This window comes from Phodopus roborovskii, unplaced genomic scaffold (assembly GCF_943737965.1).
Source record: "Phodopus roborovskii unplaced genomic scaffold, PHOROB, whole genome shotgun sequence".
Classification (NCBI taxonomy): domain Eukaryota; kingdom Metazoa; phylum Chordata; class Mammalia; order Rodentia; family Cricetidae; genus Phodopus; species Phodopus roborovskii.
The window spans coordinates 39,154,840-39,215,787 of NW_026126480.1; the positions used below are offsets into that span (position 1 = coordinate 39,154,840).

At 40.2% G+C, this 60,948-nt stretch overlaps 1 protein-coding gene across 5 annotated transcripts; it reads left to right on the top strand.

The window, feature by feature from the left end:
- Positions 1 to 9,332: 9,332 nt before the first annotated feature.
- Plekha1 (pleckstrin homology domain containing A1) lies at positions 9,333 to 60,378 on the top strand. 5 transcript variants are annotated; one of them, XM_051193167.1, is made up of 13 exons: positions 9,333 to 9,481; positions 21,553 to 21,713; positions 25,747 to 25,803; positions 29,178 to 29,223; positions 37,158 to 37,255; positions 43,890 to 44,015; positions 46,371 to 46,514; positions 48,133 to 48,201; positions 51,371 to 51,435; positions 52,028 to 52,091; positions 55,216 to 55,305; positions 56,478 to 56,548; positions 57,735 to 60,378. In XM_051193167.1, the coding sequence occupies exons 2-13, from the start codon at positions 21,573 to 21,575 to the stop codon at positions 57,943 to 57,945; spliced, it is 1,182 nt and encodes a 393-aa protein (XP_051049124.1). In that variant the 5' UTR covers positions 9,333 to 9,481; positions 21,553 to 21,572; the 3' UTR covers positions 57,946 to 60,378. The 5 variants fall into 5 exon arrangements, with proteins under 5 accessions (XP_051049124.1, XP_051049125.1, XP_051049126.1 ...); XM_051193168.1 differs by having other exon boundaries at positions 56,478 to 56,518; XM_051193169.1 differs by having other exon boundaries at positions 56,478 to 56,626; positions 57,735 to 57,876.
- The last annotated feature ends 570 nt before the right edge of the window (positions 60,379 to 60,948 follow it).

Consider the following 60,948-nt stretch of genomic DNA (forward strand, 5'->3'; position numbering starts at 1 on the left):
CTAGAACCAAGCTACCAGTTCTCTATCTTCCCAGTACCAGGGACACTGCACTTGGGCAGAGTTTTTTTGTTTGTTTGTTGTTGTTTGTTTGTTTTTCTTCTAAGACAAGGTTTCTCTGTGTAGTGCAAGTTGTCCTAGAACTTGCTCTGTAGACCAGGCAGGCCTTGAATTCAGAGGTCCGCCTGCCTCTACTTCCTGAGTGCTGGGATTAAAGGTGTGCACCACCATGCCTGGCTTTCTTTGACAGAGTCTTAGCTAGACAGTTGTGACAAGGCCCTACTAATGAGAAAATCAGGGTCTCTTGGTTATAGGTTGAAGTCAGTACTATAGAATACAATGGCTGTGAAATGGGGGATGCATGCAGAGGGGTGATGGCCATTTTCCCCAGAGAGCTCAGGAAGATTCCTCAGAGGAGTGAAGTTTTCAATGAGATCATAATGTTTGTCTCTCAGGGCAAAGAGATTTTATTTGTCTGAGGCTAGAGGGTGGGATGGGGCTGGAGGGGAAAGCCATTGTGAGTAGAGGAAGAACATAAAAAATAGGATCAGAAGGAGAAACGACTCAAGAGTCCACCAGCAAGTGAATGGATAAACAACCTGTGGCACATCCATACACCGGATACTACTCAGCAATAAAACCTACTCACACATTTTATATAGTTATATCTCATAGGTGAGCAAAAGAAACCCCCCACAAAAGAGTACACACTGTATAGTCCACTTATAGAAGGTGCTAGAAAATTTAAAAGCATTAGTACTGGTAGTGGCAGCTGATGGGGAACAGGATAAAAAATGGTAAAGGGGTAGAAGAAGAACAGTTTTACACTTTTTCGATTGTGGTAATGTTTTCAAATGTGTAGTTTTAGAACAAACTGTGTGGTTTACTGCACATCAACTATACTCAGTAGAGTGGATTTCAGACCCAGGGGCCTTGTGCAGAGTCAGCCGGGGACCATCTATCAGAATGTAGCAAAGCCTATGCTGACTCAGACAGCAAAAGACAGTTGTGCTGACTTTGCAGTGGTTCTCAACCTTCCTAATACTTCAGTCCCTTAGTACAGTTCCCCATGTTGTGGTGACCCCAACCATAAAAACTGTACTTCATAACTGTAATTTTGCTACTGTTATGAATCATAAGTATTTGTGTTTCCTGATGGTCTTAAGAGACCTCTGTGAAAGGGTCCTTTAACCCCACCAAAGGGGTTGTGACCCACAGGTTGAGAGCCACTGGCTTAGAGCTTCTCCTGGGAGCCACGCAACACCTTAAGCAGAACAGATCTATAGAGTTTGTATATGAAAGCTGGCTCTAAAAGGAGGCTGATATGGGGTTCAGGCACAGAGGGCAGGGCCCAGCTCAGGTGAGGAAGCACTTGCTACTTTTGGAAAGGCCCTGGGATCCATTCCCAGCACCTACATGGTGCCTCACATGTGGAACTGCAGTTCCAAGGATCTGACACTGTCTTCTGTCCTTCATGGGCACCAGACACATACAGTGGTGTGTTAGGAGTAGTACATACATACGAGCAGGCAAACACACATACACATAATCCAAAAACAAAACAAAAAGTCAGCCCTGACAATACTCAGTACTAACTGATTGGGGGACAGGAGAGGTAGGAAGGAAGGAATCAAAGGTGACCAGACTTCTGTTTGTTGACTCAAAGGCACTACAGTGAGAATGCACAAGGGGATTGGCTCTGCTGGGCTAGGGGTATGGTACCAGCAGCTGCCCTCCTGGTTCTCCAGGAACTAACACCTGAGCGCTTTCTCTGTCCTCTGGCCATGGTGCTCAGGAACATACCTGTGCTAGCCCCCAGAGCCAGCCCAGGCGCTTCACCACTTCCTCCAGCTCTCCCAACCTCTTTCACGGTGAGCTGACACATCAAAATCACATCAGCTTTGGTGACGCTGACGCATCAAAATCGTACCAGCTTTGCTCAGCCAGACCCGACCAGAACGCTGACATGCATCATGGGAAGGAACCTACGCTCAGAGTAGGAGCCCTGTGTTGGTCTTCGGCTCTTTTCTTTTTCTTATCTTCAGTTTTTTAAATGTACAAACCAAGGCTGATAAGTCACAGCCCAGGCTGCATCTGATAATGTGGAGATATTTTTAAAATCAATGAGACCAAGACCAAAACAAAACAAAACAAAACAAAACAAAAAAACAAACAAAAAAAAAAAAAAAAAAAAAAAAAAAAGAAAAAGAAAAAGAAAAAGAAAGAAAGAAGGAAAGAAAGGAAGAAAGTCAGCTGTGGTGGCACATGCCTTTAATCCAGCCCTAGGGAGGCCAATATCTGTGAGTTTGAAGCCATCCTGGTCTACAGATTCCAGGACAGCTAGGGCTGTTACACAGAGAAATCCTGTCTTGAAAAATGAAAAAATTAATGGATGAGACCATGGATAAGAGTTTGTTATGTACCCACTAGAAGGGCTAAAAGAGAAATGTCAATGGCAGCAAAGGGTGGAGAGGTTGTGGAGAAACAGCAACTCAGAAGCTTGTTCGTTGCTGGTGGGAATGAAGTCGGAGAAGCTCTCTGAGAACACTATTGCTGTTTCTTGTTGGGTTTTGGATGTGACTTCAAGAGGACACAGACAGATTACTGGGGTACTAAAGAATTTAATAGAAGAGTTATTTATTAGCTTTATGGCGACATAGAGGGGCACTCTTGGCAGGGGCTCTGAGGCCCTAGCACCCAGCAGGAGACAGTATGGCAAGGTCTCTGGAGAGAATTAGAGCCTACAAGGCAAGGGAGGGTGAAGCCTTTTTGTCCCTTTTGAGGATGGGGGGCAGGGGTGTTTACAGCAGGAGGCTGCAGCCAGGCTCTCAGATTCCAGGCAGGAGGTTGGAAGGGAGTTGGGAACAGGATGTGGCACCCCTTTGATAAAGACTCACCTCCCAGGTGAGACAATGGTACTGACAGGCAAGTCTGATCCAGCTCACAGACAGGATCCTAGTAGGGCACCTGTTGGCATCAGTGAGATGAGGACAGATGATGCAAGCAGGGACTAGATTCTAACATCAGATCCCTACATGTCTCAAGATGATAAAAGTACTGTCACTGGATGACCTACCAAAGCCACTTAACCTCCAGGGGCTAAGAATACAAATGTCCCAAAAAGAGGTGTCTAAGAAGGTTCTAGGCAACTTTATTCACCACAGTCTCAAACTGGGACCTCAAATATCCCACAGTAAAAAATCACTTGTATGCCATTCACAAAGTGCAATAGCACACAGCAATGTGATTGATGCACAGTGACATTTTTGTTTCATAGACACAACATTGAGCAAAATATTTCAGACCATCAAAGATTGCATAACATACTGAGTTAATACCATTCTGTGAGGCTCAAGAACAGGCAAAACCAAGCGCTCTATGATGACAGAAGCCAAAGGAATGGATATCTCCAGCTGTTCTAGCAGTCTTGTAGGATATTGGAAGTATATCTTGAGTGGTAGATACAGTTCATTGAGTTTTATATTTCATAATTTGAGACTTTAAGTTATACCTTAAACAAATTAAAAAGAAAGAAGAAAATATAATATTGTCAAGAGATGTGGCTCGGGCTGGAGAGATGGCTCAGTGGTTAAGAGCACTAGCTGCTCTTCCAGAGGACCCAGGTTCAATTCCCAGCACCCACATGACGGCTCACAACTGTCTGTAACTCCACTTCCAGGGGATCTGACACCTTCACACCAATGCACATAAAATAGAGTTAAATAAATGCCAGAAAGAGAGAGAAGGAGAACAGAGGTGGCTTAGTTTGCCAGCATGTGTGAAGTCCTGGGTTCAATCTCTATCACTACGTGAGGCAGGTGTGATGGCACAAGCCTGTAGTCCCAGAACTCAGGAAGTAGAAACAAGAGGATCCGAAAGTCACAATTATCCTTGGCTACATAGGGAAATTGAGGTTCACCTCAGCTACACAAAGCCTCACCTAGACAAAAGAAAAAAGGGGGCCAGGGAGTCAGACCAAATCGTGTCTCAGTGGTGCAGTAGAGACGGTGACACTGTCTGGAGCAGTCTCATCAACCTCTCTTCTATAAGGTTGCAGGACCCGGGTACAGCAGCCAGCAGCTGGGCGTGTTGTGGAGTGTGAGACCATAGCGTCTCCAGTATTTAGTCCTCTTTCATCTGGAGTAAGTCTTGCATGAACGGTGCAGGGATGGCTGCTCCAGCTCGGGGCTTTGTCATATGACCATTGTACAGATTTCTCAGAGCCAGCTCCTGCAGCTACACCTGCTCTTGGCCCTGACCCAGGCTTGGCATGCCATCTCAGACCTTCGAAAGCCCCGCTGAGGAGGCAGGAAAGCCATGATTCAAATGAGCCACAGTGGGGCTGGGTGAATAATGGTGAATGGAATTCATGGTTAACTTCTGGTTCTCACAGCTGCGGATGGGAGAGATCACCAAGGGAATTCTAGGTATTGTTCGACACTGACTGCAGCCTCCTTTGTTGGACTCTGATTGCAGCTTTTGTTTCGCTATAAAGTGCAGTTATTAAATGCCAGCTGGGAACAAAGATGTGTTTACATGCCTGGGGGGGGGGGCGGTGAAGGAATGCTGGATTTAGAATTGCCTTTGCTGTAGGCTGGGGGGTGGGCCAGTTGTCAAGGAGGGAGCAACCTGGGAGTCTTTTAAGTTTAAACTGCTCCTCAGGGAGTCACAGGGGATGATAAAGGTGAAGCTATCAAAGTCAAGCCTTACTCTCTCTTAGGTATATGTGCTTATTTTTGTGGCCATGATAGCAGGGTGCACCTGAGAAACCAAACCAGAATCCCGGCATTTAGACTGGTATCTGGAGTCCTTCCACTTCCTCTAGCACTGAATCTACCTGGCCCTGCTTCCCAGACATGTTAAACTCCCCAAGGCCCAAGTAGCCAGTCCCATGCCGGTCTCCTTGATAAGTGTAGAGTCCATAGCAGCCCAAGGAGCTGGGGCCAACTACTTAACTTAACTGGCTCACAGTGATGTGGCCAGTCTGTGGGCCAGACTTTATACCTATTATTTCATTTAAGACTCCCTAGGAAACCATAAAAGAAGAACTATTATCCCCCCCCCCATTTACAAAGAAGCAATATTAACATTCAGAGAAGTCAGGTAAAGGGCCAAGATCACCCAGACTGTCAGTGCAGATAGCCTGAGGAATCTAGGTTCCTCGTGGCCCTTTCCTGGGGTGGGACAAGGCAGTCATGGGATTGCAGTAAAAGCTGTGTTTCCACATTCCCTTTATTGGGAAGTAGATCATAGCGTGCATCTAACCCTCTGAGACTTTAGTTCTCCATTATTGAGTGCTAATGATCACTTCTGGTAAATGGTGCGATTGATGGGGAAAGCTGGCTGTAGTGGGACAGGTGTGTGGCAGTGGTCTGAGAAGGAATTCCTATAGGCTGAAGAGCTTTTGATGCCAAGATGGAACTGTTCTCAGAGTCTCCCCATTTTCTCTGAAAAAAGGCTTCACTTTCGAGAATGTTTCTTACTTTTACATAGCAATGAGCAACCTAGCCATAGGTATATGGTGAGTCTGAACTCAGAACACCTTGCTTTTCAAGTCTGAATGACACATTAGAGCAATAGGTCACGTGTTTGGATAATACGGAGCAATCTGAGTGCCTCAATTTTAGGGCTTACCTGCATCTTAGAACCTCCATGTGTGGTCAGAAGAATTAGACTATGATGTAACCAGATGTTATATGTGGCTCCTAGCCCCCAGAGATCACAGAGTGGCCAGGGACTTTGGGCACTCTAGTGGCACTAGTGATTTTAGAGCACATTGATCCAGATGTGGAGAGCCATGCTCTTTCCTGGTTGCCTAATGATCAGATATCAGGAAAGACTTAATTCTGCTCTTTCCACGTGTTAGAGCTGGTTACCTATGCTTCCTCTCTCTCTCTCTTCCTCCTTCCCTCCCTCCTTCCCTCTCTCCCTCCCCCTCATATATTTCTTTGTGTGTCTGGGATTCTGACTGGTGGCTAACCCACTTGGAAATCTTATTATTCTTGCACATGAGCAAGCACCAACCCAGGGCAATCCTTTACATTCATTCCCGGAGCAGGATTGTGCTGAGCAAGACGTAGTTCCTGAAGGAGACTCCAGCCACCTCATTTGTAGTCTAGGCAAGTCCCTTAACCCGACCAGCCCTGGGTAATTACCGGGAACCATCCTCCCTATCTCTAGCTTGTTGCCAGGTGTGTGGGTGTGGCAGCCAGCCAGGAACCAGCTTCTCCAGTGCAGCTGCAGGGGCAAAGCCCTGATTCTGTCCTACCTCTACTTTTTTGTTTATAGCAAACATTAGGGAAGAGCTGCGGGATTTTTGCTTTTTGGGTTTTTTGTTTGTTTCTTTCTTTGTTTTGAACTCTCTAATTCTGAGTTTCTAGAGGGAACACAGAACAGAGCTGGGTTTCAGAGAGTGTTCTGTTCATGTTTAATCCTTGCTCCACCTTGGCCCTGACTTCTGGCTAGACAGGGATTTACTTTCAGGAATTGTTCCTGCGGTTTGACTTCTGATTATGACTCCAGCAGGAAAGGAGGCTTGTGACATTGTTTAACACATTTTTCTGTTCAAGACACTCAGAGAACAGCCGTGGATTAAACATCAGATCAAACATTGTCAGGGTAGGGCTTCTAGTCTAGTGTCCAGCAGGCAAATAAGACCCGTGAGGAATGTATGGGATGGGAGGTTTATATAAGTAATATCTGAGCACTGCAGAGGAGAGATAGTGAAACAGGGAAGTGAGGCGTGAAGTGCTCCTGGGGGAAAGGAAGTCAGACAATCAAGGAGGGGATGACATCCAGCACACCATCTATACGGATTCAGGCCTGACAACAACACCATCTTCGACTGGACCAGTCTCCTGACTTCTTCAAACCACTTGGCTTTATCAGAGGGACCCATGTCTTGCTCTAAGTGTGTGGAAAGAAACCAAGGCTTATTTGGAATAAAACACCCAAATGTGTTATCCATTCATAGCCTGGTGATGCCGGAACATCTATGCTTCAGAAGTAAATCTCAGAGCCTTGGATTGAGACTGGATCTAGCAGGCCTCAGTTTGTTCACTGGGACTACTTTCATTTGGTTTGCTGTCCGACTCTAATCTCAGCACACAAATATTTCACATGCATATGCTTTAATTTTCATTAAATAACACAAAGTATAATGAACTGAAGGGGGGGCAGTGGAAGAGCCGAGAACTTCTATTACCTACACTTACTCCCCACCCCCACTTCAGTCTCTGCACTTAAAGGCAGATGAGGAGTTATCAAGTTTTGGCTGGATCTCAACCTCGAAGTAGCTCTGAGATTACTTTGCTGTGTGTCATTGAGCAAACTAAGTCATTTCTCTGCTTTCAGTCCTTGTATATATATTTAGCTCTCAAAGCCAATGAGCTTTAGGGTTTGTTATGCAATTGCACACTACTTAGTCAAACGGTAATGACAATCGGGAGAATGGCTCTCTGGTTGATGACAGAGAGACAGAGGGTTACTGCTTCAGCAGTCTGATTTCAGGGTTAGGGTTTTCACAAAAAGACACTGAATTTGTATTTGACTTTCAGATTGTGTTGGTCAATTTAATTGCTAACGCAATGGGGGGGGGAGAGACAGAGAGAGAGAAGAGAGAGAGAAAGAGAGAGGGGGGGCCTTTGTGAGGGAATTTCCAGTGGAGTGTAACTGAGAAGACCCACCCTGAATATGGGCCACATCATTCCATGGGCTGAGGTCCCAGAATGAATAGAAAGTAAGTGAGCTGAGGACCAGCGTTCATTTCTTTCGACTTCCTGATTGCAGATGCAGTGTGATGCGCCTTCTCATTCTTCTGCTGCCATGCCTTCCCCACCGAAATGGATGGAAGGTACCCTCAGAGTGTGAACCAAAATAAGCCCTTCCAAACTTAGTTGCTTCTCTTGGTTATTTTGTTACAGAAATGCAACAGGCACTCTGTTAGATGTGTCCTCATTACTCCCAGTGGAATCTTCCAGGGCTCCGAGAGCTGAAAAGCCAGAGATCTGTTCAAGAAGCCAAGGGCTGTAGACTCAAAAACCTGGAAAAATCAGACAGGTGACATCTGGATTTCTATGTGAAAACCCTTTTAAAATGTCATCTACACATTCAGTGAAATCAACAAAAGCCCAGTGCATAGCCCAAATAAAAGTGTCTGCTCTGGCTAATTTATAGTCTTTCAGCCATTATGCAGATGAGGAAACGAGCCCCCTGCTCCTAAGAATAGACAGATGGTCCTCATCGAGGCTGTGCAGCTGACACTTCTCTGAAGGTAACATGCTGATCATCTTGGATGTAAAGCAGCTGGCGATGAGGAGCCAGAGAGTCAGCACAGGGCAGTTTGCCAGTTAATTTTTCACCTCCACCCTCTCATCCATCTCTGAGACATCCTACGGGTGCCTTATGCACACGACAGGGTTTCGTGAGAAGTGTTGATAAAGATTTTCTAGTGAGAGGGCATGATCCACAGCTGTGTAGAGAGAGGCTACAAAGAACACAAACTCCTCAAATGTTTATTGGGAGTCTAAAGCATGCAACTCACTGTGAAAGGGGGGGCATATAATTCTCTCCCAGTTCTTTGCATGTTTGAATATGTCTCCTTCTTCAGGTTTCAGGTCAAATATCTCTTTCTCAGAGAACTTTGCTGGAGAGGATGTCCTCTCTGATGAAGCCTGGCTCCCCTGTCTCCTAACCTCACTTTTTTCTCTCATGTATTAATATCTTCAAGGATTCACTCTTCTCTCTCACATATTAATATCTTCCAGGATTGTACTTTTTAAAGGGCTAGCCCTGCTTCTGAAACATAGGCTCCATGAGGGCAGACTTCATACACTGTAGTTGTTCAACAAATATGTTGAATATTTCTAAATATCTCCCTGAAAGGGTTTTGACCAATCCTTTAAATTTCCTTTGGCCTCTTTCACTATTAACACTATTATGAGGATGAGGTGAAATTGCATTTAGAGAAAATGATTATGAGTGAAAAAACTGCTGTGCAACCGGTGAATTTATACTTCTTGGACCAACTGTGGGACAGCTTGAAAATTATCTGCAAAGGAACTAATCCTGTTTTTAAAGATCCCTGCACCTCACCTCGCAGCTCTAGGTGATGACATCAGAAAACCCAGAGTTTCATGTCCCAAGCCAAGCCTCGTGGACCTCGAAAACTGCAAGCCCCAGGATGCAGCGCGGCACAGGGACCCAGCGCCCCGCGCGCGGCTGCGAGCCACCGCCCTGGAACTAGGAAGACGCCCGATTCTTTTGCCCGCCACGCCGCCGGGCGCGCGCGGAGCCTGCCGGGACTTGTAGTGTCCGCGGCTGGGAGTGCCCGCTCCGGAATCTCAGTCACCGTCTGGTGGGGTAGAGGCGGCGCGTGCACGCGTGCGCAGTGCGCGGGCGGGCCGTCGTGGGCGCCGCTCCCGGCAGCTGAGTGCCTGAAGGAGCCGGGTCCGCGGCGGCGCGGGTGCTCCGGGCGGAGGCCGCGGTAAAGTGGGGCGTGAGGCGCGCAGCTCGGGTGTGGGTGTGTGGCAGGGGACAGCTGGGCGAGGGACGCGCGGCTGAGGCGGGTGTGAGGCGGGCACCGGCTGCTGAGGGGGCGCGGGGCCGCGCCTTGTCGCGCGTCCGCGGGAGCGCGTGCACCTGGGCGAGGCCGGGCTCACCTGTGCGTGGGCTCCTTTGCGCCCCGCGGCCCGCCCTGCAGGTCCCCTCCAAGGTTCACCTTCCCTCGGGTTCTCGCTGTCGCCGCCGCGGCTCGGCCCCTGTCCGGGATCCCGGTGGCGACGCCTGTCGGAGCGGCACGGCTCCAGGGCCGTGCCCTCCTCATCCCTGCTGCTCGCTCCTGCACAGCCCGGGTTCCAGGCGTGTGAGGACAGCGGGCGGCAAGATCGGGAGTGCGGCGGCCAAGGTCACGCGGGTGGGGTCCGGGAGGCGCCTGAACCCGGGGCTTGGGACTTGGAGGAGGGCAGCCTCGAGGGACGGCCCTGCCCGGCTTGTGGTTCCTTTCAGATGCTTTCTATTGACCCTCCCGGGAGAGCGAGCGTCCGGGAAGAAAGTGGTGTCAGGTTGAAAGCGCCCTGCTGTTCGTGGTGCTCTCTCTGCCTTTGCTAGAACCCTGTTCTGCTGCGACACCCAAGCAGAGCCTCGACAGAAAGTGACTTGCTGTTTGGGGTCAGGTCCCGAGGACAGGTTTAAGGAACAGATACTCAGGTAGTTTATGGCGCTTCGTTCTCTAGTTAGTCTTCCCATTCTTTCTAACACTTGCTTGGATACGTCGTTATCTATTTTAATAAGATTTTCTGTACTCGAATGAAGTCGTTGCCCTTTGTAAATTAGTTTTCTAACTAGAAAAGCTTATTTCCTGTGTGTTTAATGACCGGAACAAATAGCCCACTCCAAGGTTTATACCATTGTCTTTTATCTTAAAACTGTAGAGCAGTCTGCTTTCTTTCCCTCCCGAGTAGCTAGCGTCCTGCTTTTGCATTGACCGCCACTGGAAGAAGCTGCTGCAAAGTTTAGGAGAACGTTAAGTGGCTCAAGCTTTGGGGGCAAAAATGAAAAACCATTTTTAGTTTACAGCTGCAGTTGAGGAACTATTATTTCAAAAATAGTAACATGCATTTTGAATACAGTGTGTACGTCTTAGTTTCTCTTACCAATACTTGTGGCAAAGCATTTTTCCTCAAGTTAAATACTCCATATTTTGTACTAACTCTCTTAGGGAAAGTTCTTTTTTTTTTTTTTTTTTTTTTTTTTTTGTTTTTGTTTTTGTTAAGAGCAGGGATACGTTTAAACAAGAGTACTAAGTCAGGCAGAATTCAGATTAATAGGCATTTTATAGTGTTATAAATCCTGTAGTGTGCCAAATGACACATTTCTGAGAACTAGCCCGGTGTGGTTAATCTGTGCTTGTAGTAAAGAGTCAATAGCTTGTTACTGTGGGAAGTGATACATACATGTTGCCTTCTGTCTCCCTTTATCCTATTCATTAATAGTTTCACTGTTGCTGTTGGTGGGAAAGGAGCATGTTTGTATCTTTTTTTTTTTTTTTCTTTCTGTGTTTAGCAGTGTAGCAAAATAGGAAAGAGGTGCTGTGTACATCTGTTTGGCGGAGACTGAGACGGTGGGACAGGATAAGTATACAATTGTGAGGAAACGGCCATGAGTTCATAAGCAGGAAGGACCTTTTTAGAAGTATTTAAGGGTGTTAAGAATAGCATTGGATTCTTTTCTTTAAACAGTTATTGTGGGCAGTATTCAAAGATGGGATAAGATGCTTTGGGCAATGCCTAGGAAGGTACTTGAGAAAATAGTTACATCTTTATGTGGACTTTTCTGCTGAAAAACTGACCTGGGTCTAAAGCTGAATGAGAGTTCTTTACTGTTAAGTGCTTAGTCAGTTAAGTGCCTAGTCAGATTGCAGATCCCACTTTTCCCGCCTGTAAGCCAGAAGGAAATCTAAGAAATAATTTATTACTATGATTTAAGTCAGACTTTGTCATGGACATGTTAGGTGGTGGTCCCTTGTTTTGTTCCTGTTTTAGTAGCTGTTGAAAAAGAATTAGGAAGATGGCTTCTTGGTAGACTCTACTACCCATACAGGTGGACCAGGAGCAACTTTGCTTTGACTAAAATGTTTCAAGAGCTGTGCTAATGGGGTGCTTTTAAGCACCCATCCAGATGCTGGCTGTGAGCTGAAGATTAGACAAATAATCATCTTCCGTATGCCTGAACAATGCATTTTTTGGCATGTCAAGACTTTATTTAAAATTTCAAAAATTATTTCAAATCTGCAATAATAAAATAAGATCACTTCAGTAGGTGATAAACATTAAATTTTAGCTTTATTCATTTATTTTTACTATTTGTTGAGTATGCAGCATTTGAGAACAGATTGACTTGTATATGAAATTACTTCCTTTTGGCAGAAACATTCAGTAGCTTTAGATGCTTGCCTATAGTACTCAGTTATTTTTAGGAATACTTGTATGGAATGTTTTCATATAAAAAGAAGACATCCCCTTGAGGTTGCCTTTAAACTCAGCACTTGGGAGGCATCGAATTCCAGGCCAGCTTGGTCTACATAGTGAGTTCCAGGACTCAGGACAACCAGAATCACATAATAGAAAGAACCCGTCTTCCCATCACTGGGGAGGCACAGGCAAGCGGATCTCTGAGTTCAAGGGCAGCTTGGTGTATAGAGCTAGTTCTAGGATAGCCTCCAAAGCAATACAGAGAAACCCCGTGTCAAAAAAGAAAAAAGAATGAAAAAGAAAGAAAGAAAAGAAAAAAGATGTTCTGTTGATAACTTGCTACAAACTAGGTCTCTGTTACAATGAAACAGTTAGCTAAATAATTTAAGGATTAGTAGTTTTCCTTGTAGGTTCTGTGTGATAAAGAATATGTACATTTGTGATCCCTAGAATATATTTAAGTTAGCATTTATTTGTTTGATGAGCCATTGGACGAATTGAATAGCTTTGATTTTAAAAGATAATGTTTTAGCAATTTTTATACCATACTTTCTTTTCTTTCTTTTTTTTTTTTTATACCATACTACTTTCTTTGAACTGGAATTGTTCTTGAATGTAAGAGAAAATTAGAGTCGTGTAGGATTTGAATGAATTTTTTTTTTTTTTTTTTTTAGAATAAAATACTGTTTCCAAACAAAACTCAGTCTGATAACTTTACACACCAGAAGTTTTGGTTCTATGCCTTTAGGCAACCTTGCTTCTTCAAGATCCATTGGGTTCTTGGTTCTGGATTCTGTTTATCCTCTTCTTGAAGAAAAGATAGTTGTTAGCAGTGCCAGAAGAAATGATAGTTGTTAGCAGTGCCAGAGTTAGGAGTGATCTCAGAGGGCTTCTGATGCAGCTTTTTAGCAGGTACAGTAAATCCTCCCTGAGAATTTCCATGTCAGGTGTTCCTTCTCATTACTGCAGCGGTTATGCAGGTCCATATGCCATTGGATTATTGAGCAGACTGAGCTAGTGACAATAAACATAAGATAGTTTTAATGTTTATATTTTTAGTCATGTTTGAAGAATCTTCCTCTTTTTCCCTCATACCCCATGAGTATTATTATTTACAGCTATTAAAAGCTCTAGTCAGAGCTGGGTGTTGTGGCGCTCTCTTTCAATCCCAACAGTTAGGAGAAAGAGGCAGGCAGATCTCTGAGTTCCAGAACAGCCTGGTCTACATAGTGAGACCCTGTTTAGAACCCCCCCCCCAAAAAAAAAAGCTCTAGTAGATTATTATTCCAATTTAAGCATCAGTCTGATATTCAATTTAGAATTCCTTTCCTCTGTTAGAGTCTGGCCATTTACTGCCTAAAGCTCTTGGGATACAGAAGGATTGCTGTTTGTTACTATGTAATCTTTTGCTGTTCCTTTTTGGGGATTTGCTTGGATAGGGATGGTAAGAAAGAAGAATGGAAAAATGTACTTATTCCTTATCTGTTTCTCCTTAATTAATGGTGGCACATCTGACACACAAGCTAATATTTCTGATTAGATTTTGCCTGGAGCCTCCCTACTACAAAGTTACTGCGTAAGAAATTTCTGTGGCCAAGCCTTTTCCATTCCTCACTCCACCAGCTTTTTCCCTTTAGTGTGTTGAGGTGAAGAGGCTTAAGGATCTTTTTCTCTGTAGTCAGGTTTTTTTTTGATGATGCCAAGACCTCTTGAGTATAGCTATGCCTGCAGTTGCCACACATTCCAATGGAAACTCACTTCTTTGCTTGAAGTTTAAGACTGCCTTTCTGTGCCCTGATGCTTTTATTAAAAAAATATATATTTTTTATAATCAGTTTTCATTGTTCCCTTGCTCAGGGAGGCAGAGTTTGTTGTATAGTCTATTGTGAAACATTTCTTTCCTCGCTCTCTGTCAGTTGTTTCTACTGAAGGAAAGGTTGTTAAGGTGGTACAGAGTGCCAGAGCCTTGAGAGTTATATATGGCAGGTAGGTGAAGGCCATGCCTAACTGCACAGAGAGATGTCTGTATAGTATAGACTCTTTGTCCACAAATTGCGCCACCCATAGATTGAAAGATTTCATCTGTCCTGAGCATGTGCAGTTTTTCTTGTCATATTAACAAGTGTGTGTGTGTATGTATGTGTTAGTGTTGTGAGTAATCTAGAGGTGCTGTACAGCAAGAGGAGAAGGCATATGAGTTATGGGGAAATACAGCACCACTTCACAGCACAGACCTTGGTGTCCATGGGCGCCGGGGTCCTGAAACCAGTCCCTATGGGTAAGGGAAAACAACTGAATGTCCTCTGCTTTGCCTTTGTGGGATTCTGGTCCATATAGCATCTGATTAACAAATAATATGACATTCTGTGGTCTGAGGAGGTCTTTCAGTTAAAATGTACATTTCCCTTCCTTTTTCTTCTTTCTCTGATGTTTGTTTTGTGTCTTGCCTTGCTTCTTGGTTCCCAACTGAAGAGATAGCAACTGTGAATGATAATTTGGGACTAGGTTTTAAATCTCACTATGCCTTAGTACATCAATGTGAAGAATAGATTTGAGGAGGTGGGTTGATTATGCATTTATTTATTTATTTTTCTGATGCTTGCTTTACTGAGAATATGAATTCAAATAGGATTATAGTACTAGGGCCTTTTTTTCCTGTCATCTAAACAAACCAGTTAAATCTGCTATATGACTTTTTATCTGATGAAGAAAAAGCAGCTTTGTAGCTGGAACGCCCTCTCCCCCCAACATCTGATGCAGTAATTATGGGTTATTTCACACTTCATTCAGAAGGTAGTTTGTGAACACCTTCTACCATGGTCTTGTAGATTATGGAGAAACAGCAGTGAGTTAACAAAGAAATTCCTGCTCTCATGAAGCTTGCATTCCAGAGTGGGGGGAATACACAAGATGAAAAATAAGTCCTCATCTGTGTTAAAGAGGAGAGTGAAGTAGGGAAAGGAGATGAGAAGTGGGTTTGGAGGCTCTGCAACTTTAATTTAGGGTTTAGGGATGGATGTCTTCACAGAAGGAAGTGAAGAGGCCCTCCCCTGTCCTATACTGGGAGCTTGTTTGGTTAGTTTGGTGACAGATGAATGAGTAGGTGGGTGGGGGTGTACTGAGATGGAGCAGAACAGAGAGGTGAAGCCTTTTAGGTCTTTGTAAAGGCCTTGGTTTTTTTCTCTGAGTGGCATGGGATCCTGTTGAAATGACAGTGTTTCAGCCTCGAATGAACAGGAAAGTACTGGTGACTGGATTCAGTCCCAGAATTTCCTGTGTAGTTTGCCTTGAGGAGGTAGAGTTGGGCATCATCAGGCAGTACAAGGCATTGGAAATTCTACTACACAGCTGGAGTTAGCATCCACTTTACTGTGGCTTTTTTGAGAAACTGTAGTTTTAGGGGCCGTGGTGTAAGGATTCAGGCATTATGATGGCCTGCCCCTGTCACCTGGCAGAATGCACTCAGGCAGTACTCTGGTCAGCCCAGGGTTCCATGAGTACTAACTAGTCTGCAGGCAGGTGTAAAGGACCCCTTTAAAAGACAGACTCCCGCCCACTTAGGATCTCTCTTGCTCTTTGCTTTCTCTGCTCTCTTTGCTCTCTTTTCAGCTTTTCTTTCTCTCTCTGCGCGCACTCTTTCTCTCTCCTCTTCTGTTCCTGGTGTCTCTGTGTCTCTTCCCTTCCCCCTCACTTCCCTTTCTAAATAAACTCCTCATTTAAGCTCTATCTGCCTCAGTCACCCTCACCTGCTATGAAACCTGCTATGCTCTCCCACGTGGTCCCTTACCTTGGGACCCCCCACTCACTTTGGACCACCCCCTCCTTCTCCAGCTTTGTCCTATAACTGTACAAAAGAACAACCTTAAAGGGGTCCTTTACACCTGCCTGCAGACTAGTACTCATGGAACCCTGCCAGGTGACAGGGGCAGGCCAGCATAATGCCTGAATCCTTACATGGGCTCCCCTCATTTGAATCCTGCCTCTGCCTCTTCCCAACCCTGTGGCCTTGGGCTTTTTCTCATTTGTGATATTGTGTTAAAGATTAAACTAATGTAAAGATTAATGTTTAGGACAGCACTTAAAAAAGGTAAATACCTGTGTTTTTATTCAGTAAACACGTGAATTATGCTTTATTAAATTATGGGATTGCTTTGGTTGCAGTTTTGAGAATGGATCGCAGCGGGGCAAAGACTAAGAAAGTAAGGCAGTCCAAGCAGTAATCTGGATAGCAGCAAGAATGGAAAGTGGAAGGAGTCTGTATATATTTAAACAATAGAAACAACAGGATTTATTGATGTATTGGACATGGAGTCAGAGGGGAGAACTTTAAGCAAACATGTCTTCATGAGATGCTTTGCTGGAACTGCTGGAAGAAGGGTATAGTGGTTTTCTTAGATGGACAAGACAGGAAGGTCAGGTTTATGAAGGGAGTGTCGAGGTTCAGTTCTGTGAATTGGAGATATATGTTAGGGAAGTAAGTGAATTACAGAGCGTGGGCCGTGTATCTATGAGTCTAGAGTTTAAGGATGTTTAAGACTGAAGGTACCAGTCATGGAACAGACATGTGAAAGTGATCTCACTAAGAGACCAGGTTTAAATAGAAATGAAGCCTCAGGCCATCGTTCACAGGCCTGGGAGAGGCCCCTGAGGATTTCTGATGCTCTCTAGGATGAAAGACAATTATAATTATTTCATTTTTAAGAGAGGCTTTGTTTAGATACAGCTCAATAGAATTCATCTGCTTAAAGTTACATACAGTTCATTGATTTTTAGTGTATTTACAGTTGTAAAGCAGTCACCAAAATTTTGAATATTGTAACACCCTCCCCCCCCCAAAAAAAAACCCACATACCTTCCCATCCTCATTTCCTGCCTACCCTCCTGTAAGTAGACAGCTGCTAATATACTTGTTTTATGTGTTTATTCTGGATATTTTATGCCAGTAGAATTATATCATGTGTTCTACTGAAAGAGAAGCCATATCCATTAAGACCAAGTTTCTGGCTTCATTAGATTTTAAAGGTGAGGCTATAAAGATCTTTCCATTGAAAAGCTGCATTTCCTTCTTTGTGACTAGTAAGAAAGCTGTGGAGTGACAGTTGAGGTTATATGATTATTTTTTCTTTGATATTTCGTCTGGTGGTTTTAATGGTCCTTAGAGGTGTTTACATCTGATCACTCAGTGGATATTCCTTGTTGGTCTCATGTTTTCAGAGATCTAGAGTTCACAGACTTTAAGATTCAGATACTTAGTACAGAGATTTCTCTTTTCTGTTTGCCGTTTTTACACTCTCAGGCTATAGTGCTTTTATGTGAGGAAGCACACAAAGTCTGCTTGTATCTTTTTCTGTGAAATATCTATTCATGTCTGACCCTTTTTTTTTTTTTTTTAACTTTTGGGATATTTTCCTTGCTATTTCTTGGTAGTGGAAAATAGCCCTTTGTGGAATAAACATATTCTATTGACTCTGATCATGCATATTAATTTTTGCCATCTAAATTCTTTAAAAATTACTTGTAGTTATTAGTGATTACTTAAAATTGTTTCTGTTTTGTTTGTTTTTTGAGACAGTGTCTCTCTCATGTCCCTGGAGCTTACTTTGTAGATGAACTTAGTTTTGAACTCATAGATGTGCGGGCCTCTGCCTCCCCAAGTGCTGGGGTTAAAGACACATGCTACCACACCAGGCTCAAGATAGCTATTAACTTTTAAATTTGCTTTTTTAATGATTATCTTCCCCCAGTTGCCCAGTTCCAAGCAACTAAAATTGTGTTGTTTATTGTGCAGCTTTTCGTGCCTGTCTTTTTTCTATTTAGTATAATAATGATTTTGAAATTGATCCAAATTGTTGCATGTCAGTAATTACTTTGTACTATAAACCAGTGTTCTATCATTTAGTTGTGCTGCATTTATTTTCTGTTGACTTGCTGAGGGGCATCTTTGTCTCTAATGTATAGCCTGTAAATAAAGCTGCTCTGAGTATTGTCAATCTTTCTATGCTTACATGTTTTCTATGTTTTCATTTCTCTTGAGCTGATATATGGAATGGGATAGGTGGGTCACAAGTTAGAACTATGTGTGAAGTGGTTTACCATTTAATATGTCCTTGATGATACATTGTATTGCCAGTCTGCTTCAGTTTAGCTGTTCTGTTAAGTATATGTGCTACTATTTGTTTAAGCCCAGGATAACTGAAATGTTATTTACATGCAATCAATTTTACTCAGTTTAGTGTATAGTTCTGTGAATTTTGGCATAAATATACAACTGTGTAATTACCACAATCAAAACACGACCCTCAAAAAAATCTTTTAAGTATTTGTAGTTGGTCATTTCCCTGGCCAAGTACCGTGACCTTTACCATGGTGGGATGGCTGCTTTGCTCTTTTTTTCTTTGCATGAAGTTCATTAATTTTTACAGTTTCATACATATATACAGTATATTGTGGTTCTATTCACCCCTATTACCCTCTATGATCTACCTTCTTTTCTATTTCAAGTCCTTATTATCCCCAACTAGTCCCCCACTGGCTGTAGGAAAGCTTGTCAGGAAAGAGTGGAGCCCCATAGGTACTTTCTCTGTCTATGATGGAAACTTGAAGGGCCCAGTCTTGTGAAGGTATCCATAGCTGCTGTTCGTAATTGCAATGGCAGTGTCATTCTGGATGGCTGTATTTTGTGACACTTCCCTCCTCCTTACAGTTCTTTAATTCATTCTACCCCCATTAGTGGGCCTTGAGATGTGGTAGTGGTGGTGATGTATGTGTCCTGTGTAGGACTGAGCTCAACAGTCACTGTTTCTCAGCATTTTGGCCAGGTATGAGCCTCTGCTCTAACTATTGCCTTCTTGGCTCTAGTCTGTAAGTTTATGGTACTTTGACAACATGTCCATTTAGGGCAACAACTTAATGGCGTAGTAAGTTCTCCCTTTGAACCTCCGACCGCCCCATTAACAGATTTTTGATTAGGTTATACCAGATGTGCATTCCTTTTGTGGAGCAGGCCTCCAATCTAATCACAAAGTGGTTGGTTTATCCCTAAAATAGTTGGCTACTGTTGCTCCAGAGAGTACCTCTTGCCTGGTGCTGAGTATTGTAGCATACATGTCTGCAGGTCGGTGAAATCATTGATTGTGTTTCTCCTTAGCAGCCTTCTCAAGCCATTGGGAAAGGACTCTGAAACTCAGTTCCAGCTTGATTTCTCTGTCTTGTAGACTGATAAGCACATAGTTTGTATTTTACCACAAGTAAGACACAGAACATTCCATTACACCCCAAATGTAGCACTTTGCAGTTAGCGTCTTCTTCCCCTGGTGATCTGTTCTGTCTCCACAGCATGTTTAGTTTGCCTTCTTTCACTTAGCACAGTGCAGATGAGATTTCTATTGCTCTGTGCATCCATCAGTAGTTCACCCCTTTTCAAGTAAAGGTCCTTTGCACTGGCTAGAGCACTCTGCTTACTCAGCAGCAGGACAGTTAGGTTGTTTCTGATTCCTGACACTTAGTAATGTTGCTGTAAACAGTTGCTTACAGGATTTTGAGAGAACAGACCTTCATTTGATTTTGGATAACTTCCCAGAAGTTTAATTTCTGGTTTGTATTGTATGTATTTTTAATTTTATTAGAAGCTGTTGCTAATTTGTTTTTCAGAGTTGGTGAACTATTTTGTACCCAGCAGTGTGTATGAAAGTTCGCTTGTCTCTCATTCCTGACAGTGGGTATTAAGTGCTTTGTTAGTTTTGTGTAGACTGTTCTTGGAGGGGTTAAGAACATCTCAGAGTTGTTTTCAGAAATCTGTCATATCTTTCTGAATAATAATGAGCATCATTTGTACATCTTTGCTGATCTGAGATTTTTGCCCATTCTATTGTTGTTTGTTTTATTGAATTGTAATAATAAACTGTTCTTAGATATCAGTTATCTGATAGAGGTATACTGTATATGTTCTTCCATGTTTTTTGGATTCTTTTTATTTTTTGCACTGGTAGAGCTAGAACCCAGGTCCTTGTATATACTGAGGGCTGTAACACTTGTAAAGATTTATCTTATTTGTGTGGGTGTTTTGCCTGCATATGTGTATGTGTACCGTGGGCATGAAGTGCACAACAGAGGGCATCAGATGCTCTGAAACTGTAGGTTCTGGGAATTGAACCCTGGTCCTCTGGAGGAACAGTCAGTGTTGTTAACTGCTGGACCATCTCTCACTCTTCTAACAGGTTAAATCTATAGCTCCTCTTTACTTTCTGAAGAAATTGAATTTCGTGTGCTTTTGTTTCCCAGTTTGGCTTTTGCTGATTGAATTCTTGTGGAGCAGTTCAGTGTCTTCCTCTGTCTTCTATGTTTCTTGTAAATTGGTAGTTGAATATAGGAGAATCTAGTAACTCAATGAGATTTAGATAAAATCTTATGTTGATTTGAATGTCTTCTCCATCAGGAAGTACATAATACCTGGTTCATCTTTCTTTGTTGTTTAGCTGTTTATTCTGATTCATTTTATTTTGAATGGTTTAAAGAATGCTTGATAGGAGTCTAGTACCTAGGAATATGTGTTTAAGTATCCATTATTTTTTCCTACTGTCTTTGGTTTGTTTTTGAGACAGGGTCTCTCTGCATACCTCAGGCTGTCCTGGGACTCTCTCTGTAGACCAGGCTGACCTCGAACTCACAGGGATCCACCTGCTTCTGCCTCCTGAGTGCTGGGATTAAAGGCATGTGCCACCACTGCCCAGCCACTTCCTACTATCTTAATTGGAAAGCTCACTTCCCCTGTCAGTGTTGACTTCTGAGAAGTGGAAATGCTGATTTCTGTTCATAGGATTGCTTTGAAGATTAAGATTGTACTTAAAAGAGAACCTGCCACAGAGGCTAGCATATAGCAGTGGCCAGTAAATATTAGCTATTGTTATGTGAATTTAAAAATATTTTGAGGGATTGGAGAGATGGCTCAGAGGTTTAAGTGTGTACTGTTATTGAAAAGCACTCAAGTTCAAATCCTAGCACCTGTACCAGGCAACTCATTTATCCTCTTGTAACTCTAGCTCCACAGATCTGGTACTGTCTTCTGAACTTGGCAACTGTGCTTGTATGCACACATCCCCATGCACACGCACACTAAAATAAATCAGTCAGGTATGGTGGTACATGCCTTTAATCCCAGTATTCAGGAGGCAGAAGGATCTCTGTTATCTAGAGGCCAGCCTGGTCTACATATTGAGTGAGACCTTGTCTTAAAACAAAAAAATATATCTGGAATAATCTTAAAAGGTAGATCATCTTGATTTATGAAGAAATTAAGATTCAAATGGCTAACTTTTAGTGCACTTGGTTTTATTTTAGGGGAAGATCAAGTGAGTTATTTAACTGAGTAGAATGGCTCTTTGTTCACACCAGCTTGAGATTGGATTTAGTGCACATTTGTGGAGAACTTAAGTCCAAAAATGCTTTCTGCCAATGTGTCTGATGTTGGTGTAAGCTCCTGTTAACTGGTCTTACCTACATTGAAAAATGTGCTGCTTGTGAAATAGACTTTGTTTACTTAGAAATTACTTTGTCCTAGGAACTTACTGTCACTGTTTTCATTTTACAGTGTAATGTTCAAGCCCAGAAATGCCTTATGTGGATCGACAGAATCGCATTTGTGGTTTTCTGGACATTGAAGAAAATGAAAACAGTGGGAAATTTCTTCGACGGTATTTCATCCTGGATACCAGAGAAGACAGCTTTGTATGGTACATGGATAATCCACAGGTTTGTAAAAACCAAAGATTACCTTATAATAGCATAAAGAAGTTGCATTTATTACAGTATTTGATATAGATTATAAATTTGTCTTCCTAAACAGAACATATTTAGATTAATTTCCATTGGTTTAACTTTCTTCCCCTGTTGGTACCTGTATCTGTTCTCCTGTTTGAACTTCAGAGGGTAAACTTAAGTTTATTTGATTGAAATTAAAATTTATACGTGTTTATATATTTTCTCCCTCTTGTGAGGGAAGTAGTCTTCTTGTAGAAGCATTTTGACTAATCACAGATTTTAGATACTCTACCTAAGATGTGAGTGTTACTATTTGGAAAAACTACTGAAACTGTTTGTTGGGCACAGGTAATTCTTTCGTCATGTGGTGTTCACTTGAGTGCCAGTCACTGTGATGAATCTGTGACTGATAATTGACTTTAGTTTTGTTGTTCTCTTGCAAGTTTTAGGAATAGATACAAAAGAAAGAAAGAAAAATAGAATACTACTTTTAAGGGCTGAGAGATGGCTCAGTGAGCAAAGGCACTGTGGCCAAGTCTGAGGACCTGAGCTCTATTCCTGGAATCCATGTGGTAAAAGGAGAGAGCAGACTCCCCAAACTGTTCTTTGACACATCCTTCCTCCTACCCTCCTGCCCCAATAAATATATACATTTTTAAGAAATCCCACATTTAAGATCAGTGAGAGAGCTGGAATTAAAAATTGTCTGCTGAATACTTGAAAACTTCCCGCCTGTTTATTTCAAATCAAAATTATTCTAAAAGCTGAAAATGGAGATGTGTGTCATAGTGAAGTGTTTGGAAAGTGAGGGCCAGCTTCCTATACAGTATGTTGATTGTGCAGCCTGGGATAGAGTAGAAATTTTAGACAGTTCACCATGTTTCACATAACCAGTAACAGGTCTCCTGTAACTAATCTTTGTTCTTCATTACCTATACTGATAGGGTAATGTCTAAGAATTGTTTTATGCAGACTGGTGGTTACAAATGACCTTAGAATTAATTCAGTCTCCTTAATGAAAGAAAGCATCTCCCTGTTCTTCAGTTTAGATATAGCTTAAATGACACATGGCTAAGAAGTATGTATCATATTTGAAATAGTCAATTATTATTTTTTCAGAGCTAAAACCCAATTCTTTGGCTCTTCTCACCAGTCTTGATTTTACCCCCTGAGTCTCTACCATGTAGGTTTAGCCTTTTATTTACAGGCAATCTTGGAAATTTGGGTGGGTGGGATGGGTTATATTTTAATTCAGTTTATATTAGCTATGTACTCACTTTGTCTGATGAGGCTTTTTAGCTAGCTGTAGCATTCTCTGTCCTGTCCATGAGCTTACTGACACTTTGTTTTACTTGGAGGCAGTTACCTCACTGAGCAACTGCATGGTTATTATCTTCATTTACTTGGTCTCAGTCAGTGGGAGAAATAACAGGGCAGCAGAAATCAAAAGTTCATGTTGATTTCTTTTCCTCAGCATATGAATCAGATTCTTGCCGTTTATAGTCTCCTGTGTTTAGGTGGGACTGTGTTAACACTGAATCCTCTTTGGAAGATCTCAGCTATTGGTTCTTGCAGAGCCAGGGCATATGTTGTCAATGTTTCTCCCTGATTTGCCTCTCTTTGCAGAGAACCTTACAAATGATTCTCCTGAATTCTCCATAAAGCCCTTTGTTATTAGTATTATTATTTAATTCTTGTGCAGATTCTTCTTACAGTTCTCCCTTTATCAAAACTTGTCACTTAACAGATAAAAACAAAGATAGATACAAATGAAGTAATTTTTACCACATATGAAACACAGATTTAGAATCAGAAACAGGCATAGTTATAAAAAGCAGAGGGAGATGACATTATACTGGAGATAGTGACATTTAAAATTGACCTAGAAGATTGGTTTTGACTTTGGCCCAGAGGTAGAGTGATGATTCCTGGATTCACAGAAACAAGGGCAAAGGAACCATTGTAGGTGTCTGCAGTATGTTTGGATTAATAGTCCATCTTGGCAGGGAGGTGTCTTCTAAGCTTTGCATTCAGCTAGGTCTTTTCACGTAGAATTTTTGTGTGTAAGGGGCAGTGTGTAAGGCAGGTGCTAGTGATCGTCCCCAGATATACTAAGCTTAGGCTGTCCCACTGAGAACTATACTTTGAGCCTTTTGTCTTTTTTTTTTTTTTTTTTTTTTTTTTGGACAGGGCCACATAAAGCCCAAGCTAAACCTTAAATTCTATAGAGCTAAGGCTGGCCTTGAACTCTTGATCCTTCTTCCTCTCCTGTGCATTGGAATTACAGGTATGGAACACCTTGCCCAGTTCACATGAAATTTTTAAAAGACATTTGTCCCTTTTGTTATTAGTATATTGAGTTTTCTGAACATTGTATGTAATTAAAGTCTTTTTCTTTCCAGTCCTTACAGTTTTTCTAGCTTAAGCGAACTTTTTAAAATCTTGTTTCTCTCAGCCAGTATAATAGTCATTAGTGCCAAGTTTTTTCACCTTTAAAAATAAAGACTAAGATATACATCTTCCTAAAATCTTGATGAAACTATTAGATTAAGCCATATGAAATTGCCAATTTAGAGCCAGTTTGAATTACTGAAAAATAGCAATGGTTCTATGTCATTGCATATATCCAAGTGCTAAAGAGCTTTGGTAAAATAAGCAGTTCATTTCACCTCTCCTTGGGGAGCCACTTCCTTTTTTCACTGCTTTCTTCACCACTAATCAGTTTAAAAATTTACTCTAGTCTATCACAAGGACTCATTTTATAGCTACGTTTTGCTGAGGAAGTTGGTAATGATACAGAATTAATGGAGTGTCTACACTAGGAAACGAATTTGAAGAGACTTGAAAAGTTTAGTATTTGGCAAAATGAGCCAAAGAATTTACTAAGTATTTAAAAAGAAAATCAGTTAATATTTTTGAAAAAAGCAAAGTAGATTATAGCATAAAACTTAAACCATTTAAATGGCTCTTAACACCCTTTCTGCCTACTCTTCTGTTGGGTTTCCTGCTCCCTGGGGGGAGGGATTTGATGGAAACACCCTGTTTATTGCTGAGTATTCCAGTGTCTCTTACTCTGCATAGGGTCTGGCTGTGGGTCTCTGTATTTGTTTCCATCTGCTGCAGGAGGAAGCTTCTCTCAGGATGGCTGTTCCCTTCTTGGAGTCAAAAGGCCATTTTTTTTTTTTTTTTTTTTGACAAGGTTTCTCTGTGTAACAGTCCTAGCTGTCCTGGAACTCACACTGTAGACCAGGCTGGCCTCTAACTCACAGAGCTCCGCCTGCCTCTGTCTCCCGAGTGCTGAGATTAAAGGTGTGTGCTGCCACTGCCTGGCAAGGCCACTATTTTTAAAGAGATATATTTGATAAAGAAGTTTTACTGGATCAATGTAAAATGAATAATTTTTTAAAACTTCTTTAACTGTATTGCTTTGTGTTTCTAAATATTCTCCCATTGCTTTCATAGACAAAATTTGGTTTTATAAATTTTTAAGCTCACAAAGAATATTAGTTTAGCCACAATGAGAAAGACAGCTCTTTAGCTGTAGGATACACTATGGTGGAGCAGAGTGAGACTCAGCTCCTTATCTGAGTTGTCATCTTTTTACTTCGGTTCACTTTTTTGCCTGTAGGGGTTAGAACCTGTGACCTCACGAATGCTAGCTGGTGCTTTAGGCTAGTGTTCTACCACAGAGCCACACCCACAGTCCTATGTTGTTATCTTGATGTTAGATCTAGTAACTATGTAAACTGAAAAAAGTATATTTCTAAAAATTTTTTTTTTTTGAGACAGTGTTTCTCTAGCCCTAGCTGTCTTGTAACTCGCTTTATAGTCCAAGCTGTCCTGTAACTCACTGAGATCCACCTGCCTCTACCTCCTGAGTGCTGGAGCTAAAGGCATGCATCACTACTGCCTGGCATAAAATGTTATTGTTTTAAATTTTCAAATGTTTTTAGTACATATGAACTATATTATAAAATAAAAAGATAATGTTGGGTAATAATTGTATTTTAATACTTCCTTTTAGAACCTGCCTTCAGGATCATCACGGGTTGGAGCCATTAAACTTACGTACATTTCAAAGGTAGACTATATTATTTTTAAAAATTATTTTTTGTTGTTGTTCTTTGTATGGTGTTTCTGAAACAAAATCTTAATTATGTAGTGCAGGCTAGCCTTGAATCCTCAGTCCTCCTGTGTGCTGGGATTACATTTGTGTGCCATTCTGTGTTTTTCTCATTGTGTTACTTTCATGTGTGAATTCCTGCCCCTAGGTGGGAGTGTGGATGGAACGGAGTAGCTTCTCTCTGTCATTAAGCAGTGATGCTCAGATCCAGGAATGCTGAAGATTGTCACTGCTTACTATGACTAGAAGTTCTGTAAGTTGATAAAACTGGAAGAAATATGAAATTAATATATGAGATATGACAAATTATAGAAGTGATGTTAACTTTTATGGTCAGGTACATGGGTGTCAAAAAAGGGAGAAGTCGCTAAGGATGGTGGCAAACCTGTATTCCTAGCCGACAGGGGAATTGGAGGCAGGATTGCTAGTTTAGCTTGGGTTACCTAGCAAGGCACTGTCTGAAAATTAAATAATAAGTAAAAAGAGTAAGAGAGAAGTCAGCTAACAGATTCTGTCTTGACATTCTAGAAAGGAGTTCTGTTAAGTTTATTATTAGTTTTTAAAAGTTTTTTTTTCCCCAATTTTTAAAACTTAATTGCCTCTGGCATTTTGTTTTTATATATTTTTTAACATTTATGTTTATTATTTGTGTGTGTGTACATATATACATGTGTATGTGCATGCCTGCAGAGACTGGAAGAGGGCATCTGATCTCCTGGAGCTGGAGTTAGATGGTTTCCAGTCACCTGACATGGGTGTTGGGAACTGAAATTTGGGCCTTTGAAAAAGCCATGATTGCTTTTAACCTTTACACTCTCTCCAGCCCCATGTCTGTTTTATTCTGAGAAAAATATGCTGTCCTCATGGTGAAGGAATGAGGATTTCTCCTTTCCACTTTGCTTTTATTAATTTCTGTTTCTTAAAATTGATTTTGTGCTTTTAATTCCAGCACTTGGGAGGCAGAGGCAGGCAGACCTTTGAGTTCAAGTCCAGCCTGGTCTACAGAGTAAGTTCCAGATAGACAGGGCAACACAGAGAAACCCTATCCTGAAAAACCAAAATAAATAAATAAATAAATGAAATAGTTTTTTTTAGTGCTGAATTTTAATTTTAAAAAATTTTGATTATATATTTGTTTAATAACTTCTTGTTTGAGTTTTGTTTTGTAGACAGGTCTCACCATATAATCTTAGTTGTCTAAAAATTTACAGTGTAGTCAAGGCTGGACTTGAATTCAGAGATGGACCTTCCCTCTGCCTCTAGAGTGCTGGGATTAAAGATTTGGTAAACCTTGCCTTTTGACAGGGTCTTCCTATGTAGTTTTGACTGTTTCGAAGATTACTGCATAGTAATCTAGACCAGGGTGGCCTCAAACTCACAAAGATCCATCTGTCTTTGTCTCCTCAAGAACTGGGCCATCACAATTTGTCCGTCCGTCCATCCGTCCGTCCATCCGTCCGTCTTCCTTCCTTCCTTCCTTTCTTTTTGGGTGCTAGCTCTGTGGGTTTGTCTGTATGTGTAGCTTTGTTTTACACAAAAGTTTTGCATATCTGTTGCTAACTTAAAATATGAGGTGCAAATGGTAGTGACTCATTTAATACTGTTGACATTTTTAGTACTGTTGATGATAGTGACACAGTTAAACTTTTGAGCATCTGCTGTTGTCTTGTGGCAGATGTGGAGTGTTTTAACAGGACACCAATTTACAGATTTGCCTTGTCTTAGTGCTTTTATTGCTGTGAAACAACACCATGACAACCACAACTCATAAGGAAAACATTTAATTGAGGGGGCTCGATTACAGGTTTAGGGTTTCAGTTCATTATCTTCATGGTGGAGAACATGGCAGCGTGCAGGCAGATGTGATGCTGTCTACATCTTGAAATGCAGGCCACAGGAAGTTGGCTGAGATACTAGGCAGTATCCTGGGTATTGGAAACCACAAAGTTGACCCCCACAGTGACACACTTCCTCCAAATAATCCATACCCACTCCAACAAAGCCACACCTAATAGTGCCACTCCCTATGCTATTATTGGGGCTAATTACATTCACACTACCATAGCCTCTATTTAAGAAGCCCATCTTTATAGGTAAAATACTTTATCAGTTTTATAAAACAGGCATTTGTTCTTATTGGCAAAATATGTCTGTATTGTTCCTGGACAAGATAGATTATATATTTAAACAGAAACATTTCTGCTGAAGCCAAATGTAAAATTTCAGAAGACAAATATTTTCTGTAAATTGAGACATTGAAAATATTTTTCAGAGTAGCTTGTAGCCTGCCTTCTGTAGAGATGGTTATTGGGAGAAGTAGAATTCCATTGTCAGAATGAACTTTGACCCTCTGCCAAGTGCTTTTCACTGAACAGTGATAAGACTAGTTGTAATAAACTTTGGAGAATGGAGTGCTACCCATCTACCTGTATCTTATTTGTTGCCTCATGTTTTTTAAAATGGGAAATCGTGCTTGAAATGAAGGATTCGTTAGCTCAGTGAAGCAGGCAGGGAGTGGCCACTGTTCCCCGCTTTACTACTCCTAGTTAAAGTGTAACCTTTTTTTTTTTGTGCAGTGCCTCTCCTTCAACTCTGTCCTGCATCTTACTGTAGTTGGATTGTACAGTTTTATTGCCCTACTTTAGGCATGCTATTTTTCCCTAAATTTTATTCCATGAACAAACTTCATCATGACTGGGCTGTGAATTTGTAGTTGGGATTTGTCAGGAACTCAGATTAGAATTCGTCTTGAAATACAAAATATGAGTTATGTCATCAGGAACAGTCCAGCAGAGGTCATGAATAGGGTTCCTAGGGCATCTTACCCGAGGGATAGTACTGATGTAGTGTGACTAGTTGTTCTTCATTTAATGACCCCTGAACCAGAGGAGAACGAGTGCCATGTTGATTTCTCAAAGAGATTACGACCTTCTAGAGTTTTGGACATTATAAAAACAAGGTTGCAGTCTACCATGTTTGCCTACAATCAGCTGCCAACATAGAAATAAGTTCGAGATATCTATAGTTTCTATATTCATTGAGGGCATGTTGTAGGTTATGTTATAAAAGTATATATGTGACATAATGCCTACAGGTACACTTTCAACTTCTCACATCCTGGAGAAAAGAAGTTTATTCAAAGAAAATGTGGAAGTATCATTTGTCTTATAATTGTGACCCAGATTCTGTATCTAATTTGCTATCTAGGTTGTTTTTAATTTCAGATTGGTATGCTAAGTGGGAAATTGTGCATGTGGCAGATTATATAGTATTTGAAACTGAATATTGTAGCATGTGGAGAAGGAGTTACTCAGATCTCTTTTTCTTATTAGGTTAGCGATGCAACTAAGTTAAGGCCAAAGGCAGAGTTCTGTTTTGGTAAGTAGCCATATTTACATTTCTTTATTTTCTAAATTATATCATTCCATCTCTTAGTTCTTTTTAAAACATGTGTGTGTGTGTGACACAGCACTCATGTGGATACAGAAGTCAGTTCTCCCATTTTTCCATGTGAGTTCAAGGGATTGAACTCAGGCCCATCAGGCTTGGTGGCAAGTATCTTTACCTGTTGAGCCATCTTGCCAACCCTGTTTGTTATTTTCAATTAGGCTGATATACTTATAAAGTAATACAGTCACAAGAAACAAACCTATGGCTTAATGAATCTATAGGAAATTAATTTACAACCATCATCTAAGTGAGGGAATAAAACTTTGACCCTGGCTCCCAACCCCAAGTGCCTTTCCTTGTCTCATCCTAGTCATAACCTCCCCACATTCATGTGTAAGTAACTGTTATGATCTCACCCAGCAGTAGTTTGGGTTGGTTTTAATTCTCTACCTTATTTTCTCTATTGACCGCATAAATAATGTAAAGGACTTGGTCTTTTGCAAGGGGATGAGAGATTCACAACTTGGAGGCAGGAGAATTGAGGATGTTACATCAAGTGTGAGCAGGTGCTTAGTGAATGCCTAGGACAACTTGGGCTGTGGGAGAATAAGGAGTATTGGTGCCTCAAGGATCTCAAGCTAGCTGATAGACAGCTACAATACCTGCTGTTGTCATGTCATCAGTGACATTCCAGCATTCAGTAGATAGAGGGGATGTAGAGTCAAGGGTGCCATCATGGATGAGGACACCCCATGCTGGGAGCCAAGTAAATCGCTGACCACCATGAGGTAAATAAGACCTCTTGGGCAGAGGTGTGCGGGGGAGGAGAATTTGATGGAGGAAACTGAAGGCAGATGCTGGAGGCAGAAGTCTGGGTGTGGAATGTTAACAAGCAATGCATTTCCTTATTTTGAAAAAGAAAGTACACAAGAGTGCCTGAAAGACCTGAGGTGAATGAGGTTACTGGCTGCAAGCATGAGAGTCAACAAATAGATGAGTCAGTCATGTGAGTTTTGAACTATACTTAATGCCTTGAACTGGGATGGAGCAAATGGAGGTGAGACAAGCTGGAAGAACATTAGAAGAAAAGGTACAGAGACTTGGAGATTTGGCATCCACCCAGGCAGGTTCCATATCCTGATTTACAAATTGTGCTATCATGGGTTTGCTGATGTCTCTTTTGTATGCTGATTTCATTTCCTTTAGGCATATGCCCAGAAGTGGTTTTTTTTTTTTTTCTTTATATGTGGAAATTAGAGGTAAAAATGACCTGAAAGTAGAAAGGTTCAGGGAAGAAGAGAACCTATCTGTGGAACAGGATGCTGGGGTGTGATGCCTAATCTTAATCATCAACTTACAGGATTTAGAATCATCATGAAAACACCCTCTAAACACTTCTGTTCAGGAGTTTCTAGATTAGATCAACAAAGGTGGGAAGATCCATCCTAAATGTGAGTCAAACCATACATGGACTTGAAGAGGAAGTGAGCAGACCATACACATTCATCATTCTCTGCTTCCTGAGTGTGGATGCAGTGTGCTCTGCCATCTCCTCTTCCTGCTACCTTTCCTGCCAGGATGGGCTGTATCACCTGGAACTATGCACAAGAATTAACCCTGCCTTTCTTCCTTAAATTGCTTCTGTCAGATATTTTGTTATAGCAGTGAGGCAAATAACTAGAACACGGAACAAGAGAGGAGACAGGGAGGGTGGACAGAGTGGCAGTGAGACCTCTTGGCTTTTACAATTAATGTGCATTAATATGTGGAGAAATTTAGAGTGTGTTAAGAGAATGAGTGGTAGGTCAAACTAAGAATATTGGCGCCCTGTTAGTCTGTTAAAGTGGGAAGGGACAGAAATTAAGACTAACTGGTATAGAAAGGGGACTGTTTTATATTGAAGTTAAAAAGAGTACTTTTGGGGCAAAGTTAATGTTAAAGTTTTTTGTGTGTAGAGGGTGGCTTTCTCCTGCAGGTTGGTGTTCAGAGCAGTATCTGATAGCAGCCACATATATCCAGTAAGAAAAGCCATTTTGAACAGAATGAAGTTAGTTGCTCAGTTGCCTAGGGTGTTTGCCATTACTAAGAAACTTCTGTAAAAGTTGTACATTATTGCAGATTAGAATTGCAGTTACTAAATAAGAGAATGTTTCAGAGCCTTGGAATGAAAGGGTATTAAGGCTTGTCACCTAACAGAGAATTCTGTTAGAATATATGATCACATACTTATTTTGTAGTGCTGGATGGCAACCTAGAACTTGGGCATACTAGGCCACTGAACAAAATATACCTCCAGCCCAAATACACATATTCTTAACACTTAAAAAAAAATCTCCCCTTTGTTAGTTTGAAGGCATAGTTTAAAGTAATAAACTCAGCATTCATAGTTACTGGGCCTAGTTAGAGTAGGTGATTTTAGTTGAAATCAAGAGTAAGATGAGCCTCTTGTTCATCTTTTCTATAGTCCTCTGCATCTGGCAAGAATAAAGAGATTCAACCCGACTTCATTCTAAGTGGCAGGATACCTCTAATTCCCCTGAAACAGAGGGAACAAACACTTAAACCTTACCTTTGATAAAGTAGGATACATGAGCAGGTGGCCCTCGGTGTGTAAATATGGAAGCAGATGGAGGAATAGCAGTTCACTTTGCAGAGCAGAGAAAGAGGCCAATGCAGAGCTAACCATTTCAGTGCTCTGCCCCATCCTCTCTAATAGGCTTAGGTAATGGGCCCTGTTTGCAGGATGGGGAACTGAAAACAGGTTCTTTGTTTGGATGTCTTTAAAAAAAAAAAAAAAAATTCTAGTCTCTATCTCCATCTGGCTCTTGTGGGCAGCCACCCTTCCCCCAGCCCAGCAGGGAATGGGATGTGTGGTGTGTCCAGAAATAGAAACTAACGCTAATCCTGGAGAAGGGAAGGAATGAGGCATGAAACTGAAAAGAAGGATTAAAGGAGAATCTGAATACTGAACAGAACCCTGTCCTGTGTAGCCCCAGGGAGCCTGCAACCAGCTGCAGGCAGCATTGGGTGGGTAGAGTCAGAATGCACTCAGGAACCAAGGGATGGTACTGACATGGGGTAGTCCCCCTAGTACTGACCTCACAACCCAAGAGGGCACAACTAGCCTTTTTAATCCCTCTTTTAAAATAGTAGCAGAAAGCCCAGGTTACTTAGTATTTGAAAATTGTCAGACATAAAAAGATATAAGTAATGCAAACTCACTTTCACCCTGCCCAAGATAGGGTTTAGGGTTTTTCTGTATATCCCAAGCTGGCCTGGACCTCTGTAGACCAGGCTGGCCTCAAACTCAGAGAGATCTGCCCACTTCTACCTCCCTAGTCCTGGAATTAAAGGCTTTCGCCAATGCCACCTGGCTAATTTAAAAAACAAAAACAAACAAATTCAGCAAAAGTTAAAAAGAGGTAATAGAGAATTTGATAAGGCAATCTCACTTATAAATTTGTAATCTCAGTATTTCAAGAGGATTGTAGGTCCTAGGCCACCAGCCTGGACTGTGTACCGAGTCATTTTCAAAAAAACAAAAATAAAGTAATAATAATAATAAAGAGTGGGAAAGAAAACCAGGGAAGTGAGAACCTGGTGCATGCCTTATCACCAGATCTGTGGCCATACTAGTCACAGCCATTTAGTCCTGGACCCTAAGAAGGTTTTGCTGCAGTTACACTAATGTCTGTGCTGTAGATTTTATGCATTTGTTTCATTTGCTCTGTTGTAAAGATTTGAGTAAAAATGTACTCAGATGAAAAGGCAGGAAGCAGACAAACCCCTGAGGACTTAGGTTCATAGGACACTCTTGTTTAAAAAGCTTGGCAACCCTAGAGGTGCCCTAGCTTTGTGTTTGTAGTATTCACAGCTTTTTCTTCATTTCAATGTCTGCTCTCTCCCCTGTCATTCATGCACACCACTTCCCAATAAATCACACTTAGGGAATCTGAGGGCAATGATAGAGAGGGTTGTTGTGTCCGTTCTTCACATGCATTGTCACTTTTTCTCTGGGAAAGGACGTGTGACATTGCTGAATCATAGTTGAGCAGAGCAAAGATTCAAATTAGACAGTGTTCAGGCGCACAACATAAGTTTATCAGCCTTGTTGATTTCTGGCTTCTTAGTTTGTAGCAGATGCCTCTTTGCTCCCCTTGCCATGAAATAAAAGCTTGCAAGTTTTTTATTTAAACCACAAGGTATATAAAGAGTTTAATTTTTGTTTGTTTGTTTTAGTTTTGGGTGTTGGGAACTAGAGATGAAACAAACCCAAAGCTTGGTAGGTGAACATCTCCAACTGCAAGGAGTCTTTTTAGTTTAGTTATGTTGGCCTCTTTTTTTCAAAAAAGGCCCTTATATAAATATTATTCATTTAGAAGTATGCGTGTCATACATTTGCTTTGTGCCAGCTGTTGTAGTACACTGTTAGATTTTATTTATTTTTAAACTTACTATTTTATTTTTTGTGTATAGGTGTTTTGCTTGCATGTATGTCTGGGTACCAGGTGTGTGCCTGGTGGTACCTGTCAGATTTCCCTGGGTCACATGGGTGCTGGAATTGGAATGTGTCCTTTGGAAGAACTGAGCCATTTCTCCAGCCCCAAATACTTAGACTGTAAATCTCTTTAGTGTTCTGAGCTGATGCCTCAAACAATCGGAAGTCGCCATTGAGCCAGTGCTGAACAAGGTCTGAATGCATACTGAGCTGACTGCTGGATGTTAACAATGGAAGTTGTTTGTAGATAGATGCAGTATCCTAGTTCTTAGTTATGCTGAAGTCCATTGTCTAGTGGTTCTCACTCTTTCTAATGCTGCAACCCTTTAATGCAGTTCCCCATGTTGTGGTGCCCCCCAACCATAAAATTATTTTCCTTGTTACTTCATGACTGTAATTTTGTTTCAGTTATAAATTATAATGTAAATATCCGTGTTTTCCAATGGTCTTAGATGACTCCTGTGATGGGATTATTCAACCCCACCAAGGGGATCATGACCCACAGGTTGAGAACTGCTGCTCTAGAAACACAAAAGTACAATAATGGTGTATTGTAGTTTTTTACTTTTCAGATGAATTTTTCTGTAGCATTTCATAAGATATACTTTGATTTCTGTGATCTTCAACTTAATCTAGGGAGCTCTGGTTTAGAGTAGCTTGTTCTTGGGCCCAATTTTAATGTTTCTTGTGTGTTTGAGAAATAACTTTTCTTTTCCCTTGAGGGTTTTCATTTCCTTCTTCGCCTAGTCATATTCAATTGAGTGCTAGTACATTAATTATTCAATGTTGTGGTAGAGAATTTTTGGACTTTTTGGGTTTTTTGTTTTTTGTTTTTTTTTTGTTTTTTGTTTTGTTTGGTTTTTAAACAGGCTCTCACTCTGTAGCCTTGGCTATCCTAGAATTCACTATGTAGACTGGGCTGGCCTGGAACTCACAGAGGTAAGCCTACCTCTGCCTTCCAGAGTGCTAGTATTAAAGGTATATGCAGCCATACCTGGCCTTGGAAGTTGATTTACTATTTGAACAATTTCAATAGTGTAGCTATTCAGATGCCTTACCTCCTACAATAGTATTTGATTTTCTAAACAAATGCATATGATATTAATAGATGTAATTAAAGATGTGCTTTATGAAGTGCATAGTCTTAGTCCTTAAGGGCATTTATAATCCCAGCACTTGGAAAACAGAGGCTGATGGATCTCTGTGAGTTTGAGGCCCTGGTCTACATATCAAGCTCCAGGCCAGCCAAGGATGCATAATAAACCCTGTCTCAAAAGAAAAAAGGTTTGTTTTGTTTTTTGGTGAAAGCTTCAAGCATAATAATAAGTTTAAAGTTAAACACAAATATTATTTTGGGGCTAAAAATTAAATATATTTATATGCTTAAATTATGGAGGTTTTCAAATACACAAAGATTAAAGGGAAAACTGATAGAATATTTATTTTGTCAAAGGTACTATGAACAAAGTGAGAATTCACAGGGAATGTGCTTATGATAAAGTAACTAATTAATAGAAAAGTTTCTGCAGATCAGTAAATTACAACTGAGCAGCTCAAGAGAAATGCGTGAATGAATATACAAAGCTCATGAAGCAAATGCAGGTGCCTAATACTCATATAAAACTTATTTTCTCAATAATTAAATTCAAACAAGGTCTAGTTATCTACTAACTTGCAACTCATTAGGTTGTTAATAAAGTGCTGTATCAGTTAGGTTCCTTTGAATGAAATACCATTTGAGGCATTTCTCAGTCCCAATGTAATTGTTACAAGGGATTATTTTCACAAATGTCAGAAGACAGAAGGAGCACAGTGGGGATGGTGCACTGACTCAGACATTGGAGACAGCATGAAGCAGCTCTACCCTGGGCCTAGGAGAGAGAAGGGAAGAGGTTAGTACATAGCCTTGGACTGTGGAAGAGCAGCTACCAGAAAGCTATGAAATAACATTTAAGCCCACAAGCTTAAAGACTTTAAAGCAACATGTGTATATGTAGCACAGATGCTGATAACAGTACAGGTGAGTTATTAGAGGCCTTGTGTATAAAATTGGGAAGAAATTTCTGTATAGGGATTCAGTATTAGGGAAGACAATTTTCTAAGGTGAAAGTTAGGTTTCTTCTCTCTCTTTTTTTTTTAAAGATTTATTTATTTATTATGTATACAGTGTTCTGCCTACATGTATGCCTGCACACAAGAAGAGGGCACCAGATCTCATTACAGAGGGTTGTGAGCCACCATGTGGTTGCTGGGAATTGAACTCAGGACCTCAGCAAGAACAGTAAATGCTCTTAACTTCTGAGCCATTTCTTCTCTTTTTCTTTTTGTTGTTTGTTTGAGACAGGGTCTCACTATATGGCCCTAGCTGGCCTGGTACTACTTTGTAATCTAGGCTGATATTGAACACAAAGAGATCCACCTGCCTCTGCCTCCTGAGTCTTGGGATGAAATCTGTGAGCCACCATACCTGGCCCAAAACAAAACTTTTTAAAAATTAGAATTTTTAAAAATGCTTTTTAAAATTATTAGTGTGGGTATTTTGTTGGCATGTATGTCTTTGTACCACTTGTATGTAGTGATCTCAGAGGCTAGAAGAGGTTGTTGGATCCCTTGGAACAGGTCCTCTGGAAGTGTAGCCAGTGCTCTTAACTGCTGAGCCATCTCTCCAGTCCCCTCGAAACAAAATTTTTAAATGTTAATTCACTGTAACTCATTAGGTCTGTAACAAGAAAATCATTCCACAGAAATACTGACCAAAGTATGGAGGAAGATGCTTAAGTGATGTTTCATTGTTTGGTTGCTTTTTTTCCGAGATAAGGTTTCTCTGGCTGCAGCCATTTAACCTCAAATAAGCACATGGACGCTATATAAATTATTAAACTGTTTGGCTTCTTATTGGCTATCTCTCTCTTAACTATTAACCCATTTCTATTAATCTGTGTATTGCCATGAGGCTGTGATTTACTTGTAATCAGGCTTGTTACTCCTTTGACAGTATGGCGTCTCTTGGCGTCCTCTCTCTGAGTCCTCTCCCCAACATTCTCCTCCTCTGGTAGCTCTGCCTATACTTCCTGCCTGGCTACTGGCCAATCAGTGTTTTATTCATCAACCAATAAGAGAAACATATATATGTAGTCCTGTCCCAGACTGGCCTTGAATTCATAGATATCCACCTGCCTCTGGTTCCTGAGTGCTGGTATCATTGGAGAACTAACTCACTATTTAGTGATATTTGCAGTTAATGAAAACTGGTCATGAAAGAGTTTTGCCTGTGTAGCTCAGCAATGAAAGCAGTGTTTTATATGGCCTAGTATATTTTGTGAAATCCAAGAGTTGCTATATTGAATCTGCTAAGACTTTTGCAACTGTTCTCTATATAATTTAGAGGCAACTACTATAATATTTCATATATTTTCTTTGACAGTTATGAATGCAGGGATGAGAAAATACTTCCTACAAGCCAATGATCAGCAAGACTTAGTGGAGTGGGTAAATGTCTTGAACAAAGCTATAAAAATTACAGTAAGTATACATTTAAAATTTTCCCTTTACAGATATAATATTTACATTTTAAAATGTGTCTGATATCTTCAGCTTACTGTCAGGTTGAAAAAATCAAGCTTGGTTTAAAAGATAAGTTCTGAATGTGAGCCATTTTCTTGTGCATGGGTACAGTCAGCCTGTGGGTGCCTTTCACTGTGTCCTCAGTAAGGGACTCACATCACTGTGCATATAGATTACATTTTTTGTCTTATGTCTAGAGTAGGATGAGAGGCTTTGAACAACTTACTGTGGGGATGGGCACAAGCAATCTCCATTCCTAAGCCATGGAGAAGATGGGTGTGAACAAGGGAGGGCATAAGTGTAGAGATTGTGAAGAGCTGTGGGAACCAGAGGGTCCTGCCTGTGTGCTCTAGAGTTGTCTGAGATTTTAAACTCCTTCTCTCATCTGCCCTTTTTTTCCCCTGGAGTTTCAGGGCCTGCTACTCTTCCCTACCTGCTGATGCTACAACTCACAGCTGTTCAGTTCTTTTCTTCTGTTTGGTTAACATGAACAACAGTCAGTGCTTATTGACTACTTATATTGTACTAGCAGGCAGGCTTTGGATGGAAGATTATAACCCCTCAGCTTTCCAGAAAGTTTGAGTGACTTGTACAGACTTTAGCACTGGTAAGCTATGAGGTTGGAATCCAGGCAAGCCTGTTGATTGGTGGACCCTGAACTTTGCAGTGCAGTGAGCATAGAGCCCCTTCCTAAAGTCAGAAAGTCTGAGCAAGTTTCTTCTGCTGCTGAGTCCATGGACTCCCTTGCTGTACCTTTCCTCCTAAGACAGAGTTGGCTACCTAGAAGGCCTTGGGAAGAAGTTCCTCCTGTGTAGGGTTGTATCAGTTAAAGTTTGTTTTTAGTAAAGTATAGTTATTTACTGGTTCTGATCTACTCTTGGTCAAAGAGCATGTTCCTGGAAAATCAATGCATGTAATCCTCATGTAAAGTGAACATTCTATATCAATGTCACACAGCAGTAGAGTTAAGAAGGACTACCAAGGCTGTTCTTAGGTCAAAATTTTTGTCTTGCATCAGAACAGCTTGTTACCACATGACAGAAAGCGCCCACACACCACATCTGAGCTCTATGTGAAGCAGAAGTTATTTTTGGGTTTGTGCAGTTTCAGGATAGCAATATTTTGAGCAGATTCAGAAGTTTATGTTCTTATAAGGTTTTAGCTGATCATGTTGAGCTCCTAATAAATATTCCCTACCTGGAAGATGTCTTTATGAAGTCCATATGTAGTACTTTCCTGAATTTGTTTTCACAGTCTTACAGTAATAAGCAGACCTGGCTTCTTTTAGTGACTTAAAGGAAAGTAGAATTAATGAATGTTCTCAGCATTTTACTAAGTTGGAATGCCTTGAATTGCTGTCATTTATTTGTGGGACTAAATAGTTCTTCATGTCATTGCAAGCCTTTCAGTAGGAAGGAAAAACTGGTAATATTTAATTACCTCTTGGGATCTTGCAGCTTTGTTTTATATGACATTTTTACTGTTTTTGGATAAATCTGGATATTAATTTCTATGATTTTATAATTCATATTTAGAAAATATAAATGGTAAGTAAGATACCAAATTCATAAGTAAAATAATTATAAGTACAGTGATGAGAATATAGAACTGGTAATTGGCTGGAGTCATTTTTAGGTAAATATTGGAAAATGAGAGAATTTACAGGCAGGTAGTTGTAAGGAGTTCGGTTTTCCACCCGCCGCCACTCTTGTCCGGCAGCCGCGCCAGCCCCAAATAACATACAGAGACTCTGTATTCGATATAATCTGTTGGCCTGGTTACTATTTTTTTATTGGCTAGCTCTATCTTAAGTATTAACCCATTTGTGTTAATCTATGTATTTCCACATGGTCTTCTTACCCGGAGCCAGCTGCCGCATACTGCTTTCTCCTGACTCTCCATCTTGGCTCTCCTTACTACTTTCTCTTTCCTCCTTCTCTCCTAGTCCCTCCTATCTTCCTTTCCTATTGGCCAACAGTGCTTTATTATTAACCAGTATGATAAACATATACAGAATGACATCTCCCATCATCTCCTTTTTTCTGTCTAAATAAAAAGAAGGGTTTTAAACTTAACATAGCAAAATATATTATACAACAGTTATTAAGTAAGAATCACAGTTAACAATATTTAGCCCATTAACATTTAGCAAGATTTAAGAAAATATTTCATCATCTATTTTATCTTTGTGTGTCTAAAGTCTATACCATAACTGTCTTCAACTCCTTCAAAGACCACAGAAGGATAATATATAAACTCTACAAATGACAGAGACATCTTGTCTTTGTCAGTCACCTGAAGTTTTTCTGTAATCTTCCATCTTTAGCCCATAGGCCATAGTGTGTCTGGCAGACTCTCCAGCAAAGCAGGAAACTTTAAACTGTCTTTTTGTATTGGCAGTTTGTCAGTCACTTTTCTCTGTGTCCTGCAGACTGTCTGGCAGACTCTTTCATTAAGCAGGAACTCTATAGCAATGTCCATGTTGAATCAGCAGTCACTTTTCGTTGGGTCCTGCATGTCTAGTTTATACAGCATAAAGTCAAACAGTCCAGACAAGAGCAGTATCTTGTCCAAATGGCTAGTCTTGCCATATTAGTAAACTCCATAACGAGTTTCTTCAATGTCCATCTTTTTTTTTTGACGCAGGTGGTGTTGCCAGGAACAATTATGTCTCACTGTCAAGAAAAACGCTAAGCCATTTTAAATGCCATGTTCTGTAGGTCTTTGAAAGGTTTGAAGAATGCCTATCTATCTCAAATACATCTCTGTGTATGTTGAAAAACCTAACTAACTTAACTCTAAGCTTTGACTATCATAGGTAATTATCTATTATCTGTACTACATTATACATTACATTTTTAAATGAGCTATATAAACACAATACCTAAACAAGAGGAGAAATATTCATCTCACAAAATTGACATTAAATTGTATCAATAAATGAAAATCCATTCCAAAGCAAAGTATTCATATCTATATCATAATTGTATTTTCACATGGTCTTCTTACCCAGAGCCAGCTGCCACATACTACTTTCTCCTGACTCTCCATCTTGGCTCTCCTTACTACTTTCTCTTTCCTCCTTCTCTCCTAGTCCCTCCTATCTTCCTTTCCTATTGGCCAACAGTGCTTTATTATTAACCAGTATAAAAAACATATACAGAATGACATCTCCCATCAGGTAGTAGTGGTACAGGTCTTTAATCTCAGCACCTGGGAAATAGAGGCAGGTAGATCTCTGTGAGTTTGAGGCTAGCTTGGTCTACAGAGTGAGTTCTAGGGTAGCCAGGGCTACATAGAGAAACCCTGTCTCAAAAAACCAAATGTGTGTGCTGTGCGTGCGTGCGTATGTGTGTGTGTGTGGTTAAAAACAGATATTTTATTAAATTTTTAGAGGTCCTAACAGTTTAAACCTTATGAGCATTTTCACATTTAAGTATATTGGAATGTGATATGACTAATGTCTATCTAAATGGCTAATGGTTTATATGTAGGATCTTTGAAAGATTAATGCTTCCATTTTAGTACATGTGTAGTTTTACCTTCTTCTTCAATCATTACAAATGATATTTTGATCAACTATAATTTAGTTGCTGAGTACTATGTCATCTATACACTTAAAACATGCAGAAATTTAAAACTGGAGTTTTTCAGAGTATGGTTTTACCTCAGATATTATTAGAGCATCGTGGCTGAGAACATGGTAATTAGTTAAATGTTCCAATTGTAATAGTACACTTTAGTGCACTGCCTTTCACAACTATAGTCTGTCTTTCCTTACCTGCTGTCTGTGTAGCACTGTAAATTCTTTCCTAAATATTTAAAGAAGAAACAAAAAGATTTTTAAAAAGTCAGTATTATTAGAAAAAATATCCTTAAAGGGCATTTTCAGTGACTTGAGTTTGGAAAATCAAAATTGGAAGCATGCTTTCAAATGTGTTAATTGTCTACCATCGGTGTAGTAGTTCCTTACTGGTTTAAAGAGTGATGAAGATTCCCATAGCTTTTTCCTAAGCAGATGCTCACTATTTCTAAAATGTCTTTTTCTACCATAACTTCTAATTTAAACGTCTACATTAGCTTTTAATCTAACGGGAACTCCACAGGGACTTTTTTTTTTTTTTTAATGAGAACTAGGACAAGTAAGTTGAATATTGTTCTAAAGAATGCCCTTGCTGCCCTGCAGTGTTAACCAAGCCTTTGTCAGCCAGCCAGGTCAGATGGAGGGAGGGACTGTAGATCTTGCTGCCAAAGAGTTTATCAAACATCTTAGTTTCTGTCCTCCAGCTCTGTCCTCAATCCTTGTTAGCTGAAGTTCACTCCCCTGTAACTTTTGAGAAGCCTGTAGCCTTTTATTTATTTTAGCCATAAATGTCTATTTTGCTCATATCTTCCTTCTCTAGTCATTATTTTCTTTTCTAGTATTGGAACATTTTATTGGGGTTATAGTAAATGACTGCTAAGAACACACACATTCAGACCCCTCCCAAGAAATAGTCACATAAAAAACAGGGAGGAAGCCATAGAGCCAGAAGCACATTAATTTTTGGCATTTGTCCTCTGCCCTGTGAGTGGCTGTTTGATGCTAATTAACAGTTGGCTGATTTGAGGGTGGGGTGTGCGTGTTTTTGTCTTCGTCTTTGGATTTGACGCACTTTTCATTAAGAGCCTTTTGTAAACTCTGAGGGAATCACTTTATACCTGGATAGTTTACTTGTGCTTTTCTTGAAAACAAAGCAAGTGTAAATTAGATGGTTTTTTATTGTAGCCTGCAGTGTGAGTGGGGCAGTTGTGCTTGCATAGACTTTATTATGAGGGCTGTTAGCAGTGGGCCAGTTGCACAGAAAAGGACTTTTTTGTATGAAGCTTCTGGAAGAAAAATGGGGAAAACAGCTTATGTTAGCGTATTTTAAGTTTCCGTAGAAGACCTTTCTTTAGAAATCCTTACAAGTAGGAGAACCCTTAGCTGGAGGATACCACTGCTTGCTCCTCTCGCAGGTCATTACAGAGCAGCCGTCAGCTCTGTAGCTTCCGATTCTCTTATGGCTCTTTTCTGTTTTCAGTGAGTTGATAGGACCACACTTTGTAGAATGACTGAAATATGTTACGTGATTCTGGAAAATGTACTAGAGTTCATCTGCAAATTGGTCTAGGGTGTGGTATCTTAATTGTAGCCAACAACTAACACAATGACCACTATTACAATTGCTGTTAAAAAGCACTCAAGAATTCCACAGGCATTCAGGATTCACCTCCTTCCTTTCCCTTTCCTCTCCCTTCCCTTTCCCTTCCTTTCCTTCCCTTCCTTTCCTTCCCTTCCTCCTTTTCCTTCCCTTCCTTTCCCCTTTCCATTTCCCTTCCCCTTCCCCTTTCTCTCCCCCAGTCTCCTCTGTTTTGTCTTTTTGAGTAAGGTTTCTCTGTTTAGCCCTGGCTATCCTGGAACTCACTGTAGACAAGGCTGGCTTCAAACTCAGAAATTCACCTGCCTCTGCCTCCCTAGCACTGGGACTAAAGATGTGTGCTACCACTGCCAGGCTCCCTTTCTCTCTTCCTCCTGTTTCCACCAGTGCTTGATACTGTATTGGGAGTATGCATTTGAAACTGGAGGGCGCTGCCAGGGCCCGATGGAAAGCCTGACAAGGGAGGCATGGGAGAAAATGACATTACCTAAGATATAAGCCATTCTTACCCTTGGACAGTTATGTCCATGAGTACATGTGGCTTGAGATCTTCTCACACACAAGGGCCCATGCTTATTGAGTATTTGAAAAGAGTGTCTTTGTAAATAAACCCTTGTCTGCATTGTACACCAGGTCTTCTCCAAATCTGGTGAGTGCAGTGTGATGTACAATGAGAGAGAGCAGTTTCTTGAAATGTAATTTGAAATACTGTCCCTCAAAAGCACCTGTTCCTTCTGAAAGCAGTTTGAGGGGAATGTTCTAGAAACTTATTCTGGGGATAGAGCCTGGGAATTACAGTGTTTAGTGATGTTCCTGAGTAATGTCTTATGTCCGTTCCCTTGCCTTGGATGGAATCACATTAGTACATGTAAGGCCTTTGACTACAGTGTTAGTGGTAGTTTCTCTGCGGTTCACAGGTGATGGGCAAATGACTTAATTTTATACCATTACCTTTGTGTTTGTCATTCATATTGTTGATAATATTTCTGAAAGACTGTGAAGATTTCTAAATGAAGTATTCTTTAAATCATACTCATTATGTAATCGATGCCATGTTTATTTCATTTTTGCACAAACTTGCCTAGAATGTAGTACAGCAGGGATCTCAGCCTCTGTTCCCTGCTGCCTCTGAGCCCTGCTTCCTTCTCAAACTGTGCTGAGAGTTGGCCAGGGGAGAAAGGAGGAAGTGTATAAAGTAGTGGCTGCACAAGCAACAGCAGTCGGTGGTGATGCCTGTATCCTAAAGTGGTGTTAGTCCAGAACAATCTGAGATCTTGAGTCATAATATTGCAAATAGATTATTATTTTTCAGTTATCTACAGACAACTAGTTGAAAATTCTGTGGTGATGGAGAGGGTTGCAAATACAATTCTGCGATTTTGGCTGCATGATAACCCATCTCACTCTTCCAGGTACCAAAGCAGTCGGACTCACAGCCAGCTTCTGACAGCCTGAGTCGCCAAGGTGACTGTGGCAAGAAGCAAGTGTCTTACAGAACTGATATTGTTGGTGGTGTTCCCATCATCACTCCAACTCAGGTAACAAATCAATGCTCTGTTGAATGGAGGTCTCATGACTGTTTATTGATATTTGCATTTTCATCAAAACTGAAACAGAATGTCTTTGCTGAATTAATTCAATATTTATTAACTACAAAAGCTTTTAATGTAGTTTCCTATTCTGAAAGTGTTTTGCAAACTTTGTTTATTGTAAAAAAGATTGGAAGTTACAGAGATTAACACTCATCCTTCTCTGAGCTGAATTCTTTTGTAGTCTCCCTACCAAAGTGGAGATGGGAGTTACATGTCAGACTTTGTAGCAGCATATCTTACATCAGTCATCAGAAGTTATTCTCTATCACTTTTAATGGCTACAGAGTTCTGCTGTGGATTTATCCTAATTTATAAGCCTCTACTGATAGACAAATGGAGGGCTTTTCTCTTTCCTCCCCTCCCCTCTCCTCCCCTCCCCTCTCCCCTCTCCCCTCCCCTCCCTTCTACAGAGCTAGTTCCAAGACAAGCTCCAAAGCTATACAGAAAAATCCTGTCTCAAAAAACAAAAATTAAACAAAACAAACAAGCAAAACCATAAAACTTAGCACTTTCAGGATTGAGCAGGTCAAGGATTAAAGAACATTTGACATCAGGCACATTATCAATGAAAGGAGACTGATAACTGTACAGCATGAGTATTTCAAATGCTTGTTTTATGAAAGGCTCTATTCAGAGGATGAATAGGAAAGGCAGACTAGCCAGCTGTGCTGGCCCACACCTTTAGTCCCAGCACTTGTGAGGCAGAGGCAGGTGGTTCTCTGAGTGTGAGGCCAGTCAGCAAAAAGCAAACAAATAAAAACAGGTAGACTAGAAGAAAAGTTTACGAGCTTATCCAACTAAGGATTTTTATCTTCAGAAAAAAAAAAAAAAACCCTCTCAAAACCCAATAATTAGCAAACAAACAGAAATCCTTAAATGTAGACAAAATTCATAAACAGACATTTCACTCAAAAATGAAATATGTGCTAATAGGCACTAGCAGAGATGGTCACCATTTGTAGACAGTAGAAAAAAATTCGAACTAAGGATACAGTGAACAATTATACCTGAGCAGAGATGCTTGGGCCTCTTATTCATTGCTGGTGGAGATGCAAATAAAACAGTTCAGCCACTCTAAAGCAAAACAAAACAACAATAACAAAAACCAAAAAAACTCAGTGTGGTGGTTTTCTTGTTGTCATCTTTGAGTAAATTTGTAATTACTCTCCAGCCTAGTATGTACTCTCCTAGGCACTTATTCTAAAGAAGTGGGCAATTATGGTCATACAAAAACCTGTATGTGGACACTTATAGTCATTTCATTCCTAGTAGCCAGAAACTGGAAATAACACACTGTTAATTGGATAGCCAGTCAGCAGCATGGTATGGTGGTACACCCACAGCACTGGATATAGCAGAATATAGATGATGAACTATTGACACCAAGAGTCACCCGAATGAGCCTCCAGAGAGTTATGTTGAGTGAGTTTTTAAAAAGAATCTAAAAAGATCCTTAGTGTGTTCTTCAGTTTATATTCTCAAAATGTCGGGAACAAATGAAGGAATGCTTCAAGGGCATCACTAGCAGACCCCATGGCAGCAAGCGGTTCGTTGTGTTGATTGTGGCAATCGTTGTGCAGCTTATAGTTGGACTTTCTTTGGGGCCACCAGCTCACAAATGATGACACAGAGTCTTGTTATTAATTATGAAAGCCCAGCCTATAGTTTAGGCTTGTTCCTAACCAGCTCTTATTACTTAAATTAACACATTTTATTAATTACATTCTATCACGTGTCATTATCTCTCTTCCATCTTTCACTTCGTGTTTCCTCTCTGTGTCTCCTGGCATCTCCTCTATGCCTTGATTATCTCCTCCAACTTCCTCTTTAACTGAAGTCCCTCCTAGCTATTGGCTTTTCAGCTCTTTATAAAACCAATCACAGCAATCTATCTTCACACAGTGTACAAATATGTCACAACAGGCAGCTGCATGTGGTAGTATTACATATGGACAAACTGTATAACTGTTAAAAACTGAATAAAGTTTATGGATGCTTGGTTTGTGTAATGTATTCTGGAAATATATACTCCCTTTGGGAAGAATTTGGTTGAAGGACCCCTGCTACTTTTTATTTTTATTGTAACTTCCTGTGGATCTGTTTAAATTATTTCAGTATAAAAGCCCCCACCCCAAGGAAAAGCATAAAGACAGGAGTTTTTGCAGAACTATAGAAGTGGATGTTTGTGGTTTGACCAATGACACGAAAGTTGGGATTGTCACAGATTTTAAGATTTTCTAAGATAACATTAAATGAAAGTATATTTTAAAGTTAGAAAATATTTCTTTTGCTTCGTTTTAGAAAGAAGAAGTAAATGAATGTGGTGAAATTGTTGACCGAAACAATTTGAAACGGTCACAAAGCCATCTTCCCTACTTTACTCCTAAGCCACCTCCAGACAGTGCAGTTATCAAAGCTGGGTATTGTGTGAAACAAGGAGCAGTGGTGAGTAGCTTAACCATACCTGTGAAATTGGGAAGGTCATGTGCCAGCAAGCTTGCAATTCAAGAGTTCAAGTTATGTGTTGTCCTGGAATTTTCTGTAGGCGTGGCTGCTGGCCTTGAACTCAGGGATCTGCCTTTCTCTGCCTCTGGATGCTGGGATTAAAGCTGTGCCACCACCCAGCTGATGTTTTTTTGTTTGTTTTTTATTGGTTTATCTAAAGTTTATTCTGTTTGAACTAAATCTTGAGAATCTCAAGAGAAGATAAAGTTAACATTTGAAAACAAAAGGAAAAAGTGTGAATAAAGAAATACTTCAAAATTTCCTGGTAATTCTGCTTGATTGTTCCCCAATTTCTGACAGCTTAGCTTGGGAACATTCTTGCCTATTATATCATTGGTCCCAGGGAAAGGAAGGCGGGGCCAGAGGTTTCTCAAGATAGGCTGTCTATAGATAGAGGCAGTATATCCCCCAGGCTGTGAGGTTTAGTTGTAGGCTAATGTCTTTTAAGGAGGTAACCTTTATTCCTAAATCTTAAAATAAATAAATAAATAAATAAATAAATAAATAAATAAATAAATGTCATTTACAGATTTTTTTTCCTTAATTTTTTTGAGATTTTTATCTATTTTTATGTGTATGTGTATTTACTTAAATGCCCATCTGTGTACCATGTGTGTGCTATGCTAATGGAGGCCAGCAAGAGAGTATAGGATCCCCCTGAAACTGGATAGCAGTTATGAACTGCTGTGTGAGTGCTAGGAATTGAACTACTGAGCCATCTCTCTAACACTATTTACAGATACTTTTGGATACTAAAAATTGATATGAATATTCATATGAAAGTGTATTAAACATTTTCTGTGTTGGTTTTGTTCTATTTTGTATTTATTTCTGACCTATTATATATTAAATACTTGACATACATGTTGTGGATAGAGAAACCTGATGGGTTAATGACATTTCCTGTGCTGATCTTTGTAGGCTGGGCTGGCAAGAAGGAAAGGGAATTCCTTTTCTTTCTTTTTCACTATTGGAGATCAAAATCTGAAATACTGGGCTAGAGAGATGGATCAGCAATTAAGAGCACTGGCTGCTCTTCCAGAGGCCCTGAGTTCAATTCCCAGCTACCACATGGTGGCTCACAACCATCTATAGTGGGATCTGATGCCCTCTTCTGGAATAAAGTTATACGTGCAGATAGAGAACTCCTACAAATAAAATAAATAAATCTTAAAAAAATCTGAGGGTCTGGAGAGGTGGCTCAACATTAAGATTACTGACTATTCTTCCAGACGACCTAGGTTTGATTCCCAGAACCCACATGGCCACTCACAACTGTCTGTAACTTCAGTTCCAGGGGATCTGGCTCCCTCACACATAGATGCAAGCAAAACACCAATGCACATAAAATAAAAATAAAGTTTTTTGTTTTTTTTTAATCTGAAATACCAGAGTCATTCACAAACTCAAAAGTGAGCTGCCCAAGGCTGTCATTCAAGGGGAGGATGTGTTGTTTCTGTGAGACTGGCATTTCTGATTGTGGGTTCTTATTGGAATGATTAAGGGATGATTAACATTGGACATTCTTTGAAGCCTATGTCTGTGTCTTCTCTGGTAGATGAAAAACTGGAAGAGAAGATATTTCCAATTGGATGAAAACACAATAGGCTACTTCAAATCTGAACTGGTATGCAGTTACTTAATAAATATGCTTGGCAAGTTACTGTAGTGATTGTTGCCTATATGCTGTTTTGTTTTTCAAATATTCTGGTTCTGGTTTTGAGGGTTGTAATACATTTGGTTAATCACATTTTTCTTTAATGTGTTTTAAATAAAACTACCATATCTTCAAGGAAACATTCCATTTTGATGGGCCTAAATTATTACCCCCCCCATATGTAAACCTCTGTCAGAGAAGCATTGGAAGAGGTGGTGAAAGGAATGTCCTCTAAAAGCAGCATTGAGTCCTCTACTTATCTGCTTTCTCTGCCCTGCTTTTTCTTAGCCCTTTCTTTTCCTGTGCATTTGAGATTCTGCACAGGCAGAATCAAAGACTGAGCCCCCCCCCCCCTTGCCCCGTTTGAGTAATACATTGTTTAAAATGTCAGGTATCCTGAATCTTACAGTGGATTATTACATAAATTAATTAAATTCTCTGCCTCTCCTACAAAAGTGTGGGACTTTTGTATGTTCCATGATGAATTTAATGAAGGCACCAGAACAACACTGTCCAGGGTAACTTTCTGCCCTGGTAGACATGTTCCATACTTGCGTTGTTCTGGGTAGGATACGTGTGGCTTTGAGTGCTGGTAATGTAACCAGTGTGGTAAGGAGACGAGTTTATTTCATTTTAAAGTAAATTTAAATGTATTGTTATTCCTGGGCCATGGCTGCTTAAATATTAGGGATATTTTAAGACTTATCTTAGGTGTCAGTTCTTTTTGGAAGCTATTACAGTGTAAAATGGCAGAAGCAACCTGTATAACTTGGTGTAGACTGTCAGAGCCCACATGTAATGAGAAAGGCTGTCCTTCCCAGCCTGAAGAACAGCGAGAAAGGAATGCACAAGAAGTAGATAGTGACTGAGATGAGAATGGCCACACATAGACATGTGGATAAAATGAGGAAATATATAAGATAATAGGAAACAGGGTTCTTGGTATAAAAGCATGGCTTCTTGATACAACTCAATGACAGAACCAGATGTAAATATTATGTCTTTGTGTGAGTGCATGTGAGTGTAAAATATAATAAATATGTCCTGAGAAAATGATCATTTCTTCTCCTCCCGAAAGAAACCTGGACTCCATGGAGAAGTAACAGATTTATAGCTGGGCAAAAGAAATAAATGCAATATGAACCTGGAATGTCTTATGTCAGAAAGCAAGAACATGTTGAGAAAATAGTAATTACCCAGAAAGCACTTCACAAACAGTTCCCTCTCCAGATTATGGACAGTGAGAGTATCAAAATATAACATTACAGCCTATATAGCTATGTGTTCATGTAGATGTAACTCAACAATTGAGTGGTGACTGAGTTCTTATAACTACAGTGAGGGACAAGATGCCTAAATAGGAATGAGAGCCCAATCTGTGAAATAAGTACTGAGTGCACAGGGAAGAGAACAGCTGTACAGTGAAGAGGCCTGGAAGACACCAGTTCCATCAAGCAGTCAGGCTCAGTGAACCTCATTGGTGGTGAGGATGTTGAAACCACTTACCCCCTGACAGGCTAGCATGAAAAGAATACAGCACCAGTCAGTTCTGTGCTGCTTCCATTAAAGGTATATAGTCTGAGTTTAGTCAGCAGGTGACAGTAGCCACATCCAAGGGAGGGGACAGTCTACAAAGTAACTGTTGCGATCTGCAGCATTCTATGTTCCTCATTCTAGAGGAATGAGTAAAGGAAAGGAGAGACAGCAAGTGAGCACTCTCACCCGCTAAGAATGTGGAGGCCACTTAATGACTTTGATGGCCATAACCTTAGGACTTTAGAATAGCAGACTAGAGCAGCAGCTAAGCTTGAAGTGCTCCTCTTAGTCTTTTTGTAAATTTGTGATTGTCTCAAGATTCAGAGAGAAACAGAAAATTGAGGGAACATATCTAGTAGGAAAGGAAACAAAATACAAATAACTCATTTAGAAAGAAATTAGGCTGAGTGTGGAGCTAAGCATGCATACCCAAGTGTATCCAAGGCCTTGAGATAGAGCCTCAGCACTACTAGGTGATAAAAATAAACTAAAGTTGTCTTCAGAAGTATGTAACAATTCTCAGTGTCACTCAGGATTAGGGATATACAGACATGCACTGCACAGATAGTACTCATTAATCATGAGGCTGTGGCTGAGTGAAAAAAGCATAGGTCCTCTATTCCCAGAGAGAATAAGTGGAGAAGAAATACTGATTTTTTTAAGCTCCAGATTGATAGGTGTGAGTGGTGTTAGAAAAATCACCATTTGGCAGGCAACTGTGCCAGTAATGATTTCAAGTGAGAATGCTCGATATTTGGTGAAACTGGTGGGAAAATTATGTTGGAAAATCAAGTACTTCATAGGCCCCAAGTATCTCGGTAGTGACCAATATGAGTCATATACTAACAATCGGTCAAGTCCATGCTGTGCATCTCCTGGTAGGAATGGCTGAGAAGCAGTTGGTTGCTGTGCTTTCCTTCTAGAAGCATGTGGCCTAGACATAGGATGAATAAACATCAGACAGATCCAGATAAGGACACAGTCTGTGAAATAAGTGAATGTTTTACAGCTCTGCAAGACCACAGAGGACCAAAGAAGTAGCTACTCTGAAGTAAAGGAGATGAAGAGAAGGGACAGTGAAGCAAGTCTGCCATAGACTGAATCTTGAGCAGAAAATATGTCAGCTTGCCTTCTGCCATGAAGGATACTCATGGGGAAACTTGTAAGATCAGAAGGTGGCCTGTGGATTGTGGTCATACTGTAAAGATGTTGAGGTTTGGGCTTCATAACTATGCCTTGATCATAGAAAATCTATCTTAGAAATTAAACACAAGTACCTAGTATAGAGATATCATCTTTTAACTTGTCTGCAGACATTCCTGAAGTGTATTTAGACTTCATGTTGTCTTCTATGTCAAGATGATATTCCAAGAGGAAGGAGAGCACCTGCTAGTCCTAATGGTCCACTACGACCAAGTCTGTACTTAGTGACTGTCATTGAGACCAGAAACTGACAGTGGTGTATGTTAGGACATAAGAACAAGCTGTCTGCTGCTGCTGCAAGGTTCAGAAGGCGGAGTTGTGACTGAGATTGACTTGAGCTCCACATAAGATAGTTAGCCCTTGAGATGAAATGTCCTTTGTCTGTTTGCTTTTTTGCCAGGAAAAGGAACCTCTGCGGGTAATACCACTTAAAGAAGTTCATAAAGTTCAAGAGTGTAAGCAAAGGTAAGGAACTGCCTGGTGCTGGCACAGCATGGTTTGAAGAACAGCACCTCTCCTGATTCATGAATTTACAGCATGTGCTTCTCCCTTCTTGTGTGGATTTTTAACTGTGGTTGAGATATGCTGCAGTTTTATTTAATTTATTTAATTTGTAAGATACTACAATATTTTATTTGAAGATTAAAAATTATGAAACAATTCATTTGTCAGTGATATTTTAGAAGTAGCTCATTAATGCAAAGGAAAAATTAATATGAGGAATTTCTGAGATTTAACAGATGGAGGTGTTTTAATATTTCAAGGTGCTGCAGAATGGGTTGTCACAAGGAGCTGTACCAGCTGTGCCATGCTGAGTCGAATGAACTGTAAACACTTGAACTCTAAAGTTGCTTCATGAATCTTTTCTATATGAGCTGTGTAAAGCTTGTAAACTGGGATGCAAATCTGGGGAAAAAACATAATGTGGTTTTGTTAAATTACTATTTTTTTTCTCTAACATTTATTTATTGACACATATTTGGTGCTGAGTAAAAAGCTGAAAGAGGAAACTATCAAATTGATTTACATACAACTGGATGATTGTTTTTCATAACAGTGACATAATGATGAGGGACAACCTGTTTGAAATTGTAACAACGTCTCGAACTTTTTATGTGCAGGTAAGACACTTGGAGATTGTAGATTCTTTTACAAGGAAGTAATAACATTTAAAGGTGAAATAAATATAAATAAAGCTTGTTGGTTTTGACAAGTCTAGTCTACCAGCTTATTGAAAGATGTCAGATAGTGGGTTGTGCTCAGAAATGGGAGTATTCTGTTATGATTTAGTGAGATGATTCAAAGTCACATTTGGAAGAAAGGAAGTGCTATTTTACTTATTTTAGCAGTGTGCCATCAAATGTATTATCTATCTTTCTCTGTGTGTATGTGTGTTTTTTATACTATTTTTTATTAACTTTATAAAAAGGAAAGTCTCAAGTATAGAAATGAAATTATTGGAAAGAGCATTTATTTTGTTTGTGAGAGTTAACACATTTGCTTATTGTAGAAAAGTTAAGTAAATGATAGTTTATAAAATGTATATGCTCTCACATCCACACACTGATTCTTGCAGCAAGCAAGGTCATACTAAATGTATAAAATCTTGTTTGTTTTTATGTATTGTCTTTTTTCCTGTGCCACTAAAAGTTCTTTGGAAATAGTTGGGTCTGGTGGCTTATGCCTTTATTTGAGATTAAAGACATTCAGGAGATAGGGCAGATGAATCCATGGCCAGCCAGGGCTGTGTAGTGAGATACTGCCTCAAAGAAAGAGAAAGAAAGAAAGAAAGAAAGAAAGAAAGAAAGAAAGAAAGAAAGAAAGAAAGAAAGAAAGAAGGGGGGAAGTAAGCTACCTCTGTAAGCATATTAGAATTGTATGCACCACACTCACTCCACATATGGCTGCTCCACAAGTTCTGTTCTTTTGTGATTAAACATTCATTTGCATAACTTTCATACATTTACTGTGAAAGTATGATGATGGGAGCATCTGTTTTAAAGCTTGGCCTGAATTTTTGATTTCTTTAGGATGTTTCTAGGTCAGATTTAACCATCAGAACAGTCATTCTGTTTTGTCATATTGACTTTGGTCATTGTGCTCCTATGAAAGCGGACTCTGTCCTGTGCCTGCTTCAAAAGTTCTACCTTTTAAAAAATTGAATTGATTGGCATTTGATAGACTCTGGAAGAGTGGGTGGTTTTCTTTACTGATGTGACCTTGGGAGGCTGACCACATACCAGAGCAGGGCCTACTCTCAAGATTAGCCATGTAACACATGGACTTAGCTATGGACTTGTTGGAGAAGAGGGTGTAGAGGAAAGATCTTGAAGTTGAGTGGAAAGGAATGGGAAAGTAGAAAGGAAGTAGTTAGAAGAGGGAGTGAATATGTTCAAAATCAGACAAAGAGTTGCTAAAAAGCACAAAATTCAACATGCAGTATACAAAGTGCATAGAAAAAAATATGGCCTTAAAAATTGAAACAAATAGGGACAATTGCTTTGCCACAATAAAGTGACGAATCATCATTTAAAGGAAAAATATTGTTGGCTCAAAAACATTCTATTTTACCTTTTTCAGAAATTGTAGATTCTAGATTCTAATTTTAGATCACTTCTCAAGGATGGAGGTGTTCTAAAATAACAGAAGATATGTGTTGGTACCTTCTCAGTCTTGATCTGTGGTCATACCACTTTGAACATTCTGATCTTATAATATTTAAATTCACACTGGCAGTCTTTATCAAGAAATAGGACTGCAACTGGGCATTGGTGCCACTCGCCTTTAATCCTGGCACTTGAGAGACTAAGGTGGATGGATCTCTGTAGCCAGCCTGGTCTTCAGAGCAAATTCCAGGACAGCCAGAGCTATTAACACAGAGAAACCATCTTGGGAAAAACAAAAAGAAGGAAGGAAAAAAAAAAAAAAAAAAAAAAAAAGGAAGAGGGCTACTTTTGAGTTTGACTACTAGTGTCTCTTTAGTTCAGTGTCCTATTAGAAATTATTCCTAAAATTAATATGTAAAAGGGCGTCAGAATGGTTTTTATTTATTTATTTAATTTAATTTTTGAGATTTATTATGTAGACACGGTTCTGCCTGCATGTCAGAAGAGGGTGCCAGTTCTCATAGATGGTTATGGACCACCATGTGGGTGCTGGGAATTGAACTCAGGACCTCTGGAAGAGTAGTCAGTGCCCTTAACCACTAAGCCATTTCTCCAGCCCCGGAATGGTTTTTAAAGTGGCAGTTATACATGTGGCAAGTTCAGACTGTAGCAGTTGACAGCAAAATAAGAACTTTCTTTGGTTTCTTCCTCTTATTTCCTTTCCAAAAATATTTATCATCAGCAATTTTATCTGTCTGGTTTTAAAACATGTAGTGACTGTTGTATGTTTCCATATAGTATCTTGTTCAGAAATACCTGGGTTGAAAGTAGTGTTTCTAGAGCTGGGTTTGGGTATATGCCTGTAACCACAACTATTCAAAAGACTGAAGCAGGAAGTTCAAGGGCAACCCTGATAAAAAGTGAAGTGAAGGCCAGCCTGAGCAATTTAGTGTAACTCTGTGTCAAAACTAAAACACAAAATTTAAAACAAAGACTCAGTGGCCAAGTGTTTTTCTCAAACGTTTGAGTGCCTTGATTCACTTCGCAATAAATAACAAGCTCACACAAAAAGTGCTTCCTGAGGTTGGAAAGACAGCTCAGAGATTAAGAGCACTTGCTGCTCTTGCAGAGGACCCAAGCTTTCTTCCCAGAATCCATGCTGGGTGGCTCACAACTGCCTGTAACTACAGTTCCAGTGGTGTCCAATTCCCTCTTTTGATTCTGTAGCTGGGGATGGCTGGACCATGATTCATGAGTTTACTGAACCCCCCCTCCCCCCGCCTCCCCCCACACAAATAAATCTTTTTAAAAAAAAATGTTTTGAAGCTAGGCATAGTGGAGCACACCTTAAATTCCAGCACTTGGGAGGCAGAGGTAGGTAGATGGCAGGTGGATCTCTTGGCGTTCAAGGCCAGCCTGGTCTACAATGAGAGTTCAGTACAGCCACAGTTACAGAGAGAAATCCTGTATTGAAAAACAAACAAAAATAAATAAAGTGCATTGAAAACTTTTTTTTTTGAAAGTATTGCCTTTGAATGTGTTTGCAGGTAATATTATATTACCAAGGTATGGAATATATGGAAATAGAAGGTGAGTTTTGAGAGAAATTTAACTGAACTATCCCTTTGATTTCCTTTAGGCTGATAGCCCTGAAGAGATGCATAGTTGGATTAAAGCAGTCTCTGGCGCCATTGTAGCACAGCGGGGACCTGGCAGATCAGCATCTTCTGTAGGTTTTCTCCTTTTTAGGGAGATTGGGTCCTTTGGAGTTGCTTTCTTCCTCTACTCTAATACTTCGGTTTCTTTCTTTGTTGAGATTATTTGCATGTTGATTTTCATACCAATTGGACTTGCAAAAATAATGCATCCTAATTCAGAGCTTCCTTGTAGTGTCACATGTACATAACTTTCTGTGCACACTGTTGATGCACAAGCTGGGCAGCTAAAGAATAGAGCCTTTCTTCCTTTGTTCTTGCAGCTAGGTTCTTGTTAGTAGGTCTAGGTGTGACAGTTTGGCTCTCTTGATGTGGCACTGGCCTGACCATTCAGGGCACTTCCAGTTCTAGTAAAATACAGTTTTGTGATGTCTTGTTTTCCCTTTACTTGCTAATTTTCAGTTAGGATTTTTTTTTTTCCTTAGTAGTGTTGGAACACTGCTGACCAAACTAGAGTCTTAAATACAGTTTTGTGTTCCCATTCTTTTTTTGCTCTTCCATGTTATTATTTTAAGTTTTTAGCAGGTTGATAGAAAAGCTTGCTATTTCTGCTGTAGTTTGGTAGTAACATTGGAACAACTCAGACATAACAAGAGAAACACTTGTTGTTCATTTTGTTCAAGTAAATCCTAAGAAATAGTTTTTTTTGGAACATTTTGACCATTCGTCCCTGTTCTAATAATGCAAATCCTTTTGAGAGATTACATCTTAAAAGTAGCACTGTTGTTAACTGTCCTAGTGTGCCTTCCATAGCCTTTATGATGTAAATTCTGTATATACCTAGATACCTTGTACTTTCAGTATTTTTTCTGGTAGTAATGCTGTCTTTTAGTAGTTTGCTGGTAGTGATAATGACACATTAGTAGATAGTAATCCACTTTTCCCATTTCTTTATCATTTTTCATTATACTAGTATTCCTTTAGGAATATTGGAGAAACCTCTTTCCTGGGTATTAGTTTTGTAACTGCCTTCATTTTATGTGACCCTTTCAACAGTCAAGTATGAGATTCTCTGCAAAAACAATGTCTGTTGGGAAGAGGGAAAGTTGGAGAAGGGTGTTTGTGTTCTGTGCTTTGTGGTGGGGGCAAATTGGACTGTCCAGCTGTGACTATCAGCAGAATTCTTTCTTTTCCTCCCTCTCCCAATATAGGTTAACTCTAATCTTAGCTTTGCACTGTGTTCCAGATGCGGCAGGCCAGAAGGCTGTCGAACCCTTGTATACAGAGGTATACATCAAGAGCTGGTGAATGCAGCACGTATGTGGGCTCTCATGCAAATGTGCCTTCTTAGTAGAGGGCCTGGACTCGCTCCCTACTTACAACTGATCATAGAAGGTTGAGTTAACTGGACTGCCTTTTGCAGTTGTCATCACTAACGCAAACTATTTTACTATAGTCATCAGGTTGAATATGTATAGTAAAAAAAGAAACAGAAAACCAAAAGCAACCATACTAATGGAAGCTTCCAGAACTTCAGAAACTGACTGAATTGCTGCAAGAGTTTTGATTTTCATGTTTTATGTATTTTGATTTTTTTTTTTTATTATACAACACTTAAAATGTGCCTTGTTCTGATCCAGGCAAACTTCTGCAGGCATCCACATTGGATAAACTATGTCACCAGAACTGCATGGCATTTTATAGCTCTGGTGAAGTTTACCATGTAATGGGAGCCTGTAGTGTTTGCTGACTGTGGTGCTGTTTTCAAAACAGCTAGTGTCCTAAATGAGCGCATGCCAGGAGCTGCACGGCACCCCACAGTGTCTTCAGATTTGTTACTAGAAGTACAATAAAATTAGTATTTACAACTAATCTACTTCATCAGAGTTTTAAGTGATTCATTTGTATCCTTTCTTACTTTTAAAATCTTAAACCATATGAACGTGTGACTTATCCAGAGTAAACAGTTAAATCATTTGCAATTAGTTGCAGTGAAATTAAGAGAAGCAAAAACAAATTGTCAGACTAGTAGACAAAATCATGTCTGAAAAGTCTTGATTCTTGTTGATTAATCTATAGCCTTCCATTTTTATGTTTTGTCTTTTTATTTTCTTTAAAATACTTGGGATAATTCCCCATTAGTCTTAAATAAATGCTGATAGACTCTTCTTTCAAAACAATTCAATTGCAGTTGGAACACCGTATTTCATTTTAGGCTAGCTAGGCCTTCAAAGTGCCTTACATAAGCTGACAAATTCAGCTTTGGTGACAGAATCAGTTTCTTAGGGGAATTGTTTGTTGGCTATCATTGCTTTGAACTCACCCCTAAAATGCATTGCTTTGGGAAGGAACTTGCACATTTATGCTGCATGGCTCATGCTTCTGCTTTGTGTGTGTGTGTATGTGTGTTGTTTGTTTTTCAGAGAATCAAGTCTCACATTGAGTAACTGACTAACTTTGTTGTCTGTGACTAGCAGTGTCTGACCACCACTCCTCTTTCCAGGAGCATTCCGGCTGTCCTTCAGAATCCAAATACACTGTCCGTCCTGCCGGGGCAGCAGCAGCCACCTCACATTCCGCAGCCTCTCGCAGCCACTCTCTGGTCTCAAACTATACCATGGAGAAGCGAGGATTTTACGAATCTCTTGCCAAGGTCAAGCCAGGGAACTTCAAGGTCCAGACTGTCTCTCCAAGAGAATCAGCTTCCAAAGTGACTGAACAAGCTCTGCTCAGACCTCAAAGTAAAAATGGCCCTCAGGGAAAAGATGGTGAGCCAGTGGACTTAGATGATGCCAGCCTGCCAGTCAGTGATGTGTAAGGTGGGAGCACCTGGGCTGCCCACCCCACTCATCCCTCAGTGTCCTTTCATGAGGCTTCCAGCCAAAGATGATAAAAGATGATAGAGGGTGAATGGTTTCAGTGCATATATTATATATTGTCTCTTGGGTGTACTCTGTAAGCTGGCAAACCAAGAATCTAGGGAGTGGCCAAGTCAATGTAATTTCTTTAAGAAAGGAAGGAAAAAGCCGTGTCCATATTGACTGTCTGTCTGAAGCTTTATATGTTTGTGTGGTAAAAGGTGTGTGGGTGTGTGTGTGTGTGTGTGTGTGTGTGTGTGTGTGTGTCTGTGTGTGTGTGTGTGTGTGTGTGTTTCCTGGTAACTTTGAAATTTCAAATAACTTAAAATATTAAAATTTCTTATTATTTTGGTCATTTAAAAAAGCTAATATGACTCCCTATGAAATATTCAATATTTACACATTCTTATTGGTTAACATTATCAAATGGAACATCGCCAGACAAAAACTCCTAAACTCATGATGTCTGTGGTGCTGCAAAATTTATATCGCAATGTGGACTATTTAGAAATTCTAACCATTTTTGATGTCCTGACTTTTCAGGTGAGTGCATAGAAGATTTGATTAGACTGTTGGCGCAGGCATGGATTGAAGGTGTGGGGTGAGGACTAGAGCTCACCTGTAGCTGAGATTTTTTTTTTTTTGGTGGGACTTCTTTTTTTGAGACAGTTTGTGTAGCATGGCTGTCTTGGAACTTGTGGTGATCCTCCTGCCTCTGTTGCCTCCCAAATTACAGACCTGTGTTACCAACCTTGTGACACTTGTTTGAAATTTCTTAGTACTTGCACCTATCAGTATTTTATTAAAAATTATTTGATCATAAATTTTGGGAAGATCTGACCTCCCCCCCCCCCTCCCCAAGATGGTTTCTCTATGTAGCCTTGCTATCCTGGAATTCACTCTGTAGACCAGGCTGGCCCCAAATTCATAGAGATCCACCTGCCTCTGCCTCCTGAGTGCTGGGATTAAAGTCATGCACCACCAATACCTAGCTGATTTTTTTTTCTTTTGGTAAATAGATCTTATTTCTGAGTTTACTTCTGAATTTGGGTCAGTGAAAGACCTCAGTTCATATGTAAAGTCATAATTGCTCTTAGTTGTGAAATTGTTGTGGCCTCTACCTTTCATCATTAATAACCTGTATCCAAGTGCCTGTGTCTTCTCATCTCATTTAGAGTTGTGCTCCAAAGTCCTACATGATTGGCTTTAAATGTTTGAATAAATTAATTTCAGTAGCATAGCTTGATATGTTAAATAAAATAGCATTTTATGTCAGAGACACCAGAATGTTGGTGTTCTACTACCTGTGCAATATCTGTCTTGAAAACAAATTTGAGTATGCATTTAATTGTGGGGATATCCTAAATAGAAGTACCTCTCTAAAGAACCCATAGTTCTCCTGTTGAGTGATAGACTGGTTTGAGCAAGTACTGTTTTGTGGCAAAGTCTTAAGTGTTTGCTTTTCCCAGGCTGCTACTCTATGGTATTTCCAGTCCTACACACTTCTGTTTTGGAGTCATGGGTATTAGTGTTTTGCCTTTTTATGTTCTAAGACTACTTGATGGAGGATGAGAAATTCGCTACCGTTGTGGGGCCTAAGGGTTAAGATGTGTTGTTTGGTTGTCCAGTACAAGAACACACCACTCACCTTTTGTATTCATAAGCTAATATGTTAGAGTTTTATGTAGTTTTCTCTTTTGCAACTGCATGGAAAACCACAGGACAACAAGGTTTTTAAGCAGTTACCACCCATCTGCTGCCATGTTCATTATCCAGGCTCTTTTGGAAGTTCAGTTTTCATAAACATACCTAGGAACCCGTGTACAGACACTTGGCAGTATTGATGAGCCTGGCCCTGTTTTCTTTGGTACAGTCTCCACAGTGCACGTTCATTTTAACATATTTTGGTATTGGCAATTTGATATATTTTATGGTGGCAAAATATTAGCTCTATTTTGGGACTTTTTATAGAATTAGCCTTATTCAAAAGCATAGGAATATGTTCTTGTGGTCGTCAGAGTCTTCTAATATTTATCTTCATTCTTTTGTAAGCTTATGAAAATTATTTAATTATTTTAAAACATACTATTCCTGTAAATATGTCACATCTGAAGTGTCAACAGTTACTTTGAATATCATAGTATTTGCTGCATTTTTTTTTCCTGTGTGTTATCTCCTTTTAGAACAGGAATGTGTCTCCTGATGTTTACTGTTACATCCGCTATCTTTATATGTCCAATTGGTTTAACACTGTAATGACTTGAGAATAAACTGCTCAGAATTCATTTTTACTTAATTCTCATTTTGTTTGGTTTAGCTCTCATGTAAACAAATCGGTAGAACTGGTAAGGAACATTTTTGGTTAGTTTATTTGCTTATCTTTGAACAAATAAATTTCACACCAGGTGGTGGTAGCACGTTTTTAATCCCAGCACTCTGGGAGGCAGTGGCAGGCAGATCCCTGAGTTTGAGGCCAGCCTGGTATACAGAGCAAGTTCCAGGACAGCCAGGGCTACAATAGAGAAACCCTGTCTCAAAAAACCAAGGAGGGAGGGGAGGGGAGGATGAAGCAGGAGGAAAGAAAGTTCAGATCCTTGAATTCTTGGGGTTTGGTTTTTTGCTTTTTTTATTTTATATATTTTGAGGCAGGGTCTCACTATATGGTCTCAGTTGGCCTGAAACTCACTATGTAGACCAGGCTGGCATTGAACTCACAGAGATCCTCCTGCCTCTGTCTCCCAAGTGCTGGGCTATAAAAGTGTGAACCACCAGGCCCAGCAGATCCATGAATTCAGTTCTTAAGAAATGTATGAAGAAAATGTCTATTTCAAAATCTTGCTTATTTTACTTAAAAGAAAC

Excerpts from the sequence above, each read along its gene's own strand:
- Plekha1 (XM_051193165.1), top strand. The coding sequence starts at position 21,573 with ATGCCTTATGTGGATCGACAGAATCGCATTTGTGGTTTTCTGGACATT. Across the intron at positions 46,515-48,132 it reads GTGTGAAACAAGGAGCAGTG|ATGAAAAACTGGAAGAGAAG; the intron begins GTGAGTAGCTTA and ends CTTCTCTGGTAG. Across the intron at positions 52,092-55,215 it reads CTCGAACTTTTTATGTGCAG|GCTGATAGCCCTGAAGAGAT; the intron begins GTAAGACACTTG and ends GATTTCCTTTAG.